Source organism: Panthera tigris, chromosome D2, assembly GCF_018350195.1.
Source record: "Panthera tigris isolate Pti1 chromosome D2, P.tigris_Pti1_mat1.1, whole genome shotgun sequence".
In the NCBI taxonomy this organism is placed as follows: Eukaryota; Metazoa; Chordata; class Mammalia; order Carnivora; family Felidae; genus Panthera; species Panthera tigris.
Window position 1 is genome coordinate 49,209,022 of NC_056670.1, and position 71,530 is coordinate 49,280,551.

General features: G+C 49.1%; 1 long non-coding RNA gene across 3 annotated transcripts; it reads right to left on the reverse strand.

Annotated features, from left to right (window-relative positions):
- Positions 1-5,692: 5,692 nt before the first annotated feature.
- On the reverse strand, positions 5,693-28,211 carry LOC122232031. 3 transcript variants are annotated; one of them, XR_006209350.1, is made up of 4 exons: positions 28,038-28,211; positions 20,584-20,729; positions 18,930-19,071; positions 5,693-6,620 (listed from the first exon to the last, which is right to left on the reverse strand). It is a non-coding gene; the product is annotated as an uncharacterized LOC122232031 (long non-coding RNA). The 3 variants fall into 3 exon arrangements; XR_006209351.1 differs by lacking the exon at positions 18,930-19,071 and adding an exon at positions 12,348-12,459 and having other exon boundaries at positions 28,038-28,209; XR_006209349.1 differs by lacking the exon at positions 18,930-19,071 and having other exon boundaries at positions 28,038-28,193.
- Positions 28,212-71,530: the final 43,319 nt, after the last annotated feature.

A 71,530-nucleotide genomic window follows, 5' to 3' on the forward strand; every position in this document is an offset into this window, starting at 1 on the left:
CTTTACCCCTCACAACCAACCACCCTCTGTGGGAACAAACACCAGGAGACCTCACAAGGGAAATCCGTGTTCCTTTCAGCCCAGTCAAGACCAAGGAGCAAAGAAAGGGCCCAGTACAGACAGGAAGAGGGGAAAAATCTGGGGGTGCTATTATTTCGACATTTTTTTGGTTTTGTCTCTGTCACACAGACAATAAGATGACCTCATATCTGAGTGGTTTTAAGAATGAGTGAGAGCTGTCAGTTGTGTCCCCAGTGGGCCCCCCTCCCAGGGTTGAGAGCCTCCCTTCTTCCTCTCTGCTGCTTTGGGGGAGGGAGTTGGGGGAGGGAAAGAGTTGCCCTAGGGTCAGGAGGGGCAGGGTCCAGGCCAGGGCTGTGAGGGGCGCCCCTGGATGAGAAATACGAGCCCTGTGCGTGTTCTAGGACGTCGCCTGCTGGTCCCCTTGCCCGCCAGCTCCGGTCTCTCTTCACAGCCCATGGCATGGGCACCCAGAGGCTCCACTTGACCTTGGCCCCCAGTTGGCCCGCTCAGGTCTCAGGGGCCAGGGGTAGAGGTGTGTGTGTGCTGCGACAACGGCAGGCAGCAGCTTCACTCTTGGCCTCTAACGTGCATACTGTGTATGAAGAGAAATCCGTTCCAGGCACCCAGCACCATGCCGCGCTCTCTGTGGTCGGGTCTGATTTTTCCTGCTGGAGCCTGTCCATGTTTGCATGTCAGAGTGCAGTGGTAATTGAGATGGGGTTGTCGTTCTGGGGCCTGCATCCCCCACCCCCACCCCAAGAAGCTGGTCATGGTGTCTGCTCACAGTGGACCCCAGGGAGGGAGGCTCCGAACCACTGCGTCTGCCGGGGGAGGGCCTGAAAGGACAGTAATACAATCACCACCGAGCAACGGTGTGCAGAGAGCTTTTGCCACAGTATCATGTTCACGCCTTGTGACCCCAGCACGGGGCTGGGCGGGGAGGCCCCGTAGTGGCTGAGGCCCGGCTGGGACTGACTCCATCCATCTGTCCAGCATTGGCTCCCGCTGGGCCCCCACAACCATTTCTCGGATCACCTGTGCTCATTCCCACCTTCACCCCGGTGCTTGTACAGGTCACCCTTCCCAGTATGCCTGTCCCTGAGCCAGAGGGTCCGCTCAAAGTCCACGTTCCCCAGGATGTCTGCTAGCCTGGTTGCCCCTGCAAGAAGCAGTCTCTCTGATCTCAGACGGCATCTCATCCACACGCCTGCTCTCTCAAAACGAAGTCGTGAGAAGTAAATCTGATCAATACAAATATGTTAGCAATAGTCTTCATCATCTTTGGGAAAACAAAGTTGCACTACAAAGAAAAAGTAGGCAGGCAGGAAAAACAGGGCAACTGAACGTCGGCAGGTCCTCTGTCAGTAAATGCCGATTGTTTGCAAAATCTGAGCGAGGAGCCACAATTCTAGTCTTGTGTAGGCTTGGAAGTAACCTGGTAACTGTCTGCGTTGTGACCAAGAAAGCCCTGGGAAGAGCGAAGCACAATGGCCCTAGAGTCCCCCAGTGTCAGTGATGTGCCTCACCCTGGGTGGGGCACAGGCTTGTCACACAGAGAAGGCGGCACAGAAGGGCCGCCCCAGAGGTCAGAGTGATGGGGTCTGGGCTTGGTGTCGGGGCCAAGTGTGCACGTCTGAGATCTCTGGAGGCACAGAGGCCTGGCTTCGCCAGTTGACCCAACAGGTCACCTTGAGCACATCACTGTGAGTGGACTGGTGCACCTTACTATCGCCGCAGGGGCTGCGTGCAGCCCGTAGGGCTTGAGACTTGCACTGGACAGTGTCACTGGGTTGGACCATGCCCCTAACAGGCACCTTCCCTGTCCTTTCCACTGCCAAGGAAGGTGGCGTCCACAGGAAGCCTCTCCTGGTTGCCAAGAGTAGGGGACCTGGGCTTCATGCTGCTGTTTGCCGGGCTGGGCTCTGTGCCCTGGGGCTACTGAGCACGTGGGTCTGGGGCTCCGGCCCTCTTCTGGTCCTTTCACGTGTGGGTGCTCATGGACAGTAGGGGGATCTGCAGAGGAAGGTGTAGTGCTCGCAGGGCCTGGGAACCTCACAAGAAACCCTTCTGCTGGTACAGAAGTTGACTCCTGGCCTCGTCTGGCACAAAGGAGAAAGCAGTGCAGATGGACAAAATGCCTGAGTGCCCTGTAGACAGCATGCCCAGTCCGGGTTCTGTGCTCTCAGAAGGGAAGGAAGGGGTGATGGTAATGGTGGTTGCCAAGTTTTACTGAGCACCTAATACATTTCCAGAATGATAGGAAAGGTTTTTTTGAGCATGGGTTAATCTTCCTATAATAGATATTATTCTTTCCATTTTCTAGAGGGGCACAGTTGAGGCTTCCAGAGGCCGGGGAACCTGCCCAAGGTCTTGTGGAGCTGAGACTCACAGAATCATTGGGTTCAAATGCCTCACCCAGGGGTGGAACCTACTGCTCTGTGCCAGCAGCTCCCCACGCCTCCTGCTAAGTCAGGGTTACGGCTACATGCCCCAGACTCACTCCTTCAGTTCTGCCGATGTCTCTGGAGGCAGGGTCGACTCCTGTACCACAGGCTAGCTGGCCCTGAACAAGGCTGGCCTGGAGGAGAATACCCATGGCAGGGATGACTGGGCCCTGACCCAGAGGGAGGCCCCTCAGAGGATCCCTTGACTCAGACTCAGTAGGCCTTATGATGTCAAGGAAGGCAGGGATAGCCCTCCTTCTCTGGAAAAATCTATAAACAAAGCACAGCACATCTACCATAAGGATGTGCAGACATGAGAGGGGAATTAGCTGCCTGAAGGGGTAACATGTGTGAGAAGGCGGCCGACACAGGGCCTGTGTGCAGACCTCAAGACCCCACCCTGGACCAGTGTGTGTGTGTGTGTGTGTGTGTGTGTGTGTGTGTGTCAGTGTGTGTGCCTGTGCATGCGTGCACACGTGTGTGTACATATTTGCACATGCATGGGAAGCATGGGGATGAGAACAGAGAAAGGGGCCTGGCAGGATGGCAGGGCTGTGAGTCCCTCCTTTCTCTGAAAAGGTCCTTAATGAAAAGACCTGATAAACGAATGAAATGCAGGATCTCTATGTCAGGACAATGGGTAAAGTTTGAATATGGACTGAATATTAGAAAGCAGAGTCGCATCACTGTTCAATTTCCTGGCCTCAATAATTGTGTGGTATTCCTGCAAGAGGGTGTCCTCACCTTGTTAACGATTGTTGAATTTAAGGGTACACGCGAATTCATTGTACTCTCGCAACTTCTCTGTAGATTTGAGATTTTCAAAATAAAAGCGTAAAAAAGGAAAGAAGTCATGGTCTGGGTGTTGATGGCTGAAGGCCTGAGGACTCCCCAGGGGAGGCGAGGGTACCCTGCGACCTGACCTGACCTGACCCGACCCGGGTGCCCAGCTGGTCTTCCCAGGGTGTGAAGGTTTGTTCAGAGAGGTTTCAGGCCGCAGAGGCTCTGAAGCGTAAAGTGGAAGGTGGAGGTCAATTGAAAATCGATAATGTGGGACAAGCAGGTCAGCTCCAAGTCAGGGAGGCCTCCTTCTGGGGACAGGCTGCCCCTCCCCCCCCCCACCACAGGAGCCCCAGGGCAGCAGGGGAGCAGGGCAGCAGGGGAGGGCTGGGAGAGAGTTTCCCTGACCCCGGAGGCGCCTGGCCCATCTTAGGTGCCCAACTAATACTCAGTGAGCGGTTGATATGTTCGTTTAACAAATAGTTATTTGTTCGTTATATGTTCGTTTAACAAATAGTGACTGTGTCAGACTCTGGACTGGGGCCAGTGGCCAACCGGACCAACACAGCCTTGCCCCTGGGAGCTTGTGGTCTAGTGGGAGAGCCACACCTATAAACAGCAGCCTGGGTGGCAGGAGGAGCCCCTGAGAGAGGAGGCCCTGGGTCACTGGGAGGGCCTCTACCCCATAAGGTCCCAGCAATGTGGAATCAGAATCAGTCAGCCAAGGGAGAAAGCAAGCGGGCAGCAGGCGTGCTCACAGCGGTACAGGGTCCTGCGCTCAAGAGCCTGTGCTGGGTTCAATGCTCAGCTGTAGCAAACCCGAAAGTCTTAATAATTTTATCTTTGAACTTGTGTCCTCTAAGTGCTGTCCTGGGCTGAGGGAGCATGGGTGATCGGGGAGATACATGGATATGGGCAGAGCCCTGTTTGCATATGTCTTCAGAAATCTCAGGAGCACAGGGTGCTGGTGGACCGTGTGGGGCTGGGATTCAGGGAGGACAAAGAGCTCGTCCTGTGGACAGCGGATGAGGTGTGTGTGTGTGGGTTGGGGGGATGCTCAGCCGCAGAGGCCCTGCTTTTTGTTAGAACCAGCATCGTTGGGCCCTGGTGACACAGGAGAGGAAAAGCGAGTGACTTTCCTTCCTGTCTCTTTCACCTCCTTCCCGAGGTGGAGAGTGTTGGTAGAATGTGCCGTGGTGGCAAGGAGTGAAAGTGAAACAGTTAGTTGTATGACATGTTCACGCCATTAAAATGCACCTGCAAGTTACAGAAGTTTTACTGATTCTGCATATGAGTTAAATACTCTTATGCTTGCATTTAAAACTGGCATAGGACAATAGAAAGATGAATGGTAAAGTTCATACCAACAATTAAACATTCTAGTTTTTCTTTACCTAGAAGGACATTAAACATCAAATGAAAACACAGGGAAAAAAAGGAAGACAGAGAAAGGAAGAAGCTTCACAACATTTAACCGCATGTTTCCCTTGCCTCATTCTGCACTGGGTTGGGAGGGCCACGGGCAGGTGGAAAGGGCAGGTGGGAGGATGTGGGGGAGAAGGGAATGGTGGGAGAGGAGGCTGTGAGAAGGGCCGGTGTGGTCTGGGGAGACGGTGGCCGTCCACCAGATCATGGTCACTGTAGGGAAGTAGGGCAGGGTGACAGGGGACCACTCAAGTGTGCTATTCAGTGTTCTCTTAGGGGCAGCCTGGGAGTGGGGGCGCAGGGCAGAAAGGGAGCAGCCCCTAGGCTGATGTCAAGCAGACAGTTTTATGCATTGGGTCTCCATGTAACGTTTCACTTGAACAAGGCTCTGAGGCCAAGACGTATTTGGAGAACCATGGAGTAGGCAGTCCCAGTTCAGGGCTGGCTTTCTGCCTTGCCAGCCTTATGTCCCAGAGCCATCTGGAGGTGGGGGACACTCCCTCCCCACCTGGGTCTGTGGGAGCTGCGGTTAGGGGGAGTGATTGATTTCATTGCCTCTGGTTGTTGTTCATCATCATGCCCCACCCCCAGCCTAGAGGTGATCTTGGCCCCTCGTGGGGTCTGCCTGCAAAGAAGGTCCAGCGTCTCTCCTCATCAGCCCTGTTCTGCACCCCCAGTTGGAAGATGATGGCCTATCTGGTGTCTGGGGAGCTCTGCCTTCCACTTGAAAGCGTGGATGATTAAAGCCTAGGCTGGTGGTGATGGAAGCGGTTCCATTAGCTCTGGGGCCAAGTGGAACACGGCTGCCTCCCTTGTGCACTTGTTTCAGGTCCTCTGCAGCGGTCCCGGGCAGGCTGGAGTGTGGGGGGGAGGCACCAATCACACACACACACACACACACACACACACACACACACACACACACACGACCTCCTCTGGGAGATCAGCAATGTGGGGCTGGGCAGATTGGTTAGGGTCGTGCGAATGAAGAGAAATCAGCCTTCCTGTGAGACGATGCAGGACTGGGCTATCTCAGTGTGTTATTTAATCCTCACAGGGGTTCTCATAACTATTATCATAGCAACTGCTGTTTCCAGAGCACTGACTCTGCGTCAGAGCTTTTCACCGTTATATCTCGGATCTTCACGTGAGTTTAACTGGCCAAGAGACAGGGGCACAGCCATGTCATGCACTCGGGCTCTGGAGCCAGACTTTCTGCGGTTCCTGAGCGCTCTCTGGGATCCCAAGCCGTCCTCCTCTGTTGCCTCACTCACTGTGCCTCCCCCAAACACCTGCCAGATAGACGCCTTGAAGCAAATCCTTGTCTCGGCATCTGCCTTTGTGGGAACTGAAACTCAGATACCTTCTGATATATACAGAGAAGGTCCCCTCCGGAGTCCTCAGCAGAGCTGGGCCAGACCCCAGACCCCGGAGTCTGGCATCCACTTACCTGCAGGCCCAGTGATGTTGTCAGGACAGAGTTGACAAATGGTTCTTTCAGTGACTTGGCCCATTTCAGGACCACCAGTAGATGCCAGGAGCATTCATTAGGGAGAAATGGGGATTTTTGAGAATGATTCCTGAGAAATGTGGATACTCAGATGCCTTAAAAAATGAGTCCTGGGAGTCCAGAACGTCTGTGGTGTGACAAGCCCAGGGACGGCATGTGTTGGAGCTGGGAGGTAGGCAGTATGGATGCATAGCTCACAGGACGAGTAGGCACTTGGGGTTAAGAGGCAGAGCCAGGGCAGGGCCAGGCCCTTAACTCCTTTGCCCCCTGCTGTTCAGGTTGACTCAGTGGACCTTGGGGGTGATGGTTCTCAGGGACAGGCATTACTCAAGGACATGGCGAGTCTTGCCAAGGCTGCAGAACGGGAGGCCCAGCTTGGGGATCTCCAGACTCCCAGATTTTTTGAAGAGGTTTTTTGGGAAAGTCACCAGTGACCTGGCCTAAACAAGCAAGGGGAAAGAGAGAAACAATGAGTCAGAGGCTAGCAACTTCCACTGGGCTCTAGACCGATTCCAAGAACAAAAATTTTTTTTAAAGCACAGAAATTTTTAAAAATTGTTGAAACACATGGCAATTTAAAATAATGTCTTTATTGAGCTATAATTCACATACCATAGAATTCACCCTCTGAAGGGTGTATAGACTTAGTGGTTTTTAGTATATTTACAGAGTTGTACAACCACCAACACTATCTAATTTCAGAACATTTTGATCACCCCCAAATTAAGTACCAAACCAAATTATCAGCACACCCCATTCCTTCCCCAGTCCCCAGCCCCTGCCAAGCACTAATCTACTTTCTGTCTCTAAAGATTGTCTATCTGGACATTCATGTTAAAGGAAACATACAGTATATAGTCTTTTGTGATTGGCTTTTTTTTTTTTTTTTTACTTAGCATGTTTTCAAGAGCCATATATATTGTAGCATGTGTCAGTACTTTATTCTTTTAAAAAAATTTTTTAATGTTTATTTGGTTTTTAGAGAGAGAGAGAAAGAGAGAGAGAGAGAGAGAGAGAGAGAGAGAGAGAGAGAGAGTGGAGGAGGGGCAGACAGAGAGGGAGACACAGAATCTGAAGCAAGCTCCAGACTCCAAGCCCTCAGCACAGAGCTTGATGTGGGGCCTGAACTCACAAGCCATGAGATCATGATCTAAGCTGAAGTTGGATGCTTCACCGACTGAACCACCCAGGCACTTGAGTACTTCATTCTTTTTTATGGCCAAATAATATTCCATTGTATGGATACACCAGATTTGTTTATCCGTTTATCAGTTGAAGGACACTGGGGTAGTTTCCACTTTGGGGTTACTATGAATAATACAGCCAGTGAACATCTCTGTACCTTTTTGTGTGTAATGTATTTCAGTTCTTTTGGGTAGATACTAAGGAGTGGAATTGCTGGGTCCTACAGTAGGTGTATTAACTTTTTGAGGTACTGCCAGAATGCTTCCCAAAGCAGCTGAACCATTGTATGAGGGTTGTGATCTTTCCACATTTTTGTTAACATTTGTTGTTATTTGACTTTTTGATTCTAGCCATCATGGCAGGTATGAAGATGTATCTTAGCATGGTTTTGACTTATTTCCCTGATGATTAATGATGTCAAGCATCCTTTCATGTGTTTATTATTCATTTGTATGGATTCTTTGGAGAAATGTCTATTCAGATCCTTTGCCTATTTAATAATTAGGTTTGTCCTTTTATTATTGTCAGATTTCTTTATATAGTCCAGATTCCTGTCCCTTATCTGATATATGATTTACAACATTTATTCCATCCTTCTCTTTTCACTTTCTTGATGGTGTCTTTTGAAGCCCCAAAGATTATAATTTTGAGGAAATTCTATTCATCTATTTTTTTTTTTTTGTCACTTGGCTTTAGATGTCATATCTAAAAAAACATTGCCTAATTCAAGGTAATGAACACTTACTCCTGTGGGCTTTTTCCCAAGAGTTTTATAGTTTTAGCCCTTACATTTAGGTCTATAATCCATTTGAGTTAAATTTGTACGTGGTGTGAGGTAGAGATCTAGGTTCATTCTTTTGTATGTAGATACACAGTTATACATGTTTTTAATATTTGTTGAAAAGATTACTCTTTCTTCATTGAATGGTCCTGGCACCCTTGTAGAAAATCAATTGACTATAAACGTATGTGCTTACTTCTGGCCTCTCAATTTCACTCCATTGCTTTATATGTCTGTCATTAGCCAGTACCACACTCTCTTAATTATTGGGGTTTTGTAGTAAGTTTTGGAATCAGGAAGTTGTGAGTCTTCCAATTTTATTCTTTTTTCTAAAGTTTTGTGTTTTTGTTTTCTTTCTCTTCTGGGTTCCTTGAATTGCTGTATAAATTTTAAGACTAATTCTGCAAAAAAGCAAAAGCAAAACAAAAACAAAATCTGGGATTAATCTGGGATTAATCTGTAGATTAATTTGAGAAATATTGCCATCTTAGCAATATTGAGTCTACCAATCCATGAACATGGGATATCTTTCCATTTATTTAGATCCTTTTTAATGCCTTGAAGCAATGTTTTATAGTTTTCAGTGAACAAGTCTTGCACATATTTTATTAAAATTTTTCCTATTTTATTCTTTCCAATGCTATTGTAAATGGAATTTTTCTTAACTTCATTTTCAAATTGTTCATTGCAAGTATATAGAAATACAAAGGATTTTTGTCTACTGATTTTCTATCCTGAAAACTTGCTGAACTCATGTATCAGTTTTAATAGCTTTCTTATGGATTCCTTAAGGTTTTTTTATAGATTATATTACCTATAATAGAAATCATTTTACTTCTGCCTTTCCAATCTATATGGCTTTTTTTTTCTCATCTAATTGTCCTGGCTCAAACCTCCAGTACAATATCAAATAGAAGTAGTGAAAGCAAACATCCTTGTTTTGTTCCTTAGTGGGAAAACACAAGTCTTTTACCATTAAGTATGATGTGGGCTTTTCATGAATGCCCTTCAGAAACTTGAAGAAGTTCTCTTCTATTCCTAGTCTACTGGTTGTTTGTCACATGAAAATGTGTTGTATTTTATCAAATGCTTGTTCTACATCTATTGAGATAATCATGTGGATTTTCCCCTTTTATTCTATTTAATATGGTGTTTTAGGTTGCTTCACTTTTCAGTGTTACACCAACCTTACATTCCTGGATAAATCTCACTTGCTCATGTATATAATCCTTTTTTTTATATGTTGCTGGATTTGATTTGTTAGTATATTTGTGTCTATATTTATAAGGGATATTGGTCTATTATAGTGTTCTTTTATTGTGGTATCTTCATCAAGTCTTGCAATCATGGAATGGTCTCATGGAAGGAGATGGGAAGTTTTCCCTCCTATTCTATTTTTTCTAAGAGTATGTGAATGATTGGTGGTAATTCATTTTAAAATATTTCGTATACCAGAGCGGCTGCACCAGTTTGCATTCCCACCAACAGTGCAAGAGGGTTCCCGTTTCTCCATATCCTCGCCAGCATCTTTAGTTTCCTGAGTTGTTCATTTTAGCCATTCTGACTGGTGTGAGGTGGTATTTCAGTGTGGTTTTGATTTGTATTTCCATGGTGATGAATGACATTGAGCATCTTTTCATGTGGAAAAAAATTTTTTGGTATAATTCACCAGTGAAGTTCTCTGGGCCTTGGCTTTTCTTTGTGGGTAATAATTGGGATAATAATCAACTTATTTGTTAGAGGTCTACTCAGACATTCTGTTTATTCTTGACTCCATTTCAGTAGTCTTTGTCTCTATAGGAATGTGTTTATGTCATCTAGGCATATAATTTGTTGGCATATAATTATTCATATTATTCCTCTTGAACCCTTATATTTCTGTAAGGTTAGTAATAATGTTCCCTATTTCATTGCTTATTTTGTTAATTTTACTCAGGATGACAACCAGGCCTGAAACTTGCCACCCCACCCCTTACCCCCACCCCTCACCCCCACCCATCCTCACACAGAGCCTGAGGTGGAGTTTCACCTCTCTACTGGGGCCAGGCTGAGTGTCAGTCTGAAAAGCTTTCTCCTCCCAGCAGTGACACCATCTCATAGTATGGAAAATATAGAAAGCCAGGGGGTCCTCTCACATCCTGGGCTGGATAGCACCATTATGTCTTCTAGCCCTCACGGGGCCCTGGGAGGTGGGCACGATCCCAAAGTGGAGAATGGGTATCCTGCCCCAGTGCTTTCCTGTCTTTGGGGTGAATGACCATGAGTCTCTGGCAAGGCCCAGCTCTTGCTGGGCAGTCCCTTCCCTGCGTGTCCACCCCCACCTGGCCCTTCTGGGACTAATCTGGCACCATGGCCAAAGGCCCTCTCTGCAGCATGTCCTCTCCTACCAGGACCCTGCAGAATGCACTCCCTAAGGGCATTCCCCCTCCCTGCATTCTAGCACTAAAAATATGCCTTAGCCCATGTCAGGTGCTGCCTACACAGAGAAGAAGCTTCCCAAGGGCAGAACCCCAGCAGCAGACCTGGAGACCCTCACAGGGAGGAAGGTGAGGCCACCAGAGGAAGTCATTAGATCCACTGTGGCGCTGTGTCACCGCCTCTCCTCGCATGGAGCCCAGGCCCAGGCAGAAGGAAGCAAGGGGCATCTCAGCACAAGTCTGACAGCCCTGCTGCCTTCAGAAAACAGGCTCCATTCCATCTTCATGTATTTATAATAGCCCTCCCTTGTTTTTTGTCAAGCGGTGTTCTCTGTTTATCAATAAAATCAATGATCCAAATCCTACACAAGGGGCTGATGTGAAATCTCTGCTGGGAAACTCCTCCTTCTAAAGCCCTCCCTCTTTGAAAGGCTCTTTCTGAAAGGAGGTAATGGTCTGGCTGTGCACAAGACATGGGAGGCACAAAGGGCCATGGCTCTGCAGCCTAGCCAGAGGCCCTCTTGCTTGTCTGCACCCTGTACACCACGGCTGTCCGACCCAAAGGGACGTGATGCTCTGAATACAGAGCATCAGCAAGATGACAGCTCAGTGGCCCAGGAGGGACAGGCTGGTTCTGGACCCTCGGCCCTGCTGCCACCCTCAACACCACGTCTCCACTTCAGCTTGGAGCTATAAGCCGGGCTGGCCATGGAGAATGTCCACATTGGGCCAGGCGGCCTGGAGGTCAGTCTAAGGAGGGTTGAGCACTGAGCACTGTTGCTGGGCGAGCCCTCTGGAGTGTCTATGAGAGTCATTTAGTGGACACTGGCAGGTCTTCTAGGCCAGGGGCCTCTGAGCATGCAGCCCTGGGAGCTGGGCTCTTCAGCTACAGGGCACAACCTTTTTGTGGTGGTCAGTTGTCTCTAGTTTTTCTGCCACCAATTAATATTTATCCAGTGTCAGCTATGTGCCAAGCACTGGGCTGGGCATTTAAAATCCTGCAAGGATTTTATTGCTTTTATTTTTACTTTATTATTTATTTTATTTTATTTTATTTTATTTTATTTTATTTTATTTTATTTTATTTTAGAGAGAGAGTATGCAAGCAGGAAAGAGGGGCAGAGAGGGAGAGAATCTTTTTTTATTCTAAGTTTATGTATCTATTTTGAAAGAGACAGAGAGAGGGAAGGGGGAAGGGCAGAGAGACAGAATCCCAAGCAGGTTCTGCACTGTCAGTCCAGAGCCCGTCATGGGACTCGAACTCATGAACTGTGAGATCATGACCTGAGCTGAAATCAAGGGCCAAGTGCTCAACTGACTGAGCCACCCAGGTGCCACCCCAAGGCAAGTGCTTTTAAATCATTATTTCACAGGGAGGGAACTGGGGCTTACAGGGGGTAGGTAGCGTGCCCCAGGCCATAGCTGGTTGAGTTTCTGAGTCAGGCATACACCTCAGCCCACTGAATTTCACAGCCCATGTTGCCTCTCCTCATAGCAGCACAGACCTCGGGGTGGGTTTCCTAAGCCCATGACTGCTGACCTTACAGACTGTAGAAGCTCTGGCTGAGGCATCAGTGTGGTCCTGCTCTCCAGGAGGAGCCCTGCCTGGGAGCATAAGAGGAGTGGATCCTTTCTGGGCACAGTGACCCCAGGGCCACACTTCATCTTTGGGTTTTATACTAGTCAGGGTTCTCCAGAGAAACAGAATCAATAGGATATTCTCTCTCTTTCTCTCTCTCTCTCTCTCTGCCTCTCTCTCTCTCTGACATAAGAAATTGGCTCACATGATTGTGGAGGCTGAGAAGTCCCAAGATCCACAGTTGGTAAGCTGGAAATCCAGGAAAGCTGATGGTATAAGTTCTAGTCTGAAGGCCAACTCAGTATTTCAGTTTGAGTCTGAAGGACAGAAAAGACCAATGTCCCAGCTCCTCCAGTCGGGCAGGAGGAGTTGCCCTCTGCTCCGCGTAGTGTCAGGCTTTTGTTGAATGCAGGCCTTCAACTGATTGGATGAGGCTCACCCACATTAGGGAAGAAAATCTGCTTTCCTCAGTCTACAGATTCAAATGTTAATGTCATCCAAAAAACCCCCCATAGAACCACTCAGAATACTGTTTGACCAATTATCCGGGCACCTAGTCAAGGTGACACATAAAATTAACTATCACAGGCTCTTAGACTCCAGGCCCAGGAGTCCCAAGTGTGTCCCAGCTTCCATTCACACACCTGGTCTGGGACAAGCTTAGGCTGTGTGGCCTGGATGCAGATGACACCACTTAGCAGTGTGTCCCCTGGGCATGCCCTTCACACTCTGAGCCTCCTTCATCTTCTGCACATAGGTGTACTGCCCATAGCCAGTGACCCATGTAGTATACAGACTAGGGCACTGGGGCTCAGAGAGGGCCTGCTGCCAGTCAGAAGCATTGCTGGGATCTGAACCCAGGCTATCTGGCTCCCAGTCCCAGACCACCCTGCCACCTGCCTCCTGCTGGGGGGTTGTGCCGCTTCCCCTGCTCCTGCTGACTGGTAGCTCTTTCTGAAGCTGAGTGGCCTGTCAGCCCAGGGTCCCTGGAGCAATCTTGGATGTGCATGCAGTACAGTGTTGAGGCAGAGTGGGGGGCTTTAAGGGTGATGAGGAAGACCTTCTCCTTCCAAGAGAGGACCACATCTCTCCAGGAACCCCAAGGGGCTGGCCTTGGGGAAGGCATGTCCAGGAAAGGCAGAAGGATGCTGGATGACCTTGAAAGGGGCAAAACTCCCCATGCCCTGGTGAGATGGCCCTCACATGGAGACCCCTAGACTTGGCATAAGATTCCAGACAGAATGGTCTTCACATGCAGTTTAAAAGTGGCTTCTTCCAAAAATCAATACAGGCTCTTATAATATTGAAATACATGCTGAGATTTGTGGAACTCAGTCCAAAGTCATCATGTTTGTGTGTGTGTGTGTGTGTGTGTGTGTGTGTGTGTGTGTGTGTGTGAAGGAGGGGGATGGTGCAGGGAAGGTGCTAGTAAGCTTGGAGAGAGGTTATAGTCTTAAAAGCCCTTGATAAGCCTTCCAGCCCACAGGATGGCCTATGATGTCCTCAAGGGTAGATTCTGATTTCTGCTCATTCTGGAGACAGGGTCTCTGTAGGCCAAGGATGAAGAGATAGAGGCTTCTGGGATCAGGAAGGAACATCCCTAGAAGGGAAAGTCCTGGCCTTGGGCCGCTCACAGTGAGGCCCCACCTCACACAGAATTCATGCTCTCCAGGCTTCAGGGTTCAGCACACCCACCCCCGTCCCTCAGATGAGGCCCTGAGGGAAAGGAGCAGAATCCCACCAGGCCCCCGACGCCAAGACCAGCCAGGCTCTGCTCTGGTCACTGCCCCACAGGGGACCCCAGGAGTCAGCCCTTCTTTCTCCATTTCTGCCATGTGTAAGCCTCACGGTAGTTCTGTCACCACTGGCTGTAAATCAACTCTTTCTTACCTAGTGTCATTCTCAGCAACGACAGACTTCATTCAAACCATACATTCAATTACTTGGGTTCGTTTCCCCCTCCACCCACAGTCTCCCCGAAGGTGATCTGGGCAATTCCTGGCTTGGAGAGTTAAGGCACGCTTAATCACTGGGTTGCCCCTAGGCTGTTGAGGCGGCTCCACCCAAAACAGGGTCCAGCTGTTCTCCAGGAGCCAAGCTGGATTGGGATGATCTTGAACACACCCCCACAACCTTCAGGAAAATGCCTTTTTCTTCATAAATCTGGGTCACACGCTCTGACTTATTTGGCCTCACAGGAGCGAGGGTTCAATGCATTCGAGCAGGCTACACTTTCTCCCTTTGGTTCACTCTCTAGAAATGGCCCTCTTTGTCTCCAGTGACACTTGGTGTCTTCAAGTCCATGCTGTCTGCAGATGAACACGGCCACAATTAGTATTTATGTGGCAGGGTTCCCCCGTCTTCTCGCCTCCTATGCTCCAGTGTGAAGTTCGTAAGCAACATGTGGCTGGATTTTGCTTCTGTGTCCAATCTGACAGTCACTGTTCAGTACACTTGTGGTGGTTGTTTTCATTGATCTATGAGAATTTATTTCCATCACTTAATTTTTGTCCTGAATTTTTCTAGACCTCTATTTTCCCTCTGCTCTCCTAACATCTACTTGAGAGACTGAGTTTTCTGTATTTCCTTTTCCTCTTCCTGATATTTGGAAGTTGTGGTAGGCTGACAACTGGTTCCCCCAAAGATGTGATTAAATTACCAGTCTCGAGAGGAGGAGCTTATCCTGGGTTATCCAGGTGGGTCTTAAATGCAATCACATGTACCCTTATGTCAGAGAGGCAGAGGGGATTTTGACAAAGACTTGCGGAAGAAAAAGCTTTGTGAAGACAGAGGCAGACATTGCAGTGCTGAGACACAAGCTCTCGCAGCTACCAGAAGCTGAAAGAAGCAGGGAAGGATTCTCCCCTAAAGCCTTAGGAGGGAGCATGGCCCTGCCTTCTTGACACCTTGGTTTCTGTCTTCTGGCCTCTGGGCCAATAACATTTCCGTTGTTGTAATTCACCACATCTGTGGTAACTTGTAATAGCCGCCACAGGAAACGAATGCAGAAGTCATATTTTCTTTTACTTTAATAAATTGCCCTGAAAGTTTTAACCCGTGTACTAGAACATGCAGACTAGTTCTGGACACAGTCAACCTCTCTGCCCCACTCCTTAAATATGCACTGGATTTTGTTCTTAATATATCAGCCTTGTCGTGTTTGTACGGCCACAAATTAATCATTATTGTTTTTCTTTGAACTGTCAACGCTTTATTGGATCTCCCCACAGATTTACCAACTTGTTTGCTCACCATTGTTCCCTTAACATTTTTTATTGTAATAGGATATTTTATTGTAATAGAATATATAGAATATATTTAAGTTTAATGGCTTAAAAATTTTAGCCATTTTTAAGTGTACAGTTTCGTGGCATTAAATACACTCACAATGTTGTGCAAACCTCACCACTATTTATTTCCAAAACTTTTTCATCATCCCAAACAGAAACTCTATGGCAACTAAGCAATAACTCTCCATGCCCCACCTCCAACTTTCAATAAACTCGAATCTTCTTTCTCTCCATAAATTTGCCTATTTTAGATATCTCATATAATGGAATCATACCATATTGGCCCTTGTATGTCTGGCTTATTTCACTTAGCATAATATTTTCAAGGTTAATCCATGTAATAGCATGTACCAGAACTTCATTCCTTTGTAAGGCTGAATACTATTCCATTGTGTGTACTCACCACATTTTATTTATCCATCCATCTGTTCATAAACATGTGGGTTGTTTCCACTTTTGATTCTTGCAAATAATGCTGCTATGAACATTGACATATAAGTATTTGAGTCCGTTTTCTATTCTTTTGAGTATATATCTAGGAATGGAATTGCTGGGTCATATGGTAATTCTTCTCCAGACGTTGTACCATTTTACATTCCCACAGGCAATGTAAGCGGATTCCAATTTCTTCATACCCTTGCCAACAGTTACTTTCCATTTTTGGTTTATTTGCTTTTAATTATAGCTATCCTAGTAGGTGTGAGGTGGTAACTAATTGAAGTTTTTTTTTTTGTTGTTCATTTCCCTAATGATTACTGGTGCTGGGCATCTTTTCATGTGCTTATTCGCATCTGTATATCTTCTTCAGAGAACTATCTGTTCAAGTCCTTTGCTCATTTTTACATTGGTTGTTTTGTCTTTTTGTTGTTGAGTTTTAGACGTTCTTTGTATATTCTGGATATTAAACTCTTATCAGATATATGATTTGCAAATATTTTCTCCCATTCTGTAGGCTGTCTTTTCACTTTCCTGCTAATGTCCTTTGATGCACAAAACATTTAAATTTGATAAAGTCAGAGTTATCTGTTTTTGTTATTGGTGGTGGTGCTCAGGTTTTTGATGTCATAACTAAGAATCCATTGCCATACCTAAGTTAATGAAGATTTACCTATATACTTTCCTGTAGTCTCATGGTTTAAGCTCTTATATTTAGGTTGTTGATTCATTTTGAGTTAATTTTTTGCATATAGTGTGAGGCAAGGGTCCAGTTTCATTCTTTTGCACATATATATCCAGTTGTCCCAGCACATTTGTCGAAGAGACTATTCTTTCCCCATTGAATGGGCTTAGCACCTCTGCTAAAAATCAGTTGACCATAGACTGTACTCTTAATTTTATTCCATTTGTTTGTATGTCTATCCTGATACTAGCTCCATACTGTTTTGATTGTTATAGCTTTGCAATGAGTTTTGCTATAAGTGTGAGTCTTTGACATTTTTTTCTTTTTCAACATTGCTTTGGCTATTCAGGGCCTCTTGAAATTCCATCTGAGTTTGGGTATCTGCTTTTCCATTTCTGCAAACAAGGCTTTTGGAATTTTAATAGGGTTGTGTTGCATCTGGGTAGTGTTTGGGTAGTATTGACATCTTAACAATATTAAGTCTTCCTGCCCAAGAACATGAAGTATTTTTTCACTTATTTTGGTCTTTAATTTTTTCAACAATGCTTTAGAGTTTTCAGGGAACAAGTCTTGTATATCCTTTGTTAAATTTATTCTTAAATAATTTATCCTTTTTGATGCTATTAGAAATTGAATGTTTTCTTAATCTCATTTTCCAATTGTTCATTGCAAGAATATACAAATATAACTGATTTCTGTTTATTGATCTTGTATCCTGCAACCTTGCTGAACTCATGTGTCAGTTTTAGTACTTTTCTTGTGGATCCCTTAGGATTTTCTACACATAAGATCATGCCATCTGTAAATAGAGATAGTTTTACTTCTTCCCTTCCAATTTGGATGTCCTTGTTTCTTTTTCTTGCCTAATAACTTTGGCTAGAACCTCCAGTACAGTGTTGAATGGCAGTGGTAAAAGTGGGCATCCTTGTCTGATTCCTAATTTTAGGAGGAAAGCTGCCAGTCTTTCACCATTGGCTATATTACCTGTGGGTTTTTCATAAATGCCCTTTATCATGTTGAAGAAGCTCCTTTCTATTCCTAGTTTTCTGAGTGTTTCTATTGATAAAGAGTAATGAATTTTGTCAAATGCCTTTTCTGTGTTAATTGAGATGACCATGTTGGGTATTTCCCCCTTCATTCTACTAATAGGCTTTATTATGTTGATTGATTTATTATATTGAGCTATCTTTGCATTCCTGGCATAAATCTCACTTGTCATGGTATATAATCCTTTTAATATGCTGCTCAAATTGGTCGGCTGATATTTTATTGAGGATTTTTTTAATGTTTATTTATTTTTGAGAAACAGAGAGACAGAGCATGATTGAGGAACCTGAGCCGAAGTCAGATGCTTAACCGACTGAGCCAGCCAGGTGCCCCTTATTGAGGAGTTTTATATCTATATTCATAGAGAATATTGGCCTGTAATTTCTTTTCTCATGATGTCTTTATCTGACTTTGGTATTAGGGTAATGCTAGCCTCATAGAAAGAGTTAGCATGCATATCCCCTCTTCTGTGTTTTTGAAGAGTCTGAGAAGAACTAATGTTAATTCCTCTCTAAATATTTGGTGGAATTTAGCATTGGAGTCATCACTTCCTGGAATTTGCCTATTCTCTAGGTCTCAATTCCTACTCTCTGCCTCTCATGGGCCCAAGCCCTTGACCTCTTTCTTCTGAGGACCTTTAAAACTAGAAGCAGGCTGACATGTTCACCAAAGTGCCAATTTACTGAAAACCAATTTGCCAAAAGTCATTTTCTCAAAAAATCAATTTGATGAAGACAGAACTTGTCAGATGACCAATTTACAAAATTTGCCAAACTGAGGAACATTTGTTTCTCTGATGATAATAAAGTATGCAGCTATTGGGTGATATAGTTTTATAGTTTTGTGATGTTTTAACTGGATGGTTGTTGTTTTATTTCATGACAGCCCTTCAAGAAAGGTTCATGTAGTTGGATGCTAACATCACACAATGCAGTCTCTTTGTGAGTATATTCAAGCCTCAGTCCTTCCCCAAGCCACCCCCCTGCCTCCCTCTTGATCACTGCAATATCAGGTAAGGGAATGGGGCTCTCTCTCTTCATATATATCCCTGGAAATGTCCCTCACTTTCTCAAAAGCTCAGCCATGTATTTAAATGTTGCTTGTTATATTTTTCCCAGTTTTTCTAAGGCATGTCTGTGTGTGTGTGTGTGTGTGTGTGTGTGTGTGTGTGTGTAGAGGATTTCCAGGATCTCCAAGACATAGCATTGCTGAAATGGAGCCTGCTGTGCCCTTTATACAGATCAGGAAGCACAGGTCTACAGCACGAAACCCAACTGATGACTGCAATGCAGCACCCGGGGTCAGAATTGGGATCTGAACTTGGATCTACCTCCTGCCGCCTCCTGAGCTGATGGCGAAGGGTCTTCCTTTGAATACTTGAGTCCTCCTCCTGGTTCACAAAGTAGCTTTGAAGAGGAGGGGATGTGAGTTCTCTAGGTGTTGACTCTACCCATTGCCAGGACCCTGGACATCTAAAACATACACTTCAGTGAATTCACACAGCAGGTGCAACACCACACTATAGACAATGTAACTGAGGCTCCAAGGGGCAAAATGGCTCCCTAACTTCCCCTAGTTGGCAAACAGCAGAGCTGGAACACTTATCCATTCCCCTGACTCCTAGTCTGGTGGCCTCCAGAGTGATGTGTCTTTCCATGTCTCAGACTCTGGCATAAGATGGCCCATGAGGCAGAAGGCAGGGGGTGCCCAGGCCTGAAGAGCAACAGCTGTTGGCAGAGACATCTCCATCACTAAGGGTATGAGCAGTGGAGGTACCACCTACAGGCCTGAGGAAAGGGAGGCTGGGAACCTATATGGGAAATCTGAAAGCAGGTCAGGAAGCCGCCTCCAAGTCTGGATTCCTACCATGGGTATCTGGGCAGATTGGCACAACGTCGGGCTCTCTCTTGGCCTCAGTCTCCTGGCATATAAAATAGGATCATATTGCCTGCTCTGTGTCTTAAATATAGACTTTCCTGGGTCTGGTTTTCCCAGGAGCTGAGAAGGTGTTAGTGCAGACATTGTGAATGTGCAGGTAGCAGAGGTAGGTGCAGTAACTATCAGGGACCCCCTAGAATTACGGGGCGTCAGAGCTCGAAGTGTCAGAATAGCTTCGACCTTGTTGTCCACTCGGGTAGCTTGGTGTGGCTTCCTGGAGCCACAGTGGGAGGGGGATCTGCAAGTAATTACCAACGCGCTCCACGGGGAAGGTGGGAGTAACGCTGGTGTGAGTGGAAGCTCCACAGACGGAAGCAAAGGGGGTGCCAAAAGGACAGGGCGTTCAGGTTCTGCCACTGGGTCCAGACCTCCCGTCCCCAGCCTCGCATGCTATGGAACCATCCAGGCCCATTCTTGTGCCTCTTCCTCCAAGTACCAGCAGATTCTGCCGTGCTGGCTCAATCCTGGAGTGCAGGTTAATGTGCTGTTACATATTGCATGAGGCAGCCTGCTGATGAAGCACCCGCGATTCTTGCTTACAGGCAACCCCGCCCCTGAACCCGATGCCCAGAGGGTCCCATTAGCTCAGCTGGGCAGGTCGATTGCACCTCAGATGGGCCTAGCTGGGCTGAGGCCGAGCTGCTTCCCTGAACGCTTTGTGCAGGGAGGAACATCTTCCCTCCATCCTGGGCCACAGCTCACGGGCGTGGCCTTGTCTGAGGCCACCTGAGCCACACTATCGGTGAAGCAGAGCACAGCCACTCCCAGCTGGCAGTGCAGAGCCAGATGAATGTGGGACTGGCTCCGAGCTCCATTCTCCGGGAGTGGTGGTCACAGCCCGCCATGACCTCTTCTGACCTGCCTCCCCTGACCTGCTCTTGCCCAGGACTGCACCCACCCCTCTCTACCACCCCTCCAGCCTCCACGTGGCTGCCTCCATCAGTCATTCTTTTAGCCATTGAACCTCACCTCCACCTTGAGAGAGCTCAGATGGCACGTGTGACAGACTGTCCTCATGACTGGGTGGCACACCGGGCTGATCTTACCTGGTGTGGGAGGGTAGCTGTCACAGGTACATTGGCCTGTAGGGTTTATTCTGTCCAGAACTCTCCAGGTGGCCTGCAGAGCAATGCAGGCTCTATCATGCTTCCGATCAACATTTCCCACAGTTACGACTGCCTTGTTCCTAGACCTGTTTCAAGAGAGACAAGGCGGGGTGCTTACTTCCTGGTGGGAAGACATGGGCAGTTCTGGGGGGTCCCTGGCCAGCTCAAGCCCCTCAGGCCTGCTGTCCGTACATCTCTTTGGAGCCACCCCCAGGCTGGATGGGCATGGACATCTCTAGGTACACATCCCATGTAGGCCAGAGAGAGGTCTGCGGTGCTGCAGTATGGACCCCATGGGGACACCCAACCCTCCACTAGCAGATGTTTCCCTACAAGCCAGGTCTGGGCTGGCTAACACGGGAGGCCATGGGGCCATTGAACGGGGTTCCTTTTTCTCATGGACGTGCATGCATCTACCCACCCACGGGGAGCCCCTCTGGGCCTAACCCTGCCCAGAGGTGACATGGGTTTGTTAAAAATCTTTGGTCCGCCCAGGGGTGTTCAGTTTGGGAGTTAAGCTCTCCAGCTGGTATTTCTGAGCTGGTATTTCAGAGGAAGTGATATCGGCCCCCCAAATCACATTGGGGCTCACCTTGTGGCCCAGAAGAGGCAACAGTGTGAGGGGGATGCAGGAAGGAGGTCTGAGGCTCCAGTACCTGCCCTGTGTGGCAGAGATGTGGGGTCCGCACAAGGGGCTGACTGGAGCCCATGGTCTCTACCCCACAGCGAAGTTCTGAAGAGTAGCAGCCTCACCACCATGCACAGGCCCTCTGGCGCCCCGCCTCTGGGCTCAGCCTGGCCCTCGGTGCCAGGGCACATCTCCCGCACCTGCCCCTGCACCGGAGCCGCTAGCCAGGCCAGTGCAGGGCTCAGGCTTTCTGGACTCTGGGAACCCAGAGACTGGCGGCTGCCCTCCCCCAACCCCACTCTCAGGAAATGAAAGGAGGCCCACTGGGATAACCACCCAGGCTTCTGTCAACATCCTATCCTTGGGGGTGCCCCAGGGGTCTGTGAAAATGGAATGCCAGCCCAGCAACGTGAGGAAGGTATAGGTAGGCATCACTCTCACCAGTCTCCTGATAGGAGCAGTGTCAATAAAAGTGGTGCCATATTGCATTAAACTGAATTATGAAGGGGATCTGGCTTGGGGCAGCAAAGTGCTAGGAGCTGACAGACATGAACCTTCTGGCCCAGGGGGAGGGAACCGAGGACAAAGGGCTCCGGGCCCCACCGGGCCACCACAGTGTCCAGAGGATGGGGTCATGCCAAGACCCTCACGTCCTGGCAAGGAGACTGACTCCCAGGGAGGGTGGCCTGCTCAAGCCATATAGCCAGCTGGGCCAGGCCAGGCTGGGGACCTCTGAGTCACAAGCCAGCCATCTCTCTGCTACCTGGTCTGGGCTCCACACCCTGGGAGACTCGTCATCCCATGTACTTATGTATCTTACAGGGCTTCAAGGGACTTGGGCAGGCACAGTGGGTCTCTAGCTTCACAGGCCTGGAGTTGTACCCATCACATAAGGGAGAGTGGTTAAGGGCCACAGGCCACAGGTCAGAGAGGATGCAGGCCCAGGCCTGGGCTCTCAGTTATACCCATTCTCGAACACTCATGAGGGACACTGTGGGGCATGGCCACCCAATTGAGGGTTATGCAAAGGAGAAGCAGGACATATTTGGGGCCCAGGTGTCAACCCCCTACTCTGTCACCCCATGTCACCTCCACATAGGAGGGCTCTAAAGCATCCTGGAGGGGCCAAGGGAGGGGCAGGCCCACGTACAGGACCACAGCACAAGCCCTACCAAATCCCATGCTAGACCTGGGGTGGAAAGGAACCTTCTTGTACTCTCCCCCCAACTCTGGAGCCCAGATCTGATGTTCCCACCTCCCGCCTGGCTGCCTCTCCTTCCAGCCCCTCTACTAATCGGGAGAGCTTCCATTAAGGCTGATGACAGGAACTGCCACCCAGGAGACACCCTTTGATCTCAGGGCAGCAGGAAGCAGAGGGGGAGGGGGGAGGGCGGGTTACCCTTCTGACAGCCCACAGCTGGTGTTGACTGGGTCTCTAAGTCTCCTATACCTTGTGCAGGGGGGCAGGCAAGGGGGCAGGAGAGCTGGGCTGTGGTTGGCAGGGAGGGGAAGGCCCCTACCCGGGTGGGGATCTCTGCAGAGGAATGGCATAGCTCCAGGGCCCTCTCGAGGGGGGTGCCCCAGAGGGAGCTCGGTGGGCCCTGGTATGTCCTGACCCAGTATGGGTGTGGTCAGCTCCGGGAGAGTGGGGTCTTTCATTTTCTAGAATCCCTCTGGGGACTGTCCCTGCCCTTGCAACAGTTACAGCCTTTAGGAGCCAAAAGTGAACAAGCTGTACTGAGGCTCCTTAAAATGCTTCCTGCACCGCATCTCTAGGGGGTCACCGATTTGGGAGCATTAACCTCAGGACTGCCCCCACCAGCAGGACCCTTCAGCTGCCCCACCTCAACTTCTTAAAAAATCTGAGGACCTGACCCCACTCTACCCCTTTGTGCTGAGGCCTGAACACCCTCCTGATGCTGCCTGCAATTAAGGAAGATCCTGATGAAGCTTGAGGACACAGACCCTGAGCTGGCAGGGCACTCCAAGGCGTAACACCCCCTCTCCATAGCTGCAGACCCTGAACAGAGCCTGGCATTCAGCCTGCCCCTCCTTGGCTCAGCCTGGTTTGCCCTTATGGGTGCAGGTTACTAAAGCCTGAGTGCCCAGCCCATGGTCCAGTGGAGCCCCTCCTTCCCAGTGCACCAATGGTCCTTAAATGTTCTCTCACCAAGGCATATGCCTTTGGGGACCTGCACTCTACAAAGCTGTCTGAGCTTGAGGACAGCACCTTACCCAGCCAGGCCTGGGCTGGAGGCGAGGAGGCAGTGACCCTCAGCTCCTGGACGGCCCATCCAGAGGCAGGATCCTGGTCAACCCTCTGAGCCTCTCCCTGCCAGTAAGAGCCAGGAGTGGAAGGGGGTGGGGAGGGATGTTGTGAAACACGGCACCCACTGGGTCCTCTGGTTTCCCCAGAATCTTCTTGAGCAGAGCCATCCCCAACCCCCTGACTATGTAGGCCCTACAAAGTACCGTGAAAGGCAGTGGGACCAGTGAGGCCTGCAGGGCAGGAGAGGCGCCATTCTAGCATACATTACGGAAGCTGTGTCCAGTGAGGACCCCGCCAGGTACAGTGAAGCAGGCTGGGGGCCCCAGCTAGCCCCACAACCTCCCAGGAGGAGTGAGGCCCAGCCTCAATGGGCTCTCAGGAGATGCCTTCTCTGAGCCCCTGAGGCATAGGCGCCCACACAGGATGGCCCACCCCTGTTCCAGGTACGTGGCATCCCAGAGCCCAGGGCCTTCCCAAGACTTGGCCATGACCATCACCAATCCAGGTCCAGGGAATTCTGCACATGCGTTGTTGTGGGGACGGGTTAGACAGACAAACCTAATGTCAGAAAGGAAGCAGAGACTGAGAGAAAGGAAAACAGGGACTGGCAGAGAAGAAAACAGAAACAGGGAAATGGGAAGAAGACAAGGCAAAGACTGAAGAAAGACAGACAGAGAGAAGAGTGCAAGGGACCAGAGGGGAGAGAAGCACTGAGGCCCAGGCCAAACTGAGAGAGACAAGGAGCAGGCTGGTAGCTCGCAGAGGATGGGCTGAGGTGGGCACGGCCACAGCCAGTTCCTGGTTGTCAGGGTTGGGCACCTATATGTGCCCAGCATTTCTAAGGGACTTGGGGTCTGTGGTTTGGGGGCTCTCCCACCCCTGCTCTGCTGCTGTGCAGGGGGCTGGAGCTAGCGGGCTCCTAGAGACCAAGGCCAAAGCCCATTTCACAGAGGCAGTTATTGTAGCCAGAGGAGAAGGGGTTCTGGGGCCCCTGAGATTAGGCCTGAGCCAGACCAGACCCACAGACCCTGATTCTACACCTAGGCTCCAAAGCCATAGTTGGGAAGGTAGATGTGAGGCCACGGGACCCAGGCTGCCCTGCTCCAGGGACTGGGCAGCTGAGGGCCCCATGCAGCCGGCACGAGCCAAGAGCACTGCTTTGCAAGGTAGGAATGACCCTCCCACCACTAGCCCCTGCCACTCTCGTTATACAGGACAGGGCCCCCATTTCACGGGCACATGGGTGGGCTGATAGCCTGGGTCAAGAGTGGACAGGAAGGTGTCAAGGGTCAAAGTCATCCTGTGGGAGGCAAGTCTAGTGGGTGCTATGGCTGAGCCTTGCTGCACAACTTGGCCTCATCTGGTGCCTGAAAGAGTCCCCTTCAGGGATGCATTTGGCCTTAGAGCCCATGGTATCCTGGACAGTTGTCCCAATTTGCTCTACTGTGGGCAATGCCAGTCCCTGGCTTACACTTCCAGGAAGGAAGTTGCTCAGGCCATTGGTTTGAATTTGGTGCCTGGCCCTTACTGTCTGTGTGACTCTAGGAGGGTCAGTACACCTCGGGTCTTGGTTTCCTCCTCTGCAAAGTGGAGATGGGAATGCCCGGCCTCGTTGGGAGGTGAACACGTGGGTGAACATTAAGAACTCCAGCTGTGTTACACAGGGGTCCCCCAGGCAGGCTGGTCCTTGGGGTTCTGGGCCCAACATGAGCCTGCAGAATGCGAGCCTGAGAGTACCCACCTGGCGTGCTCTGGAGTCGATACCTTGGACTCCAGGAAAAGGGAGGGTCAGCAAAATCGGGGAGCCAAGCCCTTGCTGAGAAACAGAGGAAACCGTCCCAGGAGAAAGTGCCAGGCCATAAACGTAAAAAGGAGAGTCCGGCAAGACAAACTAATGGTCCTTCAGTGGGAGAGGCAGACAGCTGGGATTCACAGGCGGGCTTCCAGATCAATACTTGTGTGCTGATTTGCTGAAGAGGCTTTTATGAAGTTTAAGCAGAGTTCATTGTTAAATACTCTTATGTACAAAGGATGTGGGCGGCCGTATTAATTCCTTTTCTCTTACAGATCAATAATTACATTGCTGATTTGCTTAAAAGGCTCAGGTCGAGGCAGGGGTGAGGGAAGCGGGCCTCACTGCTCCAGAGCACGGTTGAAGGTCCAGGAAGACCACGCTGTGATTGATGAAAATCGTGAGGGTCTGGGAGAGGCTGGGTGACAAAGGGACATATGGCAAGTCGTATGGCCTCCAAGGCAACCAGTTCAGGATAACTCTCAAGGCTGATCCTCCTTCTATCTTCCTCTCTCCTTCTTGAAGCCTTCTCCTGGAGCTAAGCGGACAGTGAGTTCTTGGCTTTTTCTAGAGGCATCTCTCTTCATCCCACTCTCAGGGACCCTGTCCTGGCCTCCTCTGCTCTTGGTATGGGCTGAGCTCAGAAGAGCTGGGGGAGGAGGCCCTTCCTGGTGAGTCAGAGCAGGGAAGAGGCCTTCCAGGAGAGGAGGGAGGGAATGGACAGGCCCAAAGAGGCCAAGGTTGACAAGAGGCCAGCACAGACACTGTTCTCAAGGTAAACAACCAGGGAGACACCAGGAATCTGTGCCCCAAGCAGGTGTCACATTCAGGCCAAAAGCAAGCCCACCTTGCAGGGAAACAAGGCCAGGTGAGGTGGCCATGGGCTTTGATGGTTGGCCTTGATGTTCACTCTTCAATGCCACAAAGCCAGTAGGGTGAGGCTGATAACTCAGTGTGTGTCTTCTAAGGATCGCCTGATCACTGCTGACTGCCAATCCCAGCATTGTCTGGCAAGGTGTTTGCATGCCTGGGTGCTTGGGTGGTCTACACAACAGCCCTGTGAAGTTGGAGGTAAGGAGGCTTGGGGCTACTCTTTCCAGGCCCTGGAATAGGCTTCTAAGCTGGGTGTACTTGAACAACTTGGAGGTTCAGCTGGAGGATCCTGGTCACCTAATTTTATCCATGCTTAGGAGCCACAATGCACTTTTTTTTTTTGAAGGAAGGAAGGAAGGAAGAGAGGGAGGGGGAGAGAGAGAGAAAGAAAGAGAGAGAGAGAAGGGAAGGGAAGGGAAGAGAAGGGAAGGGAAGGAAGAAATAAGGAAAGGAAAGGAAAGGAAAGGAAAGGAAAGGAAAGGAAAGGAAAGGAAAGGAAAGGAGGAAGGAAGGGAGGAGGAAAGAAAAGAAAGGAAAGGAAGGAAAAGGAAGAAAGGAATGTAGATAGAAAGGGAAGGGAAGGGAAGGGAAGGGAAGGGAAGGGAAGGGAAGGGAAGGGAAGGGAAGGGAAAGGAAGGAAGAACTGAGGCAGTGTGGTAAAAGCTTCTCTTGTCTGGGTGGTTAAGCACTTTCCTAGTCCAGGCTGGGACTGATATCATCTGTTGATGGCTGTATAGGGAAGCCTTGTCTGAATTCAATGGTGAAGAGTGCTTACAATTGATTAATAATGTCTGCCATGGCCATGTCAGGGGAAGTAGTGGCACATAGGCCATATTTTCAGCTTCACATGACCCACAGAATCTGGCACCGAGAGTACCATAAGGTTTGCAGAATCTCTTAATAAAAGTGGTATCCTCAATGAGGAGGCTCCTAGGGTCTCCTGTCTGACCCTGCATATGTACACAGGTGCACAGATGCTGTTGGGAGGCTATTATGAATTCTATTTCATCTAATAGCCTGGTCAGGAAATGGAAAGGTATATTACAGATCATTAAGTGGGTAAAGGAATTTGACAACCTTTGATCCGAGTCGGGAAAATAGATGGCATGAATTAATTTGCCGGCTTGTGGAGAGAAGAAAAGTCATCCTTCAATAGCAGTGACAGGAAGGGAGTTCACCCCTCGGGGGACTGATTCCAGGGAAGGCATGCAGCAGCTCTCCTGAGCCTCCAGGCTGCCCTCCCCCTATTACCATCAAAGGCACAGACATGACCCTTGCTCTATATAGGCCAGTGTGCTGGCTCCCAGGGAACGTCCCCTGAAGCAGGGGCCAGCCCTCGGGGACAATACGTGCACTAGGCACCCCTGTGTGAATGGCGTGTGTATACGGTGCCTAGGACCCATCACAGTTTGCCAAGACCTCTAGGACAGACTCCGGGGGGGGGGGCATGTGCCACTTGCTGTCACTGCCTTGATCCTGTGAGGGGGCCAGGGATAGGGTCCCAGGGTGGGACCACCATGGTAGGCTCATGTCCAATCATAGACATTTCCCTTGGATGTCCAGTGGGTATTCAAAAGTCACCTGTCCTGATCTCCCTCCCCAGTAAGCATCCCTCCTTCCCCTGATCCCAGCTGATGCCACCTCCATCCTTCTGGTTTCTTAGGCTATAAGTCCCACTGTCTCTTTGGGTGCCTCCTTCTCTCATCACCCACATCCCACCTTCTAGCAGATCCCATGGCCTGCACCTTTCACATAAACCTGGAATCTGACCTCCCAGCCCACCCTATCCAAGCTCCTATTGTCTCTTACTCAGTCCCTGCACCAGCCTATACCTGTTCTTCTGTGCCCGTCTGCCCGACAGTCTATCTTTTTCCCAGAAGCCACAGTGGTGGGCATAAGTCAGGACCTTGCAGTGGCTACCCATCCTTCCCCATGGCAACTTCTGTGACCTCACTCCGCTCTCCCTCAAGCTCCTGCCACTGACCTGCCACTCATCTCTAATCCACCAGGCCTCCCCCAGCCAGGGACTTGGCTCTGATACCCCACCCCCTCACCCCACAACTGGTACCTCAATGATGTCTGTCCTCAGTGAATGCTGCAGCCCTTTGGGCGGGGTTCATATTTGTTTTGTCACAGCTGTGGCCGGTGCCCAGAGCCAGGCCTGACACAAGGTGGACCCTCAATCCATATGTGTTGAGTGAGTGACGGAGAAGCCTGAACAGGCTGAGTCGGCACAGTGCTGGGCATGAGCTCATGGGCTGCCGGGAGCTGCCCTCTGAGTACTGTACCCCACTCTCTCCTGGCCTGGAGAAGCCCCCAGTGCAGATGAGAAGCACCATCAAAGCAAGAGCTTCTGGGTGAAGTGCCATTCACAGGCCCAGGGAAAGACATGCCCAGCAGAATCCTTCCCAAAGGATGAGGGGATATTACCTGGGCAGGACATGGGGAAGGCTTTCCAGCCTGACAGAGCAGCAGAGAGCACGGCTGGGAGGCAAGCAGTGTCTGGGTCTGAAAGGACACCACACAGGACGCACAGTGGCTGGGCTCATGACAGCATGCCAGAAGAGGGCTGGTGGGGGTGGGCCTGGGGTATAGGTGGGGGCTAGGCACAGGGATGCCAGCAAAGATTGCATCAAAGAGCCCCAGCATCTCTTGAAATGCAGTGAAGAATTTTAATGGGGGGGGTGACAGCATCATTTCTGTATTTCATGAGTCAAACTGGTAGGTGTGGGATAGACTGGAGGGGAGACCAAAGTCAGGGAGAACAGTGAGGAGGCAGTGCCACAAGCTAGGCAGAAGTGGGAAACTGAGTCAACAAAAGGAAAGCAGGAGTCGGGGAAGATGTGAGCAATGTTCTGGAGAGATCCCAGCTTCCCTACTTACCAGCTGTGAAGACTCAGACATATCCCTTTATTTTTCCCATCCTCAATTTACTCACCTGTAAATTGGGCTAGCAACGACAATCCTCCAAGGGGAGGCTGAAGTTAGGTATGCAGAGCACCTGTCCAGGGCCCGTGCTTCCTGCAAGCTGACCCATTGCCCCAGTCCCTCCTGGTCCCCCAGAAGGAGCCGAGGGCACATGTCATCTCTGAGCCTTCACCTCCCCTCAATGCTCACGTTCTTTGCCTGCCTGCTGAGAGCTCGGTGAGAGCAGAGCTTTGATGGGTAATGAGACCTTTCTTGAGGAACACCCTGTGTTCAGCTGAAACTCGTCCTTAGTATGCAAGGGCGCTGGATCCATTAGCTTTGAGTGCACCGTCATATTGCTGGAGCGATTGTTCCTCAAATAGAATTACTTTCTACAATTATCCTCAGGCCCCGGGATATGGGCGAGAGGTGCCAGGAGGCCAGAGCCAAATCAAATCAGGGACCTGGCTCTTTGGAATGAGTCTGGCACTGGGGTCCATGTGGCACATATGTAAGTGGGGACCATTGGACTGTGCCATCCCAGTCACTCCCCCAGCCCCAAACCGAGGAAACTGGAGCCCTGGCCGACAGAGGTGGGGCAGGCAAGGGCAAGGACACTGCTGAGTAAGGGAGGAAATGGCAGGCAGGCATGAGAAACACCAGAAAGAAGGACTCTGTTTAAGACAGTCCACTTTCTGTGGGGTACCTGGGTGGCTCAGTTGGTTAAGCGTCCATCTCTTTTTTATTTTTTTTAAGCAAAGTGGTTTTTTTTTCCCTAATGTATGTTTATTTTTAGAGAGAGAGAGAGAGAGACAGAGTCAGAGACAGAGCATGAACAGGGGAGGGACAGAGAGAGAGAAGGAGACACAGAATCTGAAGCAGGCTCCAGGCTCTGAGCTGTCAGCACAGACCCCAATGTGGGGCTCGAGCCCACGAACCGTGAGACCATGACCTGAGCTGAAGTCGGACGCTTAACCGACTGAGCCACCCAGGCGCCAAACATCAAACTCTTGATCTCAGCTCAGGTCTTTTTCTCAGGGTCATGAGTTCAAGTTCCTCATCGGGCTCTGCACTGGGTGTGAAGCCTACTTAAAAAAAAAGACAAAAGACACAGCCTGCTCTGAGTAGAGCCAAGTCTATGGTGGCCAGGTGGCTCTGTGCCATCCGCCCTCCCTGCCTTCCCTAACCTCCTCGACTGCATTATCCCAAACAGATTCAGCAGCTCAATGTCAATGACATCAATACAAGTCACACCCAACGTTGTCCTAAAGACTTAGATGCATCCCTCATTTAATCCTTGGGTCAACCCTGTAAGTGGAGAGAGGGCTCAGGGCGGGGGCTCTGGCTGGGCAGGAGGGAAAGCCCCTGAGGGGTGCTGGCGTGGAGGGGAAGGAAGCAACCCACGGGGATATGGGATAAAGGGTACCAAACAGAAGGCACAGCTGAGCAAAGACCCAGCAAGTGGACACCTGTGGTGAGGTTGACAAGGGCAGAAGTGGCCGGAGCATCGGTGTGTGCTGAGGCAGGAGAGGAGATGAAATTGGAGGGTGACAAGGGGCCAGGAGACGGTCATGTAGAGGGGTGAGGAGGGCGGGCTTGGCCTGGCTGCAGTAGCAGCCGCTGGGAAATAAGGCCAGAACTACAGGACCCAACAGCGCGCTTAAAAAGATTCCGATGCCGTGGAAAGGGGCAGCTCAGGCTGGTTGAGCCAGTGTGATTGGCAGCTGAGGTGATTAAGGGGCGGAGTCTAGGCGAGAGAGGGGCCAGGTGAGGGAGAGGTCCAGGTGAAAGTGTGTTCTGGTAGTCTGGAGATGGGCGTCCTTAGCTTGGATGTGCGGGGTGAGGGAACGGTGGTGAGGGGACTCACCGGGGTTTTCAGTTCAGGCAGGGAGACCTGGGGTGGATCCTGGTTCACTTCTGGCCCCTGGGTACCAGATGCTGTAGGCGTCAAGGGGACACAGTGTGGAAGTAGCTGGCGAGCGAGACAGGAGTTCAGGAGAGGCGGGGTCCAGAAGAGGCGGGGCCAGGAAGAGGAGGGTCCCAGGGAGAGAGGCGGGGCCAGGAAGAGAGGCGGGTCCAGAAAGAGGCTGTGCCAGGGAGAGGCGGGGCCCAGGGAGGTGGGGCCAGAGACAGTAGGGGCACGGGGCTTGGGTCTGAGTTGCCAGCCCCTCCGAGCTGAGTGGGGGAAGCTTAGAGATGTGCTTCCCCGCCTCAGTCCGAAGTGTGGCAAAGGACAGGGAGGAGCTGAATGAGACCACAGGAGAGGGACGGATTCGGGGTGCTCTACCTCTGCGAGTGAGGGAGAGGAGGGCGCAGTTTGGTGCTGAAAGAGCTGTCTCCTGGCAGAAGGCCTGTCTGCCCCAAGCTCCAGGTCATCAACTCCGTCTGGGCTGGGCTAGGACTGGTGCTTCCTCTACACAGCTACACACAGCTCTCCCCACCTCACATGCTGCCTTTCCATTCCCTGTCTTGAGTCTGGTCCCCAGCGATCCCCAGGATATTTGTCACCATGCCCCCTCTAAATCCCCACCAGGGCAGGGCCCTGCACCTGCCTGTCAGACAGAAAATCCTGGACTGTATCTCATATGTCTCTGTACCCCCCCATAGCACTTAGCAAATAATAGACGCTCTGAATGCTCGATCCATTAAATTAAATAAACCAGGGCATTTTCTTATCTCATTCCTGTTCAGAAGCGGGCTTGCCTTCCCTTGCATCTGGATCCATCATTCAGTGCACTCTAGCCTGTGGGGCTGAGAGTCCCAAGCATGCCAGATTTGGATCGCAGTTAATATCGGTTTTATTGTCCTTCCACACCAGTACCACACCACATGATCGATTGCCCTCCTGGCTGCTGATAAGGAGCGCTCTCAGCTTGGTCAGACAAGCCCTCAGGCGCCAGGGCTTGAGGACCCTGGCCTCCTGGCCCCCCCCCCCCCATTTCCCCAGCTCCAGAAAGCTCTGCCTTCTACCAGTCCACCCCCTCCCCCGCCCCCTCTGAGATAGCTCTTGGAAGGGAGTGGAGGTGAATGTTCTTGAATATCTGTGGTGGGCAACACAGAGTGGGGACAGAGCAGTTCCTGGCATCTGATCTAGGGACTGGTCTGGGAATGAGGTTGTTCTCCTCACAGTGGAGGATGCTGGGATGGTCACCTCTCGTTGGCTTCCGGAGTGAGAGCTACTTGTTTTCATGTGTGGGGCCCCACACCTGAGCTCACCATCCAGAAACAGCCCACCCTCTGCCCACCAGTCATCCTCTGTGTGCGTGGGGTCACTACCTCAATCGCCCTTGTCAGGGCTGCTCCTTGGAGAGTGTCACCTGGCCTGGAGCTGCCAGAGTAGAGCTCCCTGCCCTGGCAGGGTGGGGAGAGGTGTGGCACAGAGTGAAAATGTGGTATCATCCCCCATTTCGAAGTCTGAGCTGTGACTCAGGGCACAGAGGACCAGTCCTCGGGTTGGAAGCCACAGAACCAGGGCAAATTCTACAAGCACTGTTGTGTGAGGGCCCATGACTGTACCCTGTTTTACATTCTCTAGTTCACTCCCCCCAAAACCTCACCTTCTCCTGCTTGGACAGAACACGGGCCCCTCTCCTGGTGTTCAAGCCCAGATGTTCAGAAGTTTGTGTTCTGCCCTTTCAGAGTCCCCCCACTTTGCCCAGTGATCCTCAGTGCAGACTTAGAGTCTGAGTGGCAGATGGCCCCTGACCCCTCCCCACCAACATACCCACCAGCAAAGCTGTAGAATAGAACACATCGGGCTAGACATGGGGTCCCTGTAGATCCTTAGAGGGACTGAAAGATACTTTTATTCCCAGCTTGCAGATGAGGAATTAAGAATCAGAACCTCCTGGTTCCTTTCCATGATGCCTCTTCTTTGCTCCACAAGGGGCTTACCTCTTCCAGGAGGACCTGCCCTCATGGTTAGACACTGAGTGAAACCTGCCCTCAGGCCAGTCTGCTCTTTCCAGGCCAGCACCCTAGCTCTCTGGGTGTCCCGGCCGCTATTCAGCATATTGAGGCCAGGTATCAGTGCCAGCACCCCTTACCTGGCTGTTGCCACCTCTGGGTTGGGGAAGGGGTGTGGGAGGGTGCAGCTCAGAGTGAGTTTACCCAAAGCTGCCATTGCCCCTCGACATATCTGCACAACTCAGAGGCAGGGAGGCTCCCCCGGCTTTGCTCCAAGGTAAGCTGCTGCTGTTCTCATCCTCTGCTCCAGGCTGGACAGCCAAGCGCAGACAGCACTGGCCAGCACCGGCATTAGCCACGGCACCTATAGACTCTGGTGGGTCCCACAATGGGGGCACAGACTCTCCAAGCCAAAGAGGATGGCAGCAAAAATGCAAGACGGAATTTCTGAGTTGAAAGACCCCCCTGTGCCTACCAAGAGGTCTGGCCTTTTCACCTCTTGGTTCTGTCCCCTGCAGAAGCCCCTCTTTCACTCCCGTCCGGCCAGACCCGCTGCTTCTCACTAGAACAATCAGGTCCATTAGTTGTCATAGCAACCAAGACAGGGCAAAGTCATTTTCTAGAAGGGGCCCTGCGCAAATTATGGCTTTACACCAACTTATTGCCAATCTTTTTAATTAAAACATTTTGCTTTCAACTCTACTAATGGCAGAGATCAGTAAACAAGGGAGATTGAATTACTGCTATTGAAGCTCCCACATCTCTTAAATGGCTTAATTACTGGTGGGAACACAGTGAGGCCAGAGTGGGGCAGCAAACAAGCAGGTGCATCTAACCTGCGAGGGCCAGCCTCTGCCAAGGTAACCAAATGAAGCCCAGAGCACTGAAAGGATATACCTGTAAGAAAAATTTTAGAACTCCTGAAGGAGGTAAAGAGATGCTAGAGTTATGGTTACAATTCAGTTTCCAGGACCGATGATGTCAACGTTGCTGACTGCTCAATTTCTGTTTAATTAAATTGCCTGGTCTGACACCTGGAGGCAGAAGCGTGTGTCCCTGTGTCCATGGCATGCGGTGGACTGATAAGGGGACCGCAGATCCCACTGGCCACTTGTTCCAAAGACCCCTCCCACCCCTCCTCCCCATTAATGTCCTCTTAACAAAAGCCCCCAGGGAGCACTTCCCCTCCCAGCAGGCCCCTTCAGGGTGGCTAGAAACTGCTCAGCAGGAAATGCCCTCAGATGAGCCTCTAAATCTAGGGAAGGGAAAACAAAGGCGCCAGAAAAGGGCCTCACCCAGTCAGCAAGGGTCACACAAAGAGACTAGAACCCAGCCCTGTCACCAAGCCTCCTTCTGTGTGTAATGAGCCATGCTAATGACAGTCATCTCCTTCATCTTCTCCAGGGTGTATAATACCCAAGTAGGAACCTTTAGCTTTTTTAAACTGAAATTTCCTGTTCATCACACCTGCTTCAAGTGTGTGTGAGGGTGTGTGTATGTGGGTATCAGTATACATGTAGGTGTGTATGTGAGTGTATGGTGTGCACATGCGCACATGTATATAAGAGTATAGAGGCATCTGGGTAGCTCAGTCAGTTAAGCATCCGACTCTTAATTTCAGTTGAGGTCATGATCCCAGGGTTGTGGGATCAAGCCCTGGCTTGGGCTTCTCACTGAGTGTGGAGCCTGCTCAAGATTTTCTCTCTTTCCCTCTGCCCCTCCCCGGCTCCATTCATCTCTGCCCCCCCTCTCTTTCAAATAAAATAAAATAATAAAATAAAATAAAATAAAATAAAATAAAATAAAATAAAATAAAATAAAATAAAATATAAAATAAAATCAAAATAGTACATGTGTGAGTGTGAGAATGTGTGTGTGTGAGGTGTGGGTGTGCAAGTGTAGCACAAACACCACACTGATATTTCTAGGCTCTTTGTTCCTAAGGATTGTTCCTAAGGTCCTATAGGACCAGTTAAGGTCTCTATAACAAAGCAGATCTTGGTTCCTTATGAATGAAACAGATATCACAGATGCACCTAAAACCAGACCATAGAGGAAAGGAAAGGAATAAAAGGTAGATCCAGAAAATCCTAGACCAATATGTGAAAAAAGCTGACACAAGAATAGTAATAGCAGACATACTGATGTGAGGCAGAAAACATTAATGAGCACAAAGGACACTACAGTTAGGTCTGCCAATAAGATTCACCGACCACAAACTGTGTGCACTTAATAACACAATCTTGCACATTCAGTACAATTTGCATAAAACTGACACGTTCTCCAGCCCCTTGGAAGCCTTAGGACACTTTTAAAATCAGAAATGTATAGCTCAAGGAGACAAAAAAATGGTAAGTAAAAGGAAAGGAAGTCTCAGGAACGTTCAAAGAATGATATCATATAGCCTGCACTCTGACCACAATGCAATAAATTGGAAATGAACAATTAAGAAGTACTCTCTAAAAGCATGCTTGGAAATTTATAAATGTACTCCTAAATGACTGAAGTCAAGATGAAATTTCAATCTTTCGGCATTATAGGGCAAGAAAGTACTATATATCAAAACTTGTGGAATGTAGCTAAAGCAGGATTTGGAGGAAAATGTATAGCCTTGAACACATTAATTGACAGCAACAAAATTTTAAAATTTTTAAATTAAACAGGAAGAGTAAGTAAAGAAGTGCTAGGGGCGCCTGGGTGACTCAGTCAGTTGAGTGTCCAACTTAGGCTCAGGTCGTGAGCTCGCAGTCTGTGAGTTTGAGCCCCAGGTCGGACTCTGGGATGACAGCTCAGAGCCTGGAGCCTGCTTCAGATTCTGTGTCCACCCCCCCTCTCTCTGTTTCTCCCCCGCTCATGTTATGTCTCTCTCCATCTCAAAAATAACTCAACGTTAAAAAAAATTTTTTTTAAGTGCCAAAAAGCAAACATTCGTGTAAAATTTAAAACGTAACAAGAACATTAATAAGGCTGAAAGTTACTTCCAGTGTTTTTAGAGACTGACATGATCGATAAGGAAGGAAGGAACCCTGTTCTGAGGACCTGGGTGCCCCCTCCCAAGACTTGGTCTCTGACCCTGGTGGAACTGCCCCTCCCCACCCAGTTCTCAGGCCAGCTGGATGCTTGCTAAGTCCCTCCAGTTCTGTACAATAGTAGCAGTCATTCCGCCTGTCTCTACCCTGACTTCTGCCTTCTTCCCAGGGATATAACATAAGCAGAGGAGACTTAGGGATGATCAAGCGCCTGGTCAACCACAAAGCTCCATGTAACAGGTGAGATTCTATGTGAAGCGGCATGTTAGAAATTTAATGAGCATGAACACTTGCCCAGCGTCTGCAAGCAGCTACACAGCTTGCTGGATGAGCACTGCCACGTGCTATTCCAGGCTTGGGAAAGGGGAATGGAACTAGGCTTTGCATTCCTGTCCCCCCAAAATGTGAAGAAGAGCCCCCAGTCCCACTGGGGAGTGTGTTGTGCCACAAGATAAAGGTCTCAGGGTACAGGGTGATGTCCAGCTGTGGCCTCCAGCCCTGCCCAGAGTCTGTTCAAGGGCTCTGACTCCAGGGGTCACAGGAAGAGGAAGTTGCTACCAGAGGATCTGAATCAGAGAGGGGCTGCCCCCAGGCTCAGGCACTTGCCCTCTTGGGGTCTTCTCAGGAGGAAAGCCAAATTCCCCTGGCCTTTCCTCAAGCTTCCTAATAACAAGAGCTTCCGTGAAATGCCACCCTGCTGCCAGCTCCCCACCAAATACTTTCCCCGGTGAGTGAATTTCCTTCTCAGCCATCCCCGGAAGACACCATCATCATCCCCCTCACTTCATGGGTCAGGGAGCCAGAGCTCAGAGGGGATAGATAACCTGCCCAGGAGTCCAGCGCGGTAAGGTCGAGTGGGGGTTTGACTAGGGAGGGCACTCAGACTCCCAGTTTCCACCCTCACATGCTGGCCCCATTCTGCCTGGCCCTCCCACCAGATGGAAAGGCAGCCCCTGCCCCCTGGCTCAGCCTCTGCCCCTTGGTAGGGACATGCAGTCACCGGTTACTTCCCTTCAGAGCACCCCCCCCCCCGCCCCCACTCTGCTTCTCAAGGACGCAGCCCTGTATCAGTCTCATCCACCAGCAGAAGGGAGAGCTGGCGGCTGTGTTACAGAAAAGCATCCTCTCCCGGCGGGGTTGGAGATAAGGGGCACTGCATTAACCCCTCATCCAGCCTGCAATCCTCCCTGTGCTCTACGGGCTGGCTCAGGAAGCAGCAACAGCAATAGTCAGGGCCCCCATCAGTCACCCTCCGTGGGGGCTGTCGATGTGGAGGCTGCAGGCAGGGGGGCGGTGGGGGAATCCATCTCCTTCCCCTTGATATATAGGGGAATGGGGACCCCGAGCATCGAGCCGTCGGGAATTTCTCATCTGTTCATGATGTGTCCCCGAAGTGAATGTTAATCAATAGGTCCAATCTGCGACCCCATCCATATTCGCAGCCTGGTAAAAATGGCCTCATTATGCTCACAGAAGGTGTTGTGTCCCCTGTCCTGGATGCCCAGATCTTTGGACTGCTTTGAAATGACCAGAAAACCTCTGCCCAGGAAACATGCATCCCACAGCCCTGAGCTCCCTCTCAGGCAGTTGCCGGCCTCGGCCTGGTCAGTGCCCCCACCATGCTCTTGCTGGACCCTGGGCATTGACGTGGCTGCTGGTGGCACTGTGGGTGTCCCCGGGGATGGATGAGCCCTGCAAACCGGCACTGCAGGTTGGGGTAGGGGTGTCCTGGCTTCAAATCCTGCTCCAGGGCCTCAGCTAGGCCCCCTGCCTCAGTGTCTGCATGTGTAAATCTATAAAATGAGGTGGAGTCCCAGCCCTCACCACTGCCCTGGGTGAGTCTGCCCCGATCCTGACTTGGCTGTCTCTTCTCTGGACTTCAGAAGGATCTAGGTCTGGCCAGTCTGTCACTTGCTGGCTCTGACAGTCCCAGTCCCCTCCTGGGGTTCCCGGCATGAGGAAGTAGATCATGCAGGTGTCTCTGGGCCCAGGGTGGGCCTGGGAGAAGCCTGTGACCCCTACCACAGGGCAGGGTCCCTCCTCACCTATGCCTCCCTTTGCCCTCTGCCCTCAGAACAATCCCTCTCCCTCCAAGCCCCATACCCGTCTTCCCCAAAGCGGCTCTGAGCTGGTGTGGGTGCGGGTGTTAGAGGCTCTCATAGGCGCAGGGCCTCAGAAAGGAAATGTGGGGTGCCTGGGGCTCTGCAGAGGTGGGGGCTGTCTGTGTGGGAAGACTGGAGGAGGCAGGGGCTCTCAAGGCTCCTGTGAGTGACTGATGGTCTGCTTGATTAGTCTGGGCTGCACTCAGCTCCAGGGCATGCGCTAGTCAGGAAATCTCAGGGGCCCTTTCAAATGGCTCAGGGTCAGCCCAGGGCAGCTTGGAGGGCGAGGCTGGCACCCCTGCCTGGAGAAGCTGGCCCTCCTCTTCCCACACAGGCCCCTGAGTCCTGGGGGAGGTCCAGCTGCCACTGTAGGCTGCCCAGCTGCTGTGCCTGGGACCTACCCCCTTCCACCCAGGCTGCCTGCCTCACCCCCAGGCACTCAGAGTCCAGCAAGGATGAGGGGACCGAGTCCTCTGTGTTTACCTATTCCTCTCTTTTGCTCGGTCAGGGAGGGGTGCTTAGCCCCAGCCTCCTGGCCTTTCCAGAAACCTGGACAGGGTTTCTGGAAAGTCCTGAGGGAGGCCAATGGGAAGGCCATGGGTTTTGGAAGTCAGAGATGATGGAATGTGAAGACAGAGCCACTGTGAGGCTATCTCCCTCCACTGTGAATTGGGGGAGCAGGGGATTTGGGACATGATTCTCCTAACCCCAAGGGAAAAGCAGGGGTGTCAGAGACAATGGCATGGTCCACAGCGGACAGGACGTTCCATCCTGATCTGGGTCTACTTGGACCAAGCCAGCCTTGGGCCAGTTGCCAACTTGGAGAGCGGCATATGGCTGGATTTCAGCCTCCACCTGTCCCTTGGCAGGGTGTCCTTGGGTGGTCATCAGTGGAGGCCCTGATTCTTGGCCCTGTCAGGAATGCCAAGATCCCAAGTTGGAAGTTCCTGGTGGGCCACAGCTCTGTCAGTCCAAGAGAGGAAGACAAAAAACTTCCCTTCAAGGCAACTGAACCCTCACACTGGGGAGACCTAGAAGTTGGCATCTCACCATGAAGTCAAACTGATGGTGGACAACCTCACTGAGAGCCTTCTGGTCACCACCAAGGAAGCGCCTGCCCATGAGACAGTCCCCCCTAAACGGGCTAGGAAGTAGCCCTAACCAGGGCTAACTCCTAGTTACAGGAAATATAGGGGACAGAGGAACAAGTCTGATGACATGATGAGGTAGATCCTGGACACAGGTCTTCCATGAAATGATCAGGCTGGATTCTTCATGGAAAGGGCTGTTCTCAACTCAAAAGACCATGGAGGGGCGCCTGGGTGGCTCAGTCGGTTAAGCTTTTGACTTCGGCTCAGGTGATGATCTCGCACTCTGTGAGTTTGAGCCCTGCATCGGGCTCTGTGCTGACAGCTCAGAGCCTGGAGCCTACTTCAGATTCTGTGTCTCCCTCTCTTTCTGTCTCTCCCCCACTCATATCTGTCTCTCTCTCTCTCTAAAAAATAAATAAACATTAAAAACATTTTTAAAAAAAGACCATAGAGGCATAACCAAATGACAGCATGGTCCCAGATTGATTTGAACTTAAAAAAATTTTTTTTAATGTTTTATTTATTTTTGAGAGAGAGAGAGAGAGAGAGAGAGAGAGAGAGAGACAGTATGAACAGGGGAGGAGCAGAGAGAGGGAGATACAGAATCCCAAGCAGGCTCCAGGCTCTGAACTGTCAGCACAGAACCCCACACAGGGCTCGAACCCATGATGTGAGATCATGACCTGAGTCAAAGAGAGACACTCAACTGACTGAGCCACCCAGACACCCCAATTTGGACTGTTTAAAAGGCCATAGAATAGATTCTTGGGTTGATTTGGCAAATCTGAATATGGAGTGGAGATTCTGTGATATTTTGGAATGATTCTTAGTTTTCTTAGGTAGCACAATGGAATTATGGTTATATAAGGAAATGTCCTCACTTTTGTGTGATACAGGCTGAAATATTCAGGGGTAAAGTGCCCTGCCCCATCGTTCCCATCCCACCCTTCACCCTTGTAGACATCACTTCACCAAGCAGCCTTTCCCAACTGCCCGGTGGAGCTGGCACGACTTCATTAGGGGGTCTTGTTTTTCTCACCCGATGACCCCTTTATTCTCCACCAGACTGGCAGGGGCTATGTGTCCAGCCATGCCCGCTAAGGGGGTCGCTGGTGCCTGCTGTCTACCAGACCAGGATCTGATGACCCCGGACCACTAATGGCAGCTTCCAGGCCCACGGGAGAGACTGGGGATGCTGGGAGGGACGGCCAACAGCTGTTATGGGGCCATTCCCTCTCAATGGCTTCTGTCCTTTACCCAGGCTAATGCGATCCCACTGTCCTCGGCATCACCCATTTCCCACCCTGGTCATATTCTTCCAGATGCTGCTCGTGAGACCAACGGCCAGCCTGAAGCTTCCTAGGTGAGTCCTGGAGCCAGCAAAGCCCTGCTCCTCTGGGCTCTGGACGTGCCCAGGTGTGCTGGCTCCTCCCTTAGTGAGGCGGTGGGTGCTCCAGAGGTGAGAGGTGGGCTCTCTGGGGCTGCTGCCCTGACCCCATAAAACACCTGGTAGTGTCCAAGAGCAGTTCCACGTGGCACAGCACCCTATTCAAGGATATTTTTCATTGGGCACAAATTAAATATGTTCTGAAAAGAACTCAACAGAACTGAATTTGATGATGTCCAGTCCTTCCTACTGGGAAACGTGGCAGCTTTCTGATAAAGGAAGCACAGGCTTCCTGATTCTCCTGGTGAGTCAGAAAGGTGCCCCTGGGCCCTCCTTCCTCAGGGTTGAGGGGAGAGCGGCCCGAAGGGGTCCACTTTAAGGGTTTATTGTGCAGTGGTGAGTTAACTCATAAGAGGTTCCTCTCATTCAAAATCATTCTGATTCAGGTTGGATTGAGTCTGCTCAACAGAAGAACCATATTTGAAGTGGTCAGGATTCCGAGCAGGGGCAGGCACTCAGGTGTAGGTCAGAGACCTGGCCCTGGGGTTCTCTGCAAGGGAGCCCCAGCTTATGCTCACCCCAGGAGACCTCCCTGAGCCTCTGTCTCCCGTTTACAAGTGAGGATAACCAGAACAATGACTCTTTTAGGTTTGGGGGAGGGTTGGCTGAGGTGATCCCTGCACAGCACCTGGCCCAGCCCACCCCAGGTAAGCGAGCACCCCAGGGCTATCGCTGGACCATGGCAAGTTCTCACCTAAAAGGCAAAGGCCAAAGGCCCACCCAGACCTGCAGGTACTGCCAGAAAGAGGGTGTGGGCTGAGCTTCTGGAGCACTGGAGGCTTTAGCCTCACCATCTAGATTTCAGTCAAACAGGCCCTGACGTGGCAGCTTGTGGCCCAGGCCCCGCGGCTGCCCACTCAGCTGCCCCTGGAGCACCCGCCAGGCCCAAGCGCACAGGGCTACCTCCTCACTTTGGGCACACTAGGGGTCCAGCCCCGACCTTGGGCCTGCAGATAACGCTGTGAAATTGCGACATGGCCGGCTCTGTTCTCTCCTCACACACTCCCTGTGGCTGGAGTTAGGCCCAAGCAGCGACAGCGGAGTCAAGGAAAGACTGACGCCGTGTCAGTCCAGGCCCCCGACAGAAGGGAAGAGGCCCACCCTGGCGCCAGCCCTCACCTTGGGGTGGGTTCTTTCTCTCTGGAGAAGCACGTTCCTCCCGTGCTGAAGGCTGGGTGGCATGAGGCTTGGCTGACGAGTGCCTGTCATTCCCTGGGGCATCCTGGAAAGGCGAGCAGGTGAGCACCCGAGGAAATGTCAGCCACACACACGCCCACCTTACTCACACTCATGATGACTTTGGGGCCAAGACAGACCCTTTCCAGTTCGTGGGTGAAGAAACTGGGGCTTGCAGAGTCAGGTCTAAGATGTGCGGCGTCACCCCGGGGGTTCATGTGAGACCCTAAGCCCAGTGTTCCTTCTGCTTGGCCTGGCGTGTTCTTGTGAGGGAGCACGGGGCTCTACAAAGTTCAAAGCCTCTACCTGTGCACTGAGCTGCCCGAGATAGGATGCTTGGGTGCCATTTTCTGGCACCAACTGAGTGAGACCCTTGGGGGCCCCGATGGTCTCTGAGCTGCTCACTTGGATCTAGGCCACAGCCTTGTCTGCCAGCAAAAAGAGTCAGGGCTCCCAAGGAGCCAGCTCTGCCTCGCTCATCTTGGGGTCCTAGAGGGCACAGGGGTGCAGGGAGTGGACCAGTGTATGAACTGGACTTTTTCGCATCACCTCTGGAATAGGCTTCCACCTCAGGGAAAGACCACTGCCAGGTTCCTACCTACTGCAGGTCCCCCTGGACCCTGATTGTGCCCAGCAACCTCAGCACCCAGGCAGACCCACCCTGGAACACCCTGGGGCCTGTCGGGGACAACTCACCCAAAGTGACATCTCTGGGACTCTCTGTGGCCTTCCCCGAGCAGCCCAACCTTCCCACGGTCCACGATGACAATAAGGATCCAGGTTGCAGAGGAGGGAGAGGTGGGCTCATTGCGTACTGGGGCACCCAGAAGGGCTGCCCCGGCCACACCTGTGATGGCCCTGGGAAGGCTAGACCTGCATAGTGACTATGTTGGAGCTGGAGGTGGGGCCGAGAGGGTCCCCAACCAGCCCACCCCCAGTCCACCTCAGAGCACAGGGGACAAGGCCAGGGAATCAGTCTCTTGTCCCCGTCACCACTGTCAACTTGCTCAAGACAGCCCTTTGCCCAGGCTTTAGCTTTGCTCTTGGAATGTGTCCAGAGAGAGAAGATTTTTCTTTTCCTGGGGTCCTTCTGGCAGGTAGATGTCAGGGTGAGAAATCAGAAGCACCGTGGGGACCCCATGCCCACTCTGTGCAGGGGAAGACAGGCTGGCCCCTGTGCCCTCCTACTGGATGCCATTCCAGTAGGCATAGGGCTGCATCAGGCAGAGTCAAGGAGACTTTTCTGCTGTTGTGACTGATGCTCAAGGACGGGCAAATTACAGCCCGTGGGCTTCTTCCACAGACTGGCAGTTTTTATAACTTAAGTTTCACTGGGACATGGCCGTGTCTATTTGTTTGCATGTTGTCTGTTGTTTTTGCTTGAGTAACTGCAGCAAAGACCCGTACGGCCTGCAAAGCTGAACACACTTACTGTCCACCCCTCAAGGGAAAGCTTGTCAGCCCCTATATTAGAAGCACACACTATCACAGGCTCAAAATTCCTGTGGCCTCTGGATCAAACTGTCAATTTGCAGGAAATACACAGGACAGAGGCACACGTCGTATACCACTGTAGGGTCGCAACCAGCCAAATGCAGATGGAGGGACCCCACAGGCAGACGTTTCTTCAGTGACTATTACGAAAGAAAAAAATATGGAGCAGGGGCAACAATGATAGATTGGACAAGTGGGCCTTACTTGGATCCAGTTCAAACACACTGTAAAAAGGGACAAGTGCAAGTTGAACGCTGATCGGCTAGTTAATGAAAATAAGGAGTTATGGTTAATTTTGCAGATGTGATACCAGTATTGTGGTGACGTTTTACACGTGTCTATTTTTTCAAGATACACGGTGAAGGGTTTATGGCTGAAATGATGTGATATCCGGTTTTGCTTCAAAATAATAAAAGGGGGAGTAGCTGGGATGTGGGGTTGAGCAGGAAGGGCCGTGGGTTGATGGCTGGGGGCAGGATGATGGTGGGGCGGGGGTCACAATACAATGCTGTCTACTTTTATGTATGTTTGGGATCATCCATAATAGAGAGTTAATAAAATAAAATGAAACCAGACAGACCCCAAACGGACAGTGGGGTTTTCCTCAGCAGCCCCTGGCAGCAGCATCTCCAGCCCTGGCTCGGTTCTCACAGCCCTGCTCCCAGGGACCAACCAGGAAACAGCTCACTGGCCTGGACCGTGCAGGGGTGGGGTCTGACCAGCCCAGGCAGGAGCAGAGCACACACCGGGCAGCCCTCCTCCTGGGGTCAGAGGCCAGCCGGGCCAGAGACCGTTGCTTCCCAACACAGAAGACAAGGAGGAAACATGGTTGGCAGTGGGATGAGAAAGGAAAGTAGAAATGAACAAGAGAACAACTGCAAAGGCAAAAGCAATTTAAGAGGACCCGCTTCACAAAACTGCTATGCAAAGTTGAATGCCTACACAAAAAGAATGATTGTCGAGAAATATATCGATGCCCAATGTTAGCCCCTGAGAAAACATAAGCTTTAGTAAATACTACAAAGGCATTTGACACAATTCAACCGCCATCACTCTTCATAAGACAGGAAATAGATGGGGAATCCACGCAGACATGCACCAACCCACAAAGCAACAGAATCAGAGCTCTATGGCAACCAATGCCGAAGAGTGAGGCCAGGACACCCACTGGTGTGTGATACTGTTCCAGAAGTAGCCAATCAAGAGGGACACAGGAAAAGGGAGGGGGCTACAGTGATCCTTAATGCTGACCGAGGACTGACTGCTGAACAAGCCAAAACCAAACAGCTGAAAGCACGAGAATTCTGTAGAGTTGCTACTAACAAAAATAATACACACGTAGCGGGGGCTTTCCAACACCTAAACGGCAACTAAACAAAGATATAATGGAATAAAACATCCCATATGCAAAGTAGTTCATAAAAGCAAAAGCCATCCAGAAAGGGTCGTAACCACAAATACATAGGACTTGCATGAAGAAAACCGAACTGCCGTGGAAAGACAGGAAAAGGATTGTACAAGAAGGGTAACATCCACTCTGCAATTACAGTCATTAGGAGAGATGGGTACTGCATTACGGGTTTACAGGGCAGAGTCCAAACTTATGCCCAAATGTATGGAAATTCAGTAGGAGATAGGGTCACATTAGGCAACAAGGGCAACGAGGGACCCCTCAATAAATACTGATGTGACCACATATTCGCCATTTGGAAGAAATTAAGCTATATTTTAGATAGAATAAAGTTATTTTACTCTAACTCAATTCCCAACATAAATTTAAGCATAAAACCTAAAACCATAACATTACTGGAAGTAAAGGTAGATTTTTTAAAAAAAAGTAATTAAGGCCTCTCTAAGCATCACCAAACAAAATTGATTTTGGGGCACCTGGGTGGTGCAGTCAGTTAAGGATCCGACTTCTGCTCAGGTCATGATCTCACAGTTTGTGACGTCAAACCCCACATTGGGCTTTCTGCTGACAGCACAGAACCCACTTCGGATCCTCTGTCTCCTTCTCTCTCTGTCCCTTCCCTACTCATTCTCTCTCTTTCAAAAACAAAACATTAAAAATTGATTTTAAAATTATTGATACAGGGGCGCCTGGGTGGCTCAGTCGGTTGAGCGGCCGACTTCGGCTCAGGTCACGATCTCGCAGTCCGTGAGTTCGAGCCCCGCGTCGAGCTCTGTGCTGACAGCTTGGAGCCTGGAGCCTGTTTCGAATTCTGTGTCTCCCTCTCTCTGACCCTCCCCCGTTCATGCTCTGTCTCTCTCTGTCTCAAAAATAAACATTAAAAAATAAAATAAAATAAAATAAAATAAAATAAAATAAAATAAAATAATTGATACATTTTTTCAGAGAAAAATTTTAAAACATTGGTTTGGTAAAGTCAACAGACAAGGGAAAATATTTGCAACACATATGACAACCGAGGGGTTCAATTCCCTAAGCTTACCAGGAGCTCTCATACACCAAAAAGAAAAAAAGACAATCTAATAGAAAAAGGGGCCAAAATATTAAAAAGCACTCAACTTCACTCAGATAAATGCAAAATAGATGAGATGCTCTTTTCATTTGAGAGCATTGATAGTCTGCACCGTTGAAACATAGGCATATTGGTACGGCCCATATCAAATGCAATTTGGCAAGTTTTCTTTACAAATTTATTTGCATGTACTCTTGGGAGCAGGCGGATTATTTTGGGTTGTACTACCATGAATTTATCCTAAGAATACACTTGCAGAATTTGCCAGGTAAAATTTGTATGAGTGAAATATCCTGTTGTGTTGTCGGCAGGGGCCAACGGCTGGGAACAGCCTCAATGTCCATCACTGGGAAGCTGGCGAGTCATAGGACGTGGATCCAGAAGTGGGGGGGGGGTGGTCAATCCACTATGGAACCTTCAAAAGGAAGTTCCATTTGTAACCGGGTTCAGGAGAGCATATAATCTGGGGCACCTGGAGGGGGGGCAGTCTGTTAAGTGTCTGACTCTTGATTTTGGTTCAGGTCGTGATCTAATGGTTGTGAGATCGAGCCCTATGTGGAGCCAACGTTGGGTTCCATGCTGGGCATAGAGCCTGCTTAAGATTCTTTCTCTCCCTCTGTCCCTTCCCCACTCGGGCTTTTTCTCTCTCTTTCTCTCTCTCTCAAAAAACACCTATAATCTGATGCATAAACCTTTTCTCTGAAAGTAAATACAATAAGTGGTTAACAGCAGTGACTCTGGGAGGGACCGTGGGGAGGGTTGGCTTTTACTTTTAATTTCACCTATTTCACCAATTCAGTTTTATTTGAAATTCATCATGTGCAGGTCTTACTTTTATTAAAAACCAAACCAATATAGCAACAATAATGAAAACACACAAACAAAACAAAACAATAAAAACCCCAATTACTTCAACAGAGGGTGCTGAAGGTATGGACCTATTTATCCTAAAAGTCTATGAATAGTAAATCATTTCAGGAGCTTCTGGCCAGGCATGCTGGTCCAGAGACGGAATAGGTGTGCTGGGAGCAGAGAGCCCTAGTTCCCGCGGGGTTGGGGGCATGCTGGGACAGGTGTCGGGGGCACGCTGGACCTCGACTGGGCTGTGTGAGGGAAGAATGGCTCTTCCTTGCACCAGCCTGCCCGCTGGTGAGGGGCATGCTACACCTTTCTCTCCAGAAGGTGCCCCTGAAATCCAGTGGGATTGAATGAGTTATAGAGAAAACACTCTGATTCAAATGGTTTCTAAAACCCACATTAAGAGGTTAAAATGCATTGCAGTGCCGTATCCTTAAAAGTCATAAATGTCTCTTGTCTCCAGGTCTCCTACCCCCGAGCTGGACTCAGTGCTTTTGGTGCCCCGTGGTGGGGCCTTGCTCTTAACGGCATCCCGCGGTGGTGTGGGTGGGACTGGATTGGTGTTCTCTGAAATCCCCACAAGTCCTGAGATGCCAGGCCTCACTGGGTCTAACATGTGAGCCCACTACATCCAGGCTGGGGTTTGAGGGACACGGGGGTTCTGGGACACAGCTCTGGGCTTGAGCCCCAGGAGGAAAGCCACTGGTCCTCTCTCCCATGCCTTCCCTCCCCAGAACTGGCTGGAACCTGCACCCAGGGGTGCACAGAAATCATCTGTGGGGGGCTTTTGCTGGGCAGGGGTGTGGTTGAAATCGCCCATGATCGAGTTCCTCCTGCCCCTCCACCTGACCTGGGGCAACACTGCTCAGACCAGGGCATTCTAACGAGGACCTCAGCTGTGGACAGGCGTGTGTGTGTGTGTGGGGGGGGGGGGGTGCTGTGGCACAGCCGGTGCCCTGTCTGTGGCATTACAAGCCCCTCCCCTCCCAGACACGCAGCCCTGAGCCCCATGCCTGGCAGAAGGGTGCCTGTGGGGTGGAGGTCCGGCTGGTGGCGGCTTGGCCCTAGCATCCCTGGCGGTGGGGGTGGCCCCGGCCTGACTCCGGGGCGAGTCTGGGGCTGAGCGGAAGCTGACATGTTAATGCTGGCGTGCTGGGGCCGCAGAAGCATGGCCTTCATTCGATTTGGGAGGGCCTCTCCGGGCCCAGGCCTCTGGTTTGACTCCTATTGAATTAGTCAGCTGAACAGAGCAGGAAGGAGCTGTTCACCTAATTGCACTTGATGGATCTCTTCGTTCTGTTCAGATGCCAGACACAAGATAGCCGCCCCCTCTTTGCATCTGAGCCCCAAGCTGGTGCTTTGGGGTCAGCAAATAGCTGCTCCACACAGAGGGTTTGGGGGCCCAGCCCCACCCCCTCCCCCGCTTCAGCGGAGAGGCTGGGCCCCCATGGGGAGCACTCTGGGCAGCAGTTACCAAGGGCTGGAGGGCAGGCCAGCGGTGGGGGAGATGACCGCAGTGGCGGGACCCTCGGGCACAGCCGCGTGTCTTTGACTGATTCCGCGGGGTTAAGGGCTCCTTGTCTGGGTAATTGTCTCCCCTTTAATTACCGTGACTAAAAGTGCCTCCTAATTTACTTTAGGGCCCTCAGATGACATCTTAAGAAGGATGGCATCCGCTCCCCATCACAAGCGCGGGCCTCCGCAACCATTCAAAGACCCCCAGCTTCTGCCCTCAGCCTCTGTCCTGCATCGGCTCCTTGCTCATCCCCCCTCACCCCGCCCCGCTTCGCACGCGGCTCTGGTGAGGACGCTAGTGAGAAGCAGAACAGGAGCGGAGACAGGCTCCCTGTCCTAGGGGACCCTGGCCGCTGAGAGCCAGGAGACGAGGGCCTGAGCCCTGGTTGCTATGGAGCCGTCACCTAACGTTTCTGTTATGCCCTAGGTGACAAGATCCCTTTGTTTAGGACAAATTCTGTTGTGCAGCGGGAATGCTTGCCAGGCCCGGGAGGAAGAAGGAAACGATTTCAGAAGACTTTATGCAGGAGGAAGGAGTCAGCTATGTGGCTCCTGGTGTCAGAGGAGGATGACCCCCTAATACCCCATAAGGCACCGCGGACCAATTTAAATTATAAGATTAACACAGAAACCATAAACAGCTAAATGGTGAGGGTGGGGAAGGCCTTTCCAACCATAAAAGCCCAGTGAAAACCATTTAAAACATGAAGGATTCAACTCACATCAGAATTGGAAAGCAAAACAAAATGAACACACAAGGCTCCTGAGCCAAGTTCAAAGGCAAACGATGCCGCCCTCAGGGGAATTGTTGTCACATGTATGATAACCAGAGGATTGCTGTCCTTGCTGTCCTTACTGTATAAAGAGCTCTTTTAATTCAATAAGGAGATGATGAACGTGAGTGGGGAACAGAAGCAGTCACGTTGTAGAGGAGACAGGCAAGGCAGCCCCGGGAAACGTGGAGAACCAGGGGATCCTGGCCAGAGTCGCAGGGTGATTTTGGAGTTGCTGCTTGGTATTTGGCTTCTCTGGAATTGCATAGCGCCCAGAGGACAGCCAGTGCCCAAAGAGCTTAAAACCCCGACTGGATAACACTGGGTGTCCTGAGAGGAGCAGACGCAGAGAGCATTGGAGAAGCAGAAAGGAGGCAAGGGTTCCGCAGAACCTGGGAGGGGTGCCGGCTGGGGTCCGGTCGCCTCACCAGCAGAGCAATCCAGACCCCTGCTCCTGCTTGGAGGAGGGGGCCCTGTGGCTGCGGAGGAGGACTTTAGAGCCAAGGAGAGGAGAAGCAGAGTCTGCAGACCTGCAGTTTTCGGAGTACAGATCTTGCACCTCTTTGGTTAGGTTTATCCCTAGGTATCTAATGGTTTTTGGTGCAATTGTAAATGGGATCAGTTCCTTGATTTCTCTTTCTGCTGCTTCGTTATTGGTGTATAGAAATGCAATGGATTTCTGAACATTGATTTTATATCCTGCGACTTTGCTGAATTCATGTATCAGCGCTAGCAGTTTTTTTGGTGGAGTCTTTTGGGTTTTCCATGTAGAGTATCAGGTCATCTGCGAAGAGTGAAAGTTTGACTTCTTCCTTGCTAAGCGAAATAAGTCAGGCAGAGAAAGAAAAATACCATATGATTTCACTCATATGTGGAATTTAAGAAACACAACAGATGAACATAGGGGAAGGGAAGGAAAAATAAGATAAAAAAACAGACGGAAGCAAACCATAAGAGATTCTTAAATATAGGGAACAGGGGCGCCTGGGTGGCTCAGTCGGTTGAGCGTCTGACTTCGGCTCAGGTCATGATCTCACAGCTCATGGGTTCGAGCCCCACGTCGGACTCTGTGCTGACAGCTCAGAGCCTGGAGCCTGCTTCGGATTCTGTGTCTCCCTCTGTCTCTGCCCCTCCCCTGCTCATGCCCTGTCTCTCTCTCTCTCTCTCTCTCTCTCTCTCTCTCTGTCAAGAACAAATAAACATTAAAAAAATTTTAATACAGAAAACAAACTGAGGGTTGCTGGAGGCAAGGGGAGTGGGGGATGGGGTAAACGGGCGACAGGCATTAAGGAGGGCACTTTTTGGGACGAGCGCTGGGTGTCCTATTTAAGAAATGAATTCCTGGGTTCTACTCCTGAAGCCATGACAACACTATATGTTAAGTAACTTAAATTTAAATTAAAAAAAAAAAAAGACTGCAAACCTGAAGGGTCTGTGCGTATACTAGGACCTCGGGTGTCCCAGTGATAACCAGTGCCAACTAGTCACTGAGTCTGGAAAGTCTCCATGAGAGACCCCAGGACCCCAGAGCAGCCCCACACAGAAGTTCCAAGCTTGAAATGAAATCAAGTGGATTTTAAAAGAGAAAAAGATGAGCTTTTGCCTCATACTTGTGAATTACGCATTGAGAGTCAATATTTGCTTTACTCGCAAGGAATGCAAATTAAAACAATAAAGTATAAGATCCCACCTCTAAGAAAGGCAAATGCAGTATTTAAAAAAAATAATTGAACATTCCATGTAGGAGAATGTAGGGCATACTTCTCGGTGAGAGTGGATTTGGGCATAAATATTCTAGAGGGTAATCTTAAAACTGATCATATCCTTTGACACAAAAGTTCCTCTTCTAGAAATTTATCTTGAGGACATAATCAGAAACTCACCCAAAGATTTATGTATGGATTTGTTCACAAGTAGTTCAACTTATAATGGCAAAAATTAGAAACAAATTTAAATGTATACTAATGGGGAATTATAGTATATCCACATATGTTAAAATCATATTTTAAAAAATCTTTAGTAACACAAAGATATGCTTGAGTTACTACCATAAGTGAAAGAGAATGTGTTCGAAACACATAAACATTTTATAAAAAAAGAAGTTCATATCAGAAAAGTCTGGAGGGACCTAACTGGTAGTCAGGAGTGGTGGAAGGGGCAAGGTTGTTTTTGTTTGTTTTGGTTCTTTTAATCTTTTCTTTTTAATTCTAGAGGCAGAGAAAGAGCACAATCAGGGGGGGGGGGGCAGGGGGAGAGAGAGAATCTCGAGCAGCCCCCACAGTCAGTGCAGAGCCAGACGCGGGGCCCGATTCCACAACCCTGGGACCATGACCCAAGAGTCGGACGCTCAACCCACTGAACCACCCAGGTGCCCTGAGCCAAGGTTTTTAAATACATTGTTTTCACTACAGTTTTTTGTACTTTCCAAATTTGCTCCAATTAAAATGTAATTATTTTATACTCACATAAAATAAAGCTATTTGTGAGTTAATAAAAAAAAAAATCAGCTGTTGGGGCAGGAAGGTTTGCTGAAGATCTGCTCTGTGCAGGAACCACACTCTGAGACCAGAAGATTTTGTCTTCCCAGAAATCCGTTATGACGAATATATCATCCCCATTTTCTGATGAGCAAACTCTGAGAGCCTCAATCACCACTGTGGCTAACGTGTTACTGAAACCTGACCATCCCACCCAAAGGTGTCCTGAGGCCCTCTGTCCTTCTGGTTGAACGACCGCCCCAGCTTGTGAGGCCCTGCTCCCGACTGGGCCAGCTGAGCCCTCTAGGCCCCATGGCTCCCAACAGTTTCCCCAGCTTTGGTCAGCTCTCCTCGCCGACCCTCAACCTGTCTTGCTCCTTTGTGTGCTGGAGATCGGGTGGATGGACAGGCTGGTGTCTGCCATGTGCCAAAGGCTGGTGTGGGTGGAGAGGCCTCCTCTGGGTCCACAGCCCCATCCGCACAGATGCCCCTGTGCCTCTCTCCCTTGTCCTTCGCTCCTTTCCCTGGGCTGCCCCAGCCGCTTGCTAAAAGGGGCTCCTGGGAGGTGGGCACAGCGGGTGCTGGGCCTCCCAGCCCCTGATGCTCATGGGCCTCTGCAGGTGGTGCTGTGCTCTGGGTCTGGTATCCCTGGGGAGCCACACCTTGGTGTGGGGGTGAGTGGCAGCAGGTAGCCTTGCCAGGCCTCCCAGGCCACACGGAAGTCTGACTTTTACCCTGAAGGAGGAGCCCCAGTGGGGAAGAGGAGGGCTGTGAACCAGCCTTCATTCCACTGGCCCCTCTGACTGGGTGCAATGGGAGGAGTAGAGTCCGGGCATTGATGGCGCGTGGGATGAGCCCTGGCAACCGTGAGCACTCAGAAAAGTTCTCTGTGGGGATCACTGCTGCTTCGTGCAGAGAAGACCAAGGCCGGTCCTGGGACCTCAGGATGGCCAGGAAGGGTGCCCAGAGAGAGAAGAGCTCTTTCCTCCCTGTGATTCTGGGGTGAGCATCCCCCCTTCCCTCCACCTCCCCCCACCATGTGACAGCACGTGCCACAGCAGGCACCTCACCATGGGGGGCCTCTGGGCGGAGGCCAGAGCCCCATTACGTCAGCACTCCCTCGGTCTCCGAGCCTGCGAGCCAGCACAGCTGGCCACCTGGCCGCGGCTGCTGTCCCCGGGAAACCTCGGCTTGAGGATGACGCATCTGCCCAGAGCACGGTAGGAACTGCCTCCTGCCTGGCAGACCTCCCTCACGGGGACTCCTGGTCCCCATCCTGACATAACAGCTGTAGCTGCAGCCCCTCACCCCACTTCTCCCCACCCCTGCCTCAGGCCCAGCCTGCCCCAGGGAGAAAGGTTCAGAAGCCCTGAGGCATGGGAAGCCCATGAGGAGGAGGGAGGGGAGGGCGAAGGGGTCTTGGCAGAGACAAGGGAGGGGAAGGGGCCCAGCTGGAGGAGGGATTGTGTGCATTAGACTGGCGCTATCAGGGCGACACAGAGCCCAAGCGGGGTCCATGCCTGTGAATAAGCACCACACAGGACCGGAGCACAGAAGGCCAGGGCTATGGGAGGCACGGCTGGGGTCCAGAGGATACTCACTGGATCTGGCGGGGAGCAGCTGGGCTCCCCACACTAGCACAGAGCAGGCTCTGGTTTCAGGCGCCCAGGCTGATCCAGTGTTGATCAGTAAATCAGGTCAACATACTGGGCTCGAGGCACAGAGAACTGGCCTGCTCTCCCCCAGCTCCCATTGGCTGAGGTAGGATGTGTGGCCACAGTAAGGCCTGGGCAGGGGCTCCGGTAGTGTGTGGCAGATGGGGGCCCTGGAGAACTCTCTTCCCAGTTCTTCGTGCCCCAGGATGGGAGCACTGGTCCCTGAAGCAGGAACCCCCAGCGGAGAAGCCTGTGGAGACCAGGAGCCCAAGAGTGTGGACATGGGATGGGCCTGCTGGGAGTCGGGGAGGGGGCAGTCTGTGGGAGGCCTCAGACCTAACTGTCTGGGGACATCCTAGAAACAACGATGATATGGCATAAACATTAGACACTCTGTTAAACCATCACACACGCTGAGAGAGGCAGGAATTGTTTCCTCTCATTACAGAGGAGAAAACAGAGGCCCAGAGAGGGCCAGCGTCTTGCCCAAGGTCACACGTGCAGCAGCTAGAACAGGGCAGGACTTGTGTAGGGACCTCCGAAACTGTTTCATCTTCCTCAGAGAGGGGAATGATGGTCAGGAGGCTGAGCCAGGGTCGGCTCTGAGACACCAGGCAGCATCACCCTCGGAGCCCGGACCACCTCTGAGTGAGGCTACGTTGGAAAAACAATATGTGGGTTTTAATATACCATCAGGATGATCTTTATAAACATCGCAAAGCTAATACTGCATCAACAGAAAGACCTTCTAAAAAGAAGCTTAGGAGGCCCCGGGACAGAAGGCCTGCACTGTGTGGCTTGAGCCTTTGCCTCCGGGGGCCTCGTCCCTCCTGTGTGGGGGGCTGGCTGAGCCCCAAGGACAGCTGAGTGTGCTTTGGAGACAGCCAGCAACCGCTATTAGCCCTGAGAAAATTCTAACAATTGCTTTTTGGAGTATCTTCTGCAGGAGGGGCCGGTGGGCAGGTGGTCAGGGGTGGCTGTTTTCCCAGTGAGTGAGGCACAGCACGGACTGGGTGGGGTGGAGGCTGTCCTGGCCGTTCCTGGACTGGCTCTGCAAGGCCTTTCCCTTCACCTGAGCTCATCTGCTCCTCTGGGCCCTGTGGGCACTCAGTCCACCCAAAGTGTTTTCTTTTGCTCCCAGTTGTCTGTCCTGGAGCCCCAGAAATGAAAGCCTCCCTCCCACCATCTGATCTCATCAAGTCCAAAAAGGCTGCCCGGGACAGGAAGGAGTTTCCCACTCTGACAGCTGGACAGAGGCCTCTAGCAAGGTGCTTGGTGCCAGGCACGGCTGCGACATGGACAAGAAAGGTCCTGGCCTGAGAAGCTCCCTCCCAACCAAAGCTTATGTGAGCTGGAAAGGGCCCAGGGTCTGACCCGACCATCTTGCTGCTGCCAAGGACAATGCTCTGCATGGCTCATAGGTCCAGATGTCCGCCGGAGACCTCACTCCTTGGCCAGAATCTCTGTTGAGTCTCTGGCTCCTCCTCTGAGAGGAGCCCCGGAGGAGCTGGGGGCCAGGGCCAGGCCACCTCTGACTCTGCATTAGCAGCCCTTAATCATGGCCTTGGCATGTGACAAAGACACAGCTGGTTCACCCACAGCTGAGCTCCTGCTGCCCCCTTGCCCTGCCAATAGCCATCCCACGGATGTAGGACAGAGGGGTGGAGGCAGTCTTTATCCCAGAATCAGGGGATTCCACTGCACAGGATCCACAAGCCTCCTGAAGTTGTAGACAACAAAAACTGTCTGCTATGTTGTGGTCTCTATGTCCTTGCCTGGCTTTCATGGATTCTTAAAGGGGCCCATGACCCAAAGAAGGTCAGAAGTGCTATCTAGGACACAGAGGGCTCCAGGACTCCCTGGCCCTGCACAAGCTACAAGCACATGTTATGGGTGGAGTTGGATAGGGTGGGTGGGAGTAGGAAGAAAGGAAGGGATGTCAGGCCCTTTTGTGGATAAAACATCTCTTGCACATATTTCAGAATCTTAGGAGACAAAACGCACTGCATAATTTTCAAATTATAATTTAGAAACTTAAAAATCGGATCATTCTGCACACTTTTTTGATAATATTATTGGCTAAGTACCTAGATCCGCTCTTCCACTAAAAATGTGGATGAAATATAAAAATAATCTAGAATACGTGAAAGAATTAGCCAAAAAGCAAGAACTTCTCAAGTCATAACATTCAGACAATACAAAAAGTCAGACAGGCAAGCCAGCATTTGGCCTGAGGGAATTTGCCAAACAAAGTAAACTCAAACTTTGAGTTTCATGACTTCTTGGTGAGTAGTGGACAGAAGTCAAAACCCATGACTGGCTCAGCTTCCTATTAGAATATCCCCACAATGTTGGACCCTAATCAGCTACGTTCTCAGAGGAAGGGTAAACTAGAAATAAACCTTCCTTCTCTCAAGGGAATAACAGTATCAGGTACCTTGATCATCAGTGCTGAGAGGAGACAGGCAAAAAAAACCCAAAACCAAAACCAAAAACCAACCAACCAACCAACCAGCCAACCAACCAACCAACAAACCCTGCTGAGAATCTATAAACATAAGCCAGTGGCTTTCTTGTAGGTTTTCAGTCTTAATTCACAAGATCTTAGTGGTCTGAAACTTTGAGACGGTAACTCAATTTTCAGTATGCATAGTGGTGGTGTCCACAGGTACAAAGCAAATTCTCCCTGAAGAACCCACAAATCATATATTCCAAGTGCCATAGACTGAATGTTTGCATCCCCCTCCCCCCAAATTCATACATTAAAACCGAATCCCTAAAGTGATAGTATTTGGAAGTGGGGTTTTGGGAGGTAATTAGGTCATAAGGGTGGAGACCTCATAAATGGGATTAGTGCCCTTATAAAAGAGACCGCAGCGAGCTCCCTTTCTCCTTCCATCATGTGAGGTTACAGTGAAACGATTGCCATCTATGAACTAGGAAGTAGGCACTCACCAGACACTGAATCTTCCAGTGTTTCATCTTGGATTTCCCACCTGCAGAGTTTTGAGAAATAAATTTTGAGAAATAAATAAATAAGCCACCCGGTCTATGGTATTTTTGTTATAGAAGCCCAAACAAACTAATACACTAAGAAAATTAAATGTTCGTGGTCAAAAATAACTAAACACAAACACGAATCAAGGAATAGAATTGAGAGCCCAGAAATAAACTATATAATATGGACACCTGCATATGCTTGAGCTAGTATGGCTGATCAGTGCAAAATGGGCTAGAAATGGTCCTTAGAATGGCCCAATGGTCCTTAGAAAATTGCAAATACATATGGAAAAAAGTAAAATTATATCCCTATTTCACACCATTACAAAAAGTTATCCTACATATGAAAGAAATAGAAGACTGTTAGAAGAGAATATGTACAATTGTCTTCATGAATTCAAGCTGGGAAGGATTTCTTAAACAGGAAATAAAAATCATAAACCAGAGAGGCAAATATTGAGAAATTCGATCACAGGAAGATTGAGAACCTTTGTTCATTCAAAGGTATCATTAGGAGAGTAAAACTATAAACTACCAACTAAAAGAAGATAATGTACATTTATAATACATTCAGTGATTTTAAAAATGATCATTCTTGACGTTGCAGATATAGTTCTCTATTTAATAGATTTTTTAAGGCATTTATTTCATGATTTCTTAAAGAGTCTCCTTCCTAGAATGCACATCTGTTTTAGGTACTGAAAGCCACAGTACTGGTCTCATTGCGTAGAATAATAAGGATAACCGCCAGGCCTATCAAACTGGTCCCCCTGTACCATATGGCACCCCATGACTTTCTTCTCAAGACAGCTTTTATTTTTTTTTTAATTTTTATTTAAATTCCAGTTACTTTACAGTATTATATTAGTTTCACATGTACAATATAGGGATTCAACGGTTCTATACATCACAGATTACAGGTGCTCATCATGACAAAAGTGCATTTCTTAATCCCCATCACCTACTTCATCCATGCCCCACCCCTCATCGCCCCTCTGGCATCCATCAGTTTGTTCATCATAGTCAAGTGTCTGTTTCTTGATTTGTCTCTCTCTCTCTTTCTCTTTGTTTGTTTTCTTTCTTAGATTCCAACATAAGAGGGAAATCATACAGTATTTGTCTTTCTCTAATTTCACTTAACATTATGTTCTCTAGCTCCATCCATGTCATTGCAAATGGCAAGATTTCATTCTTTTTATGACTGTATGATATTCCATCACACACACACACACGCACACACACCATATACATATATATATATATATATATATATATATATATATATATATACCACATATATATATTATATACACACCATATATATATATATATGTATATATATATACACACACACACACCATATATATATATCTCACATCTTCTTTATCCATTCATCAACTGACGGATACTTGGGCTGCTTCCATATCTTGGCTATTGTAAATAATGCTGCTATAAACATAGAGGGGCATATATTCCTTTGAATGTTTTTTTTTTTTAATTCTTTGGATAAATACCCAGTAGTGCGACTGCTGGATTGTAGAGTAGTTCTATTTTTAACTTTTTGAGAAGACTCCATACTGTTTTCCACAGTGGCTGCCCCGGTATGCATTCCCACCAACAGTGCATGAGTGTACCTTTTTCCCCCACATCCTCGCTAACACCTGTTGTTTCTTGTGTTGTTGAATTCTGACAAGTGTGAGGTAATGTCTCATCATAGTTTTGATTTGTATTTTCCTGATGGTAAGTGATGATGAGCATCTTTCCATGTGTCTATTGGTCATCTGGATGTCTTCTTTGGAGAAATGTCTGTTCATGTCTTCTGCCCATCTCTTCCCTGGATTATTTGGTCTTTTGGATGTTGAGGGTTTTGTTTGTTTGTTTGTTTTTGAGAGAGAGAGAGAGAGAGAGAATGAGCAGGAAAGGGGCAGAGAGAGATGGAGACACAGAATCCGAAGCAGGCTCCAGGCTCTGAGCTGTCAGCACAGAGCCCATCATGGGGCTCAAACTCACGAACCGTGAGATCATGACCTGAGCCGAAGTCAGATGCATAACTGACTGAGCCACCCAGGTGCCCCTGGATGTTGTTTCAGTTCTTTATAGACCTTGGATACTAACTTTTTATCGGATATGTCATTTGCAAATATTTTCTCCCTTTCCATAGTTGCCTTCTAGTTTTGTTGATTGTTTCCTTTGCTGCACGTAAGCTTTTTATTTTGATGTAGTCCCAATATTTATTTTCGCTTTTGTTTCTCTTGCCTTGGGAGACATATCTAGAAAAAGCTGTTATGGCCAAGGTCCCAGGTTTCACATTTAGTCTTTAATCCATTCTGAATTTATTGTTGTGTACGGTGTAAGAAAGGGGCCCAGTTTCATTCTTTTGCATATTACTGTCCAGTTTTCCCAGCACCATTTGTTGAAGAGATGGTCCTTTTCCCATTGGATAGTCTTTCCTGCTTTGTCAAAAATTAAGTGACCGTAGTGTTGTGGGTTTATTTCTGGGTTTTCTATTCTGCTCCATTGATTTACGTGTCAAGACAGCTTTTAAAGGTTTTCTGTTCCCTTTCCTTGCATCTATGGTCACTGCTATCAGCAGTGAGTCTCTTTCTCAGCAAGTTCCTCTAATGGGGCTGGAGTCAAGAATATGAGACTGTAAGAGTAAACTGGCTCGTTGAAGAACTCTCCTCCAAATAGAGTCACCTGTCCGACTTGATACAAACATCTGGATGCTCAGATACCTTTTAAAAAGAAAGGCTTTCTTGAGATAAAATTGACATCCAATAAACTGTGTATATTTAAAGTGTACAGTTTGATGTTTTGACAGATGTACGCACCCATGAAACCATCACCACAATCAAGATAATGAACTCAACCATCCCCCATCCAAAACTTCCGTGTGTGACCTCTCCCTCTGGTTCTTGCCTTATGTCATATCTAATAAACCACTGCTGGATCCGAGAACGTGAAAAATCACACCCATGTTTGCTGAGATTTTAACAGTTTGAGCTCCTATACTTACATCTTTGTAAACGTTTGCAGCTGAACCTCCATGGGCATCTCTGGAGAGACGATTTACTCAGGTAATGACTATATAGCACCATGTATCAAAACCTATCAATCACCAGGCATTTTACACATCTTACCAACTGTCAATTTTATCTTCACACACCCTAAGCAGTGGGCGATATCACTCTTTTCACAGATGGAGAAGATGAGGCTCAATGACTGTCAATAATGTGTCAAAGACGGGGCGCCTGGGTGGCGCAGTCGGTTGAGCATCCGACTTCGGCCAGGTCACGATCTCGCGGTCCGTGAGTTCGAGCCCCGCGTCGGGCTCTGGGCTGATGGCTCAGAGCCTGGAGCCTGTTTCCGATTCTGTGTCTCCCTCTCTCTCTGCCCCTCCCCCGTTCATGCTCTGTCTCTCTCTGTCCCAAAAATAAAAAAAAAAAAAAAAAAAAAAAACGTTGAAAAAAAAATAATGTGTCAAAGTTCACACATTGGCCAAGACCAGTGCCCATAGTCAAGCTCAGCTGGGTGTGACCTCTGAGCTACGTGTTCCTTGGTGGGCTACACTCCACACCCATCTCTGTCCCCAACTTGGGCTTGAGAGAGACTCAGCATTGGGTGGGCTACAGAGACCCCCTACCTGCTCTGCTTCCAGGGGGCCCCAGAGCACTCGTAAGCTCGCCAGGGAGAAGGCAGTGCCCACTTTGGCTGGCCCCCACCTCTCCGTGTGGTCAGGAAGGGCATGGTACCAGAGAGGAGGGCCCAGATGTGTATTCAGATGCTCCCCTCAGCCAGAGGAAGGATTGGGGGCACAGAAGGTTAACCATCCACCTGGGATTAGATGGAGGGCACACGGGCCCTGGACAGGACTGGCGAGTGGGGCCCTGCGCATGGCCCCGCAGCGGAAAGTGGTGACCCAAATTTAAGGAGACCATAAGGGAAGAAGAGAAGGGCAAGAGAGTGAATCCCAACCTCCCTTGATACACCCTCCCTGGGAGATGCATATGCCAGAGTGGGGTTGTGGGCGTTTATGCACCGAAGCCCGGAAAACACACGTGTTCAAAGTGTCCCTACTCCTGCCTGTCCCACTGGCCACCAGACATGCAGCCAGTTGGCCAAGTCCCATGTGGGCATAGAGCCAGGCAAGCAGGGGCTTCAGCTGCAGAAGTGCTCCCCCTATGCCCACTCCTCCCTCCTTCCCAGGTCCCTGCACAGGTCAGCAGGGACTTCTACCTGTGAACTTGACTGCAACTGTCCCCTCCACCTGGCCTGCAAAGTTACACCAGTCCAGCTTTAACCCTTTGTGGGCCTTCCCTGATGGCTTGGACAGGGTGAGGAAGCCCTTTCCGGATCCCATATCACAGGGCCTGGGTCTCCTTGAAGTTTGGCTTCTGCAAGTTCTGTCTGCGAACAGGAGCCGCTTGGACAGCCTCTAGGCCAAGGTGGGAAGCAGGCATCTGCGAAACCTGGCAATGCCGGGACAGGTTGGACGATCCCAGCTCACCCACCCCTGAAGGAAGTAAGGCCTGGCCAGCTACAGCCTCTGAAGCCCAGACTCTCCAAGAAACTGAGTCACAGCTTGGGGTGGCCCAAGTAGGAGGCATCCCTGGGCAACTGCAGCAGGGATATTTTTAGATTCTGTTGTGTTTCTCATAAGAAAATATTTTTAGACCAAATTCCCCCTGAGTGGCAACATGTAGCTTCTGGCTAATTATGAAATTAATCAGCAGGGCTGGGAGCGCGTGGGCGAGCCCGTGAAGGGCACACAACGCTACTCCACAGACTGGGACACATGCAGGAAGGCCACAGCCACCAAGGGCAGAGACCACACTGAGTCTGAAGCCCTTACATCAGCCTCTCTCAGACCTGCCGGGCCCTGACTCCTGCAGGGAAAGCAAGCACCCTCCCCATGGCCCAGAGCTGCAGCTCCCACAAGAGGAAGCTATATTGTCAGGGTGGACAGACTGCCCTTCTTCTGGGACGTGGGACACTCAGCCGAGCCTGGGCTCTGCAGAAGTCACAGACCTAGGAGCCAGCTTGCTCGGTGAGCCCGCGGACCCCCGGTGCAGGGGTGCTGCACACAGCTGTCTGGGCCATACCCCGAGTGGGGGCACCTGCTGGGAGAACAGGGCTGTGCTCCCACTGGGCCCTGTGCACCCCAACTCAGGTTAGGGCTGCCTCCTCTTCCTAATTCACGCCAAGGCCCTAGAGGTCAGGGAAGCTCCCAGCCATTGCCATTCGGCCCTGCTGAGTGAACATGTGGCTAGGGGGAAGCTCATGTCTGCACCTTAGAATGCAGGGAGCAGGCTCCTCACCCCAGGATTCTCCCCAGGATCCTTTTGCGCGTCTAAAATCAACTGGGCTGCAAAGGCAAGGGAATTAAAAGCAAAAATGAATTACTGGGACCTTATGAAGATAAAAGCTTCTGCACAGTAAAGGAAACAACCAACAAAACTAAAAGGCAACCAATGGAATGGGAAAAGATATTTGCAAATGACATATCGGACAAAGGGCTAGTATCCAAAATCTATAAAGAGCTCACCAAACTCCACACCCGAAAAACAAATAACCCAGTGAAGAAATGGACAGAAAACATGAATAGACACTTCTCTAAAGAAGACATCCGGATGGCCAACAGGCACATGAAAAGATGCTCAACGTCGCTCCTTATCAGGGAAATACAAATCAAAACCACACTCAGATATCACCTCACGCCAGTCAGAGTGGCCAAAATGAACAAATCAGGAGACTATAGATGCTGGAGAGGATGTAGAGAAATGGGAACCCTCTTGCACTGTTGGTGGGAATGCAAATTGGTGCAGCCGCTCTGGAAAGCAGTGTGGAGGTTCCTCAAAAAATTAAAAATAGATCTACCCTATGACCCAGAAATAACACTGCTAGGAATTTGCCCAAGGGATACAGGAGTACTGATGCATAGGGGCACTTGTACCCCAATGTTTATAGCAGCACTCTCAACAATAGCCAAATTATGGAAAGAGCCTAAATGTCCATCAACTGATGAATGGATAAAGAAATTGTGGTTTGTATACACAATGGAGTATTACGTGGCAATGAGAAAGAACGAAATATGGCCCTTTGTAGCAACGTGGATGGAACTGGAGAGTGCGATGCTAAGTGAAATAAGCCATACAGAGAAAGGCAGATACCATATGTTTTCAGTCTTATGTGGATCCTGAGAAACTTAACAGAAACCCATGGGGGAGGGGAAGGAAAAAAAAAGAGGTTAGAGTGGGAGAGAGCCAAAGCATAAGAGACTGTTAAAAACTGAGAACAAACTGAGGGTTGATGGGGGGTGGGAGGGAGGGGAGGGTGGGTGATGGGTACTGAGGAAGGCACCTTTTGGGATGAGCACTTGGTGTTGTATGGAAACCAATTTGACAATAAATTTCATATATTGAAAAAAATAAAAAATAAAAAAGGAAAAAATCTTCACTAAAAAAATAAATAAAATAAAATAAAATAAAATAAAATAAAATAAAATAAAATAAAATCAACCGGGCTGCCCTCCAGTACTGACCCCCATGGGGCCCTCCAGGGAGAGGCAGTGAGGAGAGAGAGCTTTGGGGTGCTTCACTCAGAGCAGAGAAATCCTCATATTCAGACGCCCACCAGACCTTCATAACACCAACAGAAGCGGGCTGCTGTAGAAGGTGAACCAGACCCAGGGCTGTAGCAGCGGGGGCCCTTCTCAACACTTTCTTTTCTTTCCACTGGGCTTAGAGACCTTGAATCTCCCCTGTGCCTCCTCTTCCCTTCCCTGTGACAGAAGGACAAGGGAGGCTCCCTGGCAGGACCGTCTGGGCATTAGGGGAGGGAACCCGTGTGTTCACCCACATGCACTGGCTCAGCCGGCATGGCAGGTGCAGGGCAAAGCTGGGGATGGTAAAATGGTAAAGCAGGTTTCAGCCTGAGGAAGGGACCTTCTCCCTACAGATATTCTTTCCCCCTGTTTTGTTTTCTTAAGTAAACAGGACCATGTGGTGATTCTGAGTTTTGAGGAGACACGCTTTGGAACAAAATGACCCACGAATCGAAACATGCCCCACCGTGATCAACAGGCCCAGCCCACTCGTTCAAGTGCAGTTGCTCGGTGACAGAGTCCGTCCTCTGCTGAATTCCAGGAGGAGCCCAGCCGCTGGCAGACACATCCCTGCTCTGAGGGACAGCAGCAGGTTCTGTCCCAGTGACCACGGCAAGGGTCAGTCTTCCAACCAGTGCAGCTGTCACCCCCCACGGGTCTCTGAGAGCAGCCCAGGCCGGGGCAGGGGCAGGACGAAGGTGCCGGCTCCTGTCCCTCGGCTGTTAATGCCATCTGGCCTTTGCCCTGGGACTCTGGAGTTTCTGCCATGGGGCAGGGGCGGGAGACTGGAGTCGGTATTAGTATCATTTCTGTCTTTCTCTTTTGCTGCCTGCATCCAAGTGTCGGGGGCTGCATTTTGACTTTTCAGAAGATCCATGTGAAGAGTGCTTCATTCGGTCATCAAGGGTAGTGACTGCTGAGACGGAGAGGGTGGAACTGGCCGGAGACACATTCGGTGGGGCAGAAGGCCACCTCCCAGGTCGCCGTAAGGTTGCATGCAAATAAGAAAAGCACGTGCGCCCATCATGGGAGGCGCCCTGGTTCCTGGCCCCGCTGTATGCCCGCAGCACCGGCCCGTAAGGCTCCCACCTCCCCAGTGGTCCCAGAGCCTCATTCCTTGCCTTTTGCCCTTTACGCAAAACCACCCAGCCTGACAAACTCTTTAGCCTTTAGGGTCTGGTCAGCTGTTGCTTGTAGTGAAGCCTTTCCCCAGGCCCCAGCCCACCCCAGGGCCACAGGTGTGGCCCGCGTGAGTCTGTGCACACCGCATCGGGCCCGGCAGGCGTCTGCTTGGATACCTGTCCCCTCCCCAGACCGAGCACCTCAGAAGACTGTGTTAACCGGGAACTGATTCCCTGCCACGGCCGCTACCCCGGCTCCAAGGGCTTCTCCCTGCTCTCCTCCAGAGGGTGGTGACCCCTCGCCCAGCACGAGCAGGGACCAGCCTGGCCTCGTTCCCAGCCAGCTGGAAGAGGTGGGCGAGCCTGCCGCTCACCACCCACGACGCTGCCGCAGCGGGTCCCTACAGCTTGACCCAAAATAGCCTGGGCCGGGAAACCGGAGCGTGACAAGGACGACACAGCCCAGCTGTTAAAGGAGGCAGCATCCTCACCTCCTCCCTACTCGTTCAAATTCAGCTCGAGCCCATCTCCCCCGAGAAGTCTGTGCCTCTGCCTCAGCCCTCCACGTGGGCTCCCGGGTCTTTGCCGCCCCCACGGCTCCTCGGGCTGGAGCGTGTCCCCCTGGGAGGTATGCAGCAGGAGAGAGCAACTGGGAGCAGGAGAGAGGGGGCACAGAGTTTTAGAAGACGGAAGCCGAGAAAATGGGGGGTACCTGACTCCACAGAGTAGAAGACGCTGGACCTTAGCTGCCGACAAGGGGCGGGATGGGGCGTCGATAAGCGGGAAGCAAGGCCAGCTTCCCAGGAAGAAGGGACCCCGGGGACACGAGGGGGTGCAAGCTGGCTGCCCACTGGCCGTCTGCTGTCAGCTCCAGTGTCCCTCTCGCTCCCACGGCTCCAGCATGTTGGCCTGGGGACACACCAAGCTTACTCTCACGCGGGGCCTTTGCACAGGTGTTTCTCCTGCCCAGATGAGCTCCTCTTCTAGAAACCCACGGGGCTCGCCCGCACCTGCCAGGCCTCTAAGTGCGCCCTCCTCACACAGCTCTGCGGGGAGAGAAGCCCTCCCGTAGCCCATCCTGTTAGTGGCCAGTAAGGCTCTGCAGAGAGACTCGTGCAGGGTTCAAAAGTCGCTGGGATGATTAAGTCTAGAGTCAGCAGCCCTTTATCCGAACCATTACTTCATTCCTGGCACCGATTTGCTTCTGTATCTCAGCTTTTAATATTTCTTAAAGGAAATAACTACACAGATATTAAATTCTACTTCCAGTTTTAAATTCTGTGTCCTTATGTTTGGTTAAAGGCTGACAAGGTGCAAAACACTGTTCCCTTTTTAGCACCTATAGGATATTTTCACCATCTGTTACACACACACACACACACACACACACACTGCATGGATCTGAGGGTTGGCAACCCTTAATAGTTGTGAGAAGGGCTGCTACCAGGTGAACTTTGGGTCTTCAACACTTGATCAAGGTAACTATTTTTTAAAAGTCGAGTACTTGAGCATTAGGTCTGTTCCTCTTTTTAATGGTAGAAAGCAGCTTAACTTTGAGATCAAACTATGCTATATTCCAATACATAGGCACTGTCCCATCTTTAACATACAGGCACATGACATTAAACAAAATGTACAAACACTAAAGACCTCAAAATCAAACTGACCAGGAAAAGGAGTAGCAGAAATCCAAGTAGGCTGCCTCCTCCCAAGACGTCAGGTCAAGAACATTTCTTTCCCTTCCTCCTTTCTTCTCTGACCATCCTTTTCCTAATTCTTACACCATGAAACTTTTTTATGATTCTTTTGTCCACCTTTTGCCTTGCCCTGGCCTGGAAAGAATGTCATGGTTCACATGTCTCAGGTCACTGTAAAGGAAGGTAATCGGATCCGCAACCAACTGTTGGATTTGCTACGATGCTGCTGATCCTGTAGTTCTGATTTCCACTGCCTCAGTTTCTCTGGAACAAGCTCACTGGATAAACTCTTCCGGGGGAAGTGGAGACACAGTTACGTGAAATACATAAATAGGCCAACTGGCTAAAAGAAATATCCCTGATGTACCAGTCAAGGTCGAGTTTGTATAGTAGTCTCCACCCCCACCCCCTTACCCAAGACCCCTAGCAGATGCCTGAAACGGCCAATAGTACTGAACTTTATGTACACACTAAGTTCTTCCCGAAGCATACATACCTACGATAATGTTTAATTTATAAATGAGGCACAGGAAGAATTTTGTTTATTGTTCACTTATTTATTTTGAGAGAGAGCACTCACTCACTTTATTTTGAGAGAGTGGGGGATGGGCAGAGAGAAGAGAAGAGAATCCCAAGCAGGCTCCACACACAGGGGTCAATCTACAAACCATGAAATCATGGCCTGAGCTGAAATCAAGAGTCAGACGCTTAACTGACTGAGCCACCCAGCTGCCCCTCATTGCCTTTTTTTTTTTTTTAAATTCGAGATGCTTCCTATGTGCCTCTAGGTTAGAATTGTTTTCTCTCCCTTCTGCCTAAACCTTGTCACACCTGTTTTAAATAAACTCCACGTTTATTTTATTCATGATTCTTGGTATTTAAGGGAAACTACAATGTGAGTTGGAAAAGAATATATTTATGTCTGCTACGATATCAAAGAAACATTTTAATCCCAGCTCCACTAAAAAACCCTAACAAGAGACATTGCATGATTTTGGAAAAATGACAGTGAAAATGAATAAAAAGAAGCATCACAAAGGCCAAATTATCCCCCAAAGGTGGTGCTGGTAGGTCAGCACTGTTTCTTGACTCACACGTGAAAGTCACAACACGCTTGAAAATACTTAGCGCTCAAAGAAATATCCGACACAGAGAATTACTTTTATACGGTGGGCTTCCTTGGGACAAGGACTAAACTCAGATTCTAATACAGCACTTAGAATAATAGCAAACGCACAATGAGTATCTGTTGTATTGACACGTTCTTTTTATAACCGATGTAGTGAATTCTTGGTAACTCGTCTGTTATATAATATCTGGTGGTTAGGTTATTGCTGAAGAGCATTTTGCACCCCATCTGCTGCTCTTCAGTGGCATTTAACACCAGAAAAATATGAATGAGTTTGTTTCTTATTCAGCTCCCTGACCCTCAAGAACGTAAGGGGTTCCATTTATTTTGTTCAGCGCTGTGTCCCCAGCGCCTAGAGCAGTGTCTGGAACACAGTAGGTGCCAATAAACACTCACCATATGACTGGATGAATGAACTTGAAAAAGATCGGGTTCAGCTGTGAAAGACAGTTACTTAGCCATGTGTTAAAAAGAAAGCATGAATTTAAGTGGGTATCATGAGCTAACTCCATTAAAAGGAAGTAGAGACAAAACTCTCAGTCTCCTTGGAAGGAAGTCCACCACTTAGGCAACGTCTAAAATGCAAAAATCAAGAAACAGTAGTGTAGGCACTTTACTTGGAATCATAAAGGTAAATTGCAGAAGGAAGACCCAAAAGGCTTAAACAGGATGCTTTTGGGAGCAGGGGGGATTAGGGCATGGGGCCGCCATGTTTCTTTATAAACTTTGTAATATGTTCAAATGTTTTAGACAATGCTTACATATCACTTGGATTAAATTTTTAAAATAACTAATGAAAGATAGCCTTGATTTGATGTTTTATAAGATGTCATTAAATCCACAGGTTTATTTAATTTTGTTAAATCTAGGCAACTGTTTTAGTACTTTTGAAAATTAAATTACACTTTTTATTTTGAAATACAGATTCACATGCAGTGCTAATAAATACTACTGATAGATTTTGTGTATTTTTACCTCGTGTCCTCCAATGACAACATCTTGCGAAAACTATACTACAATGTCACAATCAATTGACATTGGTCCAGTAGAGACAGAACATTTCCATCACCACTAGGATCCCTCATGTTGAAACTTGTCGACACACACTTCCCTCCTAGCTCCCCAAGGAGAGGAGTTTCCTGACCCCTCATCTTACCCCATCCTTAACCCCTGGAAAACATGAAACTCTTTTCCATTTCTACCATTTTGTCATTTCAAGAATGTTATACAATGAAATCATAACATATGTAACCTCTAGCTTGGGCTTTTTTCACGCAGCATAATTCTTCAGAGATTCATCCAGGTTGATGGTTATATCAACAGTTTGTTACTTTTTATTGCTGAGTAATATTCCACGGTAGTGGCATTATTTGTTTAACCATTCACGTATTGAAGGATATTGGGGTGTCCCCAGTTTTCAGCTACTACCAAAAAAACCCCAAACAAACAAACAAGATTGCTATGTACTTTCTTGAACAGATTTTTGAGTAAACATCAACTTTCATTTCTCAGATATAAATGCCCAGAAATGTAGTCACTGGATCATATGGTAGTTGCATGTTTAGTTTTTTTTAAAAAACTGCCGCGGCGCCTGGGTGGCTCAGTCGGTTAAGCGTCCGACTTCAGCTCAGGTCAGGATCTCGCGGTCCGTGGGTTCGAGCCCCGCATTGGGCTCTGGGCTAATGGCTCAGAGCCTGGAGCCTGCTTCCGATTCTGTGTCTCCCTCTCTCTCTGCCCCTCCCCCGTTCATGCTCTGTCTCTCTCTGTCCCAAAAATAAAGAAAAGAAAAGAAAAAAACCTGCCAAAACATTTCCTAGAATGGCTTTACCATTTGACATTCTCACCTGCAGTGTATGAGTGATCCAGTTTCTCTGGACCCTTGCCAGCATTTGGTGTTGTCACTACTTTCTTATTTTAGCCTTTCTGATTGGTGTTTAGTGGTTTTAACTTACATTTCCCTGATGGCCAATGATGTTGAACATCTTTTTCGTGTAGTTATTCGTCGTCTCTTTGGTGAAATGTCTCTTCATGCCCTTTGCCCGTTTTCTAATTGGGTTATTTCTTTCACTGTTGCATTTTGAAAATTCTTCGTATGTTTTAGGCTATTCTTTTGGCAGGTATGTAGCTTGCAAATATATTTCCCCAGACCGTAGCTTGTCTTTTCCTCCTCTGAATAAGATATTTTGCAGAGCTAAACTTGTTCATTTTGATGAAGTCCACTTTAACCATTTTTGAAAATAAATTATGCTTTTGGTGTTAAATCTGAGAATATTTTGCCTAGTCCTAGATCCTGAAATTTTTATCTTTTTTCCCCAAAGCTTTATAGTGTTAAGTTTTACATTTAAGTCAATTATCCTTTTTACATTAATTTTTTATTAGGTGTGAGGTTAAGGTTTGGTTGTGGGGTTTTTTGTTTTTTGTTTTTTGTTTTGGCGGGGGGTGGGGGCGTTGCTTTTGATTTCTCCAGCACAATCAATTGACATTGATCCAGTAGAAAAAGTGATTTGTTGAAAAAGTGATCTTTCTCCCACTGAATTACTTTTGCACCTTTTTCAAAAATCAGTTGGGCCAATTTGTGTGGGTTTATTTCTGGCTTCTATATTCTGCCCCAGTCATCTATGTAACTGACCCTCTGCCAATACTACACAGGTCTTGATGACCATAGTTGCATAATGTCTTAAACTCACGTATGCTGATTCTTCTCACTCTAGTCTCCTTTTCAAAAGTGTGTTAACTATTCTAGTTCTTTTGCATTTCCATATTGATTTTAGAATGATTTTGTCTATATCTACAAAAAAAAAACTTGCCGGGATTTTGATAGGAATTGTGTTAAACCTGAACATCAATTCCAGAAGAATGTTCACCATGCTCAGTCTTCCAATCCATGAGTACAGTATGTGCCTCCATCATGTAGATCTTCTGTTATTTCTTTCATCAGTGTTTGGTAGTGTTCAGCACACAGGTCCTGTATGTGTTTTTGTTTGACTTACACCTCGGCATTTCATCTATTTGAGCGATTTTAAATAGCAAGGTAACTTTTCCAGCTTTATTGAGATCTAATTAACAAATAAAAGTGTATGTACTTAAAGCATACGACTTGAAGGTCACTGTGAAATGATTCCACAATTAATCAGCACATCTATCACCTCACCTAATTGCCTTTTTGCGTGTGTTTGGTGGGGAAGCTTAAAAGGTACTCTCGGTAAGCAAATTTAGAGGATATAGCACAGTATCATTAACTATAGGCACTATGCTTTACGTTAGATCCCCGGCACTTATTCCTGATATAACTGAAAGTTTGTGGCCTTTAACCAACATCTCTGCACTTCTTCCACCAACCCCAGCCCCAACCTCTGGCACCTAGTGTTCTACTATCTGCTTCGCTGGATTTGACTTAAAAAAAAAAATCCATATATGAGTGAGATCATACAGTATTTGTCATTCTCTGTCTGGCTTATTTCACTTAGCATAATGTCCTCCAGGCTCATCCATGTTGTCACAAATGACAGGCTTTTCTTCTATTTTATGGCTAAATAACTGTATATATGTATACCACATTTTCTTTATTTACAATACTTAGGTTGTTTCCATACAGAGATGTTGTGAGTAATGCTGCAATGAACATGGACGTGCAGATATCACTGTGAAGATATTGATTTCATTTCTTTTGGATATAAACACAAAAGTGGGTTTATTGGATCATGTGGTAGGTCTAGTTTTAATTTAATTTCAGTGTCTCCGTGTTCGTGCTCGTATATAGAAATACATTGGATTTTGTATGTTTATCTTGTATCATATGACCTTGCTAAAGTTCACTTATTGGTTCTAAGAGGGTTTTTTTAATTATTTCTTATAATTTCTATAATTTTTATTATTTCTTACAATCACGTCATCTGCGAACAGAGACAATTTTATTTCTTCCTTTCTAGGCTGAATGCCTTTTATTTCTTTTTCTTGCCTTATTGCACTGTCTAGAACTTTCAGCACAATGTTGAGTAGAAGTGGCAAGAGTGGGTATCCTTGCTTTTTTCTTGATCTTAGGAGGAAAGCGTCCAGTTTTTCACTATTAGGTATTATGATAACTGTCTGTTTTATGTAGATACTCTTAGCAAGCTGAGGAAGTTCCCCTCTGTTATTTTTCTAAAAACTTTGTCATGAATGGGTATTGAATTTTTTAAAAAAATTTAATGTCATAAAACATACATAGCTTAAAATTTATCATTTTAAGCATTCTACAGTGACATATGGGACATTCACTACCTTGCACAATCATCACTACTATCCATTTCCAGAACATTTTTTTCACACTGAAAGGGAACTCTATACCCATTAAGCAGTCATTCCTCATATCCTCTTTCTCCCAAGGGTATTAAATTTTGTCAAATGCTTTTTCTGCCTCAATTGATAGAATCATATGATTTTTCTTTTTTCAGCCTGTTAATAGGGTGGATTAAAATGACTTTCACATAGTGAAACAGCTTTTGTATTTCTGGAATAAACTCTACTTGGTCATCGTGTATAATTGTTTTTATATATTACTAAATTGTGTTTACCAATATTTTGTTCCTGATTTTTGCATCTGTACTCATGAGGAATTTTGGCCTACAGTGTTCCCTCTTTTTTGTATTATCTTAGTCTGGTTTTGTATCAGGGTAATACTAGCAATTATATTGAAAGGAGTTTGCTCCTGTTGTATTTCCTGGAAGATATTGTATAAAATTGGAGGTAATTCTTCTTTAAACATTGGTACCACTCTCCAGCGATACCATCTGGGCCTGTAAATTTCCCTTTTGGGAGGTTTTAAACTATTACTTCAATTTCCTTAACAGTTATAGGGCTATTCAAATGATCTATTTCATAT